A 72089-nucleotide genomic window follows, 5' to 3' on the forward strand; every position below is an offset into this window, starting at 1 on the left:
CCTAATAAATTGTTTTGTTAGCCTTTAAAGTGCTACATGGCTGCTTTTTTGCTTTAAGAAAAATATTAGATTGCACTTGAGACAGGTCCCATAAAAGAGCCATTATTTGGTTTTATATTGTAAAACGTAAGGCCATTGTCAGATCTCAGCAGGGATGGTTAGGTCCCCAAAGAAATCTGCATTACTGGCAAACCCTATCTTGGAGCAAAGCGCATTCCTACCTCCTACTTGACAATCTCTATCACATCCATATTTCTTAGCCTTTGCCTTTGTTTACTGGCTTTTCAAGGTATCTTTTTGTGATGCACAAACTGGAGGGAACAGAGGATGAGTGACTCCTGCAAAATGTGAGACTACAGCCATTTTCCTGCTGCTGCACAAGTGGCCGGTGGATCCTTTCTCTTCTGCCTTCCCTGTACAACTTCCCCACGGCACAGCTCAGCTATCTGGAGCAATCTGACCAATGTATTTGCAGAAACCCCAGAGAACGGGGAGATTTGTCTCACTTTTACTAGAGATCTGTATGCTACATACAAAGTCCTGGCTGGCAGGAGTTAGGTAGGGTTGATCCTGCTTTGGGCAGGGGGCTGGACTCCATGACCTCCTGAGGTCTCTTCCAGACCTAGTACTCTATGATTCTATGATCTGTTATCATAAAGGTCTTTCATCGGGCATGGTGAGTTATGAGTGGGCCTTGAAAAAAAGGGACAGGTGTCAGGAGGGTCCCAGCTGTTTGCAACATCAGAGGCTCAGGAATACCAGCTGCTGGCCAGGCTGCTGCCAGACAAACACAGAACCCTCAGCATGCTCAGGAAAAAAAAAAACTTTGCTACAACTCTGTCTGCTGGTGCATCCCATAGTACTTAAGTACAGTGCTACGGATCAGTAAGGGCTTATCTCTAACCATGAAGCTTGGCCCTGACTCCAGCCATTGTTAGCCAGTCACCGTGTAACCCACACACCTCCTGGTATACTATCCTATCTCGTGGCATTGAGACCACTGACAGAGAGAATAATGAGCTGGTTCTACAACCTTAACTAATAACCAATTGGCTTTTAACTCCAGTGGTTGCAGCTCTTGCACGAAGTTCCACAGCTCCCTAGTGTGGTTCTGCCTGTTGGCAATGCAACTGCATTATGCAAACCCATGCTGTGAACAGAAAGCTGTTGTGTGCCCTGGTGAAGTTTATCCCTGCATGAAAGTTGGAGTTTATACCTGTTTACTCGATTTATGGGCTTCCTTTTACCACAAAGTTAGTTTGAGTTATAACTTGCACGTTGACTCTAACTCAAATCCCATCCAAACACAAATCTCTTAACTGGGTGGTGATGCCTTTAATATAAATTGGCTGCTGCGTTTGCGGGTACAGGGTACACCTCAATTTGCACAGCTCCTCCGCTGCTGACTCAATCGCTCTGCGTAGCTCAACTATTGCTTTGCTGTGGCTGTTCTCATTCCAGCCAGGCTAACTTCAGAGATGTCACCTGAGAGGAGTTCACCCTGCAGTGAGGACACAGAATACATTAAGGGACCTATGACTGCACACAAATTGCTGTAATTAAAGCAAATGTCCAAGGGCAAAATGTAAGTGATAATAGTTTGCTTTGTCAAATATTACTATAAATCATTAGCTGCTCCCTTCTGCCAGGCTGCCCCTGAGGCCCAAGGTCAGTACGACATAATGAAGTGACCAAGAAAAAGCTTAGTCACTGTGATAGCGGCACCTGCCAACCAGCCGCCTTTCTGAGGCTGTGCCAGCATTTTTTTTACAATATTTAGGAGTTTATACAGTGGCCATGCAAATCTGCTGCCTGCTAAAGCTGACAGGAAAGTAGTTGGCCCAGCAGCCAACTTCTTCACAAAATTAAGAATCACAAATGTCTTTGGATGTCTTCCAGTTCTAACAGGGCTGAAAAAGAACAGGACTTTCCACTCTCTGGTCTCCAGTTTGTGACAGTGGTTATGTGGACAGAACGGATGCCTGCTGGCACAGCTACCTCAGGCAGGGGTGCAAAGTTGTATGATCCCTGCCTGGCGGCGGGGGCTGGAACAAGTTGCATGAAGAGATGCAGAAAGCCACTGAACTAAACTGTGAGCTCTGGATATGATGGAAACCACCGCTAGCTGGGACCTGCTAAAGCACCTTCCCCGACACATAGCCCTAGACTAGCTCCTATGTCCCTGACCAACTCAGCTGTGCTAGCTGAGGTCCATAGAGAAGAGGCGAGTACACTGTGCTCCTATTGGGACAGACATTTCATTTGCTCATATAATTCAAACCACCACAGACCTGCTTTTCCTGTTCCCTGCCCCACTCCCTCCACAAATTTATGCATCTAGAATTGTACCTGTCAGGTTTTCACATCAAAATGGACCAGATGGGGACAACTTCTTGGTTTTGTGGGGAGCAGTGCTACCTGCTCGCGCCCACTTGAATTTGGTACCCTCAGATAAAGGGCCATGGATTGTTATGGGGGCAGGTTCAGCAGCTGGTCTCAGAAGGGAGCACGCGGTTGGGTTTGTGAAGTGAGACAGACTTGCTGTGTGACCTTGGGTAAGTCCCTGGTGCGCTGACTTGGTTGTCTAACTCAGAGGTGAGCCCTGCTATTCATCCCTGCAATTAGCCCAGCCCCCACCCTGTGTAATGAAATCCAAACCAACGGACATTTGGGTTAAGTTCATATGGAAGAACCAAAAACAACCCTTCGGCCTGCATAAGAAAATAAGTCTGAAGGATGTAAAAAAGTGTATTCATTGGTATGAATACGCACACGTGAAAATAGGAACATACATAAAAACGGTACACAAAAAAATTCAACATTTGTCATAAGATGGATGAACCTAACACCCAGCAGCTGATCTTGCCCCTTATAAAATTCCATGCCCCCCCGAGGGGGCCCGCCCCACACTTAGCAAACTCCTCGCCTAACTCCCTCAGGTTCCCTTGAAAACCCCAGCTATAATCTCCGTAGAACAGGCATACCAGTACTGCAGTTTCGGTTGAAAGCACTCGGGGGGAGGCCTGGCTCTTCCAGCACTGGTGTACAGCACAACACATATCCGAGGCTCAAGGAGCTATTGTAATACACGTAATAAGGAGGAAAATTGGCCTTTGTGAATTGTCGGTTTCACATGTCACCCTGCCCGCTAAAGGTGCTTTTAAGTATTTGTATGAACCGACGCGTCAGAACTACCGTCAGTCTGTGATAACAGCCATTACTATAGCTAGGGAGTTGGGAGGTGGTGGTTTTTCCTGGAGAAGAAGGAGATGCCACGAATGTTGGAGTGAAGTGCAGACATGGATCACAACCAAAATGCCAGCGCTGGACACCTTGACTTTCTCAATCCTGTCTAGAGGGGGCCAAAAGAAGCTCAAATTTGGAGCATGCTCAGACTGTGCGCTCATTTGGCTCTCGCTCCAGGTCTGACCTTTGCTGCTTAGACTGGTCGCTAGTCACTTGAGATTATTGCAATAAGCCTCTTGGAGTCTGAGGGTACTCCCTGGAAAGGCCCTTCTACCTCTGAAAGTTGATGTCTGTAGCTGATTCTCAGCCTGAGCAGCATTATTTTTCCTTTAACATTTGGTCATGAAAACAAGCGGAGCTTTTCCTTCTGGGTGTTTTCCTCACTGCTCAGAAGAAAGGCTTTTCACTCTCTCCTGGGATTTAGTCCTGTGACTCTCCAGAGGACGCGGGGACTGATTTAGATTTGGCATTAGCAAGCTGTTTTCGGGATGTGAATTCCACTGGTGAATAAGAAACAGCCTTGCCTCTGGCTAATGGCGTCATCAAAGCAGTGATGAAGATAAAGAGGCTGGAGTCAGAGTCCAAGCAGTTGAGATGCTTTTAAAAAGGTTAGGGGTTTTTTTTTGAATATTTTAATCTTTTTCCACATCAGTTTATTCCAGATCACTTGGATGTTGTTCTTCCAGCACCATGGGAAGTCTGCCATCCCAGATCCCCACTAAGGAAACTAAGCTGTTCGACGCATGGAAAATGGAGACACCCACAAAAGACTTCTGTTGGTCCAATCACTGAATCTTCCATTCCCTTGTTTACAGAGGTAGTTAACAGAACTGATACTAAAACATGCTCTGATAGCATTACATTGATAAGTGTGGCCATCCACTGAACGATTATCTATCGCAGTGTGACAAAGGCCCTATCGCTGCAATAAAAGTACAGCCATGTTAGGGTATAGGCCCAACCCAGGTTGCTACAACACTGTTCCATCTATGCTGTAAGGGTGCTTGGTCTTGTCATCATGATTCAAACCCTATCACCTGTTTATAGCCCCTTTTCTTGAAACCTTAGTTCAGCCCCCGGTGCTTATCCAGTGTTTAATAGACTCTGATTGTGTGACTATGTGCTATTTTTTCCACAGGACCACTGCCTTATTCAGTGCCAAGGATGGGTCTGCTTGCATGACCCGGGGCTGTGTGATAAGAGGCATCCTCTGTATGACTCCTGTTTCATTTTTTTGCAGAAGCTGACAGGTTGCAGGGTGAGATTGTAGGTCTTGTGTCTAAGGCAGTTGAACGTTGCCATGGCGCATTGAATGGATGTACTTGCAGAGCTCTTATGTGGGCAAGTCACTTCAGCCAAACTTTTCATATGTGGTCACTCAGGGTATGTCTACACGACAGAGTTATTCTGGAACAACGTATTTCAAAGTTATTATTCCAAAATAAGCTATTCCAGCATAATGTGTCCACGCTACAGGGAAGCCCCAAAATCAGCAAAATTTATCCTGAAATAGCCTATCCACACACACTAGAGCCGATTTTGGATTAGAGCCCCTATAAATACTCTAATGATATGTCTACACTGTAGCTGTATTTCAGAATAAGCTATTCCAGAAATAGCCTATTTGGAAATAGCCCCATTCCCTGTCTATGCAGCTCTTAGTCTGAAATATCTATTTCAGAACAGGCGCTATTCCTCCTAGAACGAGGTTTACAGAATTCAAAATCATTTCAGAATTATTTTGCTGTGTAGACGCTCGCAAAGTGACTTGGGAGTAGCGGACGTTATTCCAAAATAACTGTGTGTGTAGGCATACCCTCATTGTATGTTCTTCCTTTCTTGGCTGCCTGACTGGAGCCCCTGAGGTCTGAGGCGCTGCACACTCCTAGCTGCCACTGGAGTCCTTGGGAGCTAGGTGTTGGCCTTATAAAGTGCTAAACAATGCTACAGACTCTGAAAAATCCGGTCTTGGGTGATTCAAATTGACCAAGCAAAATCAGTGGGCACTCTTGACCAGGGCTTCTGATGTGGGGGGCAAAAGAAGCAGCACTGTCCCATGGCCTAGAGATTTAAAGGGCCTGGGGCTTTGGATACTACTGTGGCAGCAGCTGGAGCCCTGGGCCCTTTAAATCACCACCAGAGCCACTGGAAGAGCAGGCCAGGCAGCAATGAAGGGCTGGCTGTGCAAGGCTAGCCCCGAGCCCCGCCCCTGCCATCAGAGGCTCCGCCCCTTCCATCAGGAGCTCCCCACCCCCCTTTGCCCAGGAGCCCAGCAATTTGTCTGCAGCCCTGCTTTTACCTTAAGCTCTCTGTGCCTTGGATCCCCATCTGTACAGTGGGGTTATCAGTATCACAGGGGGATTGTGAAAATAAATGTATTCAGGACTGAAATTAGACTGGTAAGTGCCTTAGAAAAGCCCATGAAGAAATCAGCTATTCTGTATGTAGACTGAGCAAGGTTTGCGGGGTCCTGGCACACACTCTTAGTTCTGCTATTTCCTGCCTTTTGGGGGTTTGATTTTTCAGCCTTAATACCCTGTTACTGCCGTTCTTTTGTGAATAACTTCCAAAGTTTTTTAAAAAGCCAATGGAAACCACCAGAAGAGCTGTCGTGTGGCATGGGACTGACGCCTACATCCCCAACATGGTAAGAGACACGTGGTAAGACATGTGGTCAGCAGGCTGTTAAGAAAGGGGGAGCAGAGAGGGAAAATGAGAACACAACCTCCCCTCCTAAAGCAGAGGGGAGATCTCCTTCCACTCCCTGGCTGCTGCTCCCCCGCTTTCTTGGCAGGAGCACAGGGAGTTCCTTCTGCTCCCAGTTCTGTTGCTAGTAGATAAACTCAGAAGCAACAATATGAGAATGTTCCCCAAATCGCTTTCCTCCAGAAGGCAAAGCTCGAGTGGAGAGAGACTTTTCTCTGTGCTCACTTAGCTCAGACATTCCAAGACAGCCCATTGCTGTTGGACTTCACCATGCTGAAGTCCCAGCAGCCAGTCCTGCCTGGGGCCAATGAAGTCACAGCCATAAATTCTCAAGGCACCACCATGAGCTATATAGGAACAATGTTTTAGAGGTCAGATGGTGGTTGGTCCTTGTAAGGGTTCCCAGGGAGCTTTTCCCCAGTTACACACCCTTCCCCGACTCATGTGACAGGCTCTGTTGCAGCCTGTGCACAGTCCTTGACCTCTGATAGAGCTGTTCGGAACACATCATCCTCAGAGAGGCAGGGAGGAGGTGGAAACATGACCCTGGCTTGCTTCCAAAGAATCTCGCAGAGCTGATCAGCTGCACAAAGCAGTGCCTTCTGCATACTCCTAAAGGACATGGTGTTTGGGGGGAATGTGCGTAGTAACAACAGCATCCCTACTTTGCTGTCCTATATCCCAGGTCATGCTCAGAGCCCTTTGCAGCTGCTGGCCGTTAGCCAGTTCAGCCCTACAAATGCCCTGTGAGGTAAATAAACAGGAGTGGGCTCTAGCTTTGGACTTCAGCCAGCTGGGAGCTTTCTTTCACACAGCGTTCCACCTAGTCCAACGGAGATTTAGCGTCACAACAGAGTAACCAAAACACTCAAGGAGTGAATGCAAACTGCAGGTACAATCTGCAGAAAAAAACTCTTAATCATGTCCCAGTAGGGACTGAGTCACCTGTTGACTTCTCCACTGTGTCCTCTGAGATGAAAATCCCACCAGCATAAAACAAGGAGCGTAGAAGTGAATTGGGCCGAGAGTCTCTAAGACGGACGCTAAAATTGAGCAAACAAGGGCATTTGTTTTTCTCTTAATAAAGTGAACGTGTGCCATAACTGAAAGGGGTTTTCCTGCCTGACCATTCTGAGCTGTTAGAAGAGCATTGGGAAAACATTAAACCTGTTCCGATTGATCCACAGCAGGGCAACTAGTTTCCTGCAGTGACACCTTGTGCTCAGCTATAGAAGCTCAACTATACATACAATTCTATTGGAAAGCTGTGCATTGGTATCAGGGCTCCTGTATCAGGACAACGCCTTGTAGCTGAAGAGCCCATAAAATAAAGGCAGCTCGTGCAGGGGTCTTTGCCTGCAATGCCTTGAGCTCTGAGTACAGGGTTTCCCCCTCACGAAACATCACTGATGCCTATACCAGAGGAAAGACACTTCCTATGTATTCTAATCTGCTCTCAATATTACCAAAGGCATCAACTTCCTAATTAAATTGAAAACAGGAAAAATGTAACGAGGGAAAAAACAAAGGTATCAGCTGGCGTTTGTCTCCTAACAGAGGCTTAGCGATCACCTTCCAGCCAAGGATCCTTAAGTGACTGTAGGAGCCCCTCTTACTCTAGTAACAGGGACCCTTTGCTGCTGGCTGTGCAGGATTTTATGGCCTAGTGAGGAGCTCTGGTTCTCTGGAAGGGAAGGCTTGTGCAACAGCTAAAGGTTGTGTTATGTTGCAGTGGAGGTTGCCAAGTGAAGAAGGTCATTCTCTTTCATTGGGTTTAGGCTCTTCTTTTCCTTTCCTTCCACTGCTCTCCTGGTGCTGTTATGTCAATGTCTCCTCAGCTACCATGAGACACTAGTGTGCTGGGTTACATCCAGAAAGACTAGAACAGGGGTCAGCAACCCTTGGCATGCAAGCTGATTTGCATGGGCACACAAGGCGGGAACTCAGCCTCATCCTCCCACCCCCATGCGGACAGGAGCTTGTTCAAAGCCATGTCACCTGTGCATTAACCAAAGACCAGCTAATGCTACCAACCACCACTGAAACAGCAAAGCTCTGCATCTTCATTTATTTATTTATGAAGTTGTTGTAAGTAGGATACTAACGTATCACCGGCACTTGGACCATACATAGTGGTCAAAAGGTCAAATTTTGGCACGCCGCCTTGGAAAGGTTGTTGAGCCCCGGGCTACAAGTTTCATTTGTAACTGTAAAATAAAGGTAGGGAGAGCTGCTGGAGAAAACCACGTGATGCCGATGGGAAGGACCTGAGACTGGCACTCTGGCTATCTGTGACCCTTCCAGGTTTGTTGTCTCGCTGCATGTTGCACTGGTTCTGACTCTCTGGATAGAATTTAAATGTTCAGACTGAACATCAATGCTCTACCTGTGTCCACATAAATACTCACTGCGTGTTTTCTCTTTCCCTTTGTGATGTAGCAGTTGCAGACAGGGGACATCAGGGCAATTAACAGGTGCTTCCTGGGATCTGAAAGGCAATTCAGAAACCATCTTATGCAATATGACTGCAAGATATCTGCCAGTGCACGCACCTGACTGGGACACAAAGGGGGAAATCCTTGTACCCTTCTGGTCTCTTGACATCATGCAAAATTGCTGGTGCAGTCTAAAGGGGCCCTGAAAGCCCTGGCTCTGGCTGAGGAAGGGTTCCCCAATGCAAGCGCTAAAGAAGGCTGCCTTCTGATGACCTATTCACTGTCTCTTGTGTAGGGAGCATGCTGGGGGCAGTGCAGGCACGTGGGGGTATAGCAAGCAACTCTGGGGGGCAGGCCCAGAGAGGATGCTGTAACTTGGGCTACAGAGAATGCAGCCACACTGCTGGATGCACTGTAGCGCAGCTGCTCTCCTGCCACCGTCGCAGTGTCACACCAGCACTTATGTCATGTAACTTGTGTCGCTCAGGGCCGTTTACTCACTGGCACAAGTTGTAATGTAGACACACGCTTGGACAGATTCCCAAGGTGGCTAAATTACGATGGGCTCTCTACAGCTGCTAGCGCATTCCAGGATGGGGAAGGTGGCTTAAAGTCACCCTAGACCTCCTGATCTCTCCACCAGGCTGTGAGTCAAACACAGAATATCCTCCGAGACCAGGTAAGATACAATTCCAGCTCTGACACAAGCAGTGTGTTCAAATTGCTTCTCTCCTTGGAGCAATATCCCATGGCAGCTGGGCATGGGATCTCCAGTCACTCCCTTTGCTTTTCTTCACAACAGCCTCTTAAATGGCTAAGTTGTTTGTTCCCATGTTGCAGCCAATTAGCACGAGACTCACATACAAGTGGGTGGGGACCCACAAGCAGCTCCCACACTTTTCTCCATAAATAGCCTATTTCTGAGTTGGCAGTAGTGAATTGCATTGATTCATTTAGCAAAATTTTGGAGCAAGTCTAGCAGATCAACAGTTTTCCTGCTACAGTTAGATGTCTCATCTCACTCACGACATTGCAGGACACTTGATGGTCTAATCTAAAACAGCTATCAGATGTCAGTCATGCAAGCTGAATCCGAACTACTCGTCTGGATGTGAAAACTCCGGATTATACTGCAAACCCCAAAGCAGTTCAGTCCTCATCCCACGTGCTATTATCTAGTGTATGTTGTATAACCTTACGTTGACTGGTGAGTTGTGACTGGCGCAGATTAAATTACATTAATGAACTTGAAACCCCTTGTAGTTGCAATCTAATCTCTGAACAATTCATCACAGTTGGTATTATTAATTGTTAACATTCAACCCTACTTTAATGACTATTTGATCTTAGATAATTCTAAATTACATAGATTTCCACACAGTCTCGTTCTCATGCCTTACAATGTTTGAACTGACTTTACCCAACTTAAAGAAATGCCTACCCCAGCGAGAAAGCTGAAAATCCCTCTTTAAAAAAAATCTGACTACTCTTGACAAATGCTTGAATCAGGATGCCATTCTAAAACTTTGTTGCTAATCACATGCAACTTGTCCACTTCCCAACTTTAACTTCTCCACCTTGGGAAGTTCAGTTGTAGGTGCTGTGTGAACAATTTCTTTGTTTGCATTAACGGTCTTCATTTCAGACTAATCTTGCAGACCAGAGCTGAGAAGAAACAGACGTTTCTCCTAGCAAGGAACACAGTCTTTAAACAATTCACTGCATGCCAACCTCTGCTCTACTTTGGAGCCATGTCCTAGTACACTGGGAAGGAAAATTTACTTAGTTTGCTAACAGATCTACTCTGTTATTACCCTTACTGTCCTCTTCAAGAACTTGCATTATGTCTCATTATTTTTATAGAGAAAACATTCAAGCGTTATGCCTCTTACCTGCCCTTAAAAATAATTCAGCACATAAATGTGATGAATTTCAGGAAATTACTATAACTAATCTTTAAGCAAGACTCTGCCTTGCAACAGTTCTATGATTTCCTCTCATTTAAGTTAGGGAATGAGGACTCTGGTCTTCCAGCTTGGGAAAATAAACTATCAAGGAACAATTGCTTGCAATTGTCAGAAGGCCTCAAGAACACACCTTCACGGCTGATTTCTGTTTAAAATAATGATCACATTTGTTTGTTTTAGGTATTTATCCAACAGAAGAAGCTAACATACTGATTGTGGACTCTGAAGACTGTAAAACGTGGCCAGGCTTTATTTAGTGACATTACAAAAGCTGTTAAATAATAACATGGATACGGCTACGGCATGTGCATGACACTTTAGTAAGTTAAAACTACTCTATATATAGCATAATGACTGTGTTATTAGGAGCAATTCAGGAGGATGGTATTTAGGCCCTGAGTCCTGCGCCAAGGTGAACGAAGTTCATCATGTTTGCTATCCATGCCTTAAAGAGTTACACAATATGTTTTGAGAAATCTTTTATATGTTGTTATGGCTAAGATCCCTGTATTTTCCAAACCTAAAACAATTCCAAATAGCTAATGGAACAAAGAAATGGGAGTTGCAGCAGATTTTTAATTCAGGGTAGGTAATACAGAGGTCTCACAAGCGGGCAAAATTTTGCATACGTGTATGAGGGTAACTACTTTAGCCACAAAATAATCCACTAAAAATCGAGAGCCAAACTATCTGTTGGTGTAAATAAGTATAGTTTGGTTGTGGCCATTTACAGCAGCATAGAGGTGGGCCATTTTAGATTCTGCTCACAGCAGGTTGATTTTTTTTTTTGGTAGTGAAAACAGTTTTGCTCATTCTTCCTTGCAATACCTCTCTCCAAGGTCATTGGACAAATCTGCTGCAAGGCTTACTTTGGAAAACTGCAACTCCCGCCAATCAACTTTGAGTGCAGTTGTCGTTAGCACGTATCAACTTGAAAGAGCCATATTTAAGCTGTCAATTTAAAAAGTAATATCTTCCTAGCACTGAGACTATTGGCCTTTCACTTCCCAAAATATCAAAACTCCACACACAGAAGGCCACTCTTGAGCAAACTGACAGGGTCTTATTCTTTTCATTGAGCATTGCCTTAGCTGTGCTGGTCCGAGATTATCAAAGACAAGATGGCAGAGCTAATATCTTTTATTGGGCCAACTTATGTGATAAGAGAGAAAAGCTTAAATGCTTCTTTCTCTTGCGCAACAGAAGCTGGTCTAATAAAAGATGTTACCTCCCACACCTTGTCTCTCTAAAAGACATTGCCACCTTATGGAAAATTCAAATAAACCACTTCTAAAAATAATTACTGGGAAAAGACCCAGCAAAACCAACCGCACAAACAATTGCTCAAATATTTATTCATCAGCAAAGTAAAAATAAAATCAGACTCATGATAAATTTCATCATCTCCACATTCTCATTTACTAAGCTAGAAACGGAGAAATGATCTGATTTTATACGCAAATGACAATGACAGAAAACTTCCTATTTCATAATCAGGGCTGCAGGTCATACAGCTTGAATTATGAAACCTAAATCTTGATAGAAAAAAGGTTGATTTAAAGCTCATCAAGATGAGGCCCATTTAAAATATAACTTGAATTTTTTTTGTGGATCTGAGTACTTGTACAAGCTGTTCTCAATTACCTCTTCATGGACACACTCGTAATACAGAAGTGCAAAAGAGGGGACAATCAGGCATAACAATGTTGTGAGGGGGATGGGTGGGGAGGGCAAAACGGACAGCTGCCACCCGGACCTGGTGATTCAAAAGGGTCTGGGGCTTCATTGCAGCAGTAGGCAGTGGCTGGGGCCCTTTAATTCACCGCCGGAGCACTGCCCAACACACTCCAGGTGGCTCTGCGGGGGGGCAGGCATGATATGGTCCAGGCAGCACTGAGGGTCTAGCTGGCGCTGGCCCTGGCCCTGGCCTTGCCCTGCCCCCTTTGGGAGTGCAGAGCCAGACACTCCCCACACACACACATACACATTTTGCCCCAGGACCCACAGAGGCTGTCAGTTCCCCTGGGGACAATTCATATTTCTGAGGAATCTCACAGACAGAAAGGAATCCAGATTCTGATGGAAGCTTTTCCTGAAAGAGACAGAAATACCGCAGCCATGACAGCAACCAGAAATATGAAGCTAGAAGAGGATTGCTGCACTACAAAGTATATTTTCAGTAAGGGAGGACTAGCCGGGCTGATTGCAAATTCCTGCTTTCTGGCTTTGGCACATGTCGCCTCCTGCTTCTTGTCTCATGCCATCTCTCTGCCGCCAAGACCAGTTCCTCGCTTGTTTCAACCTTTGCAGTCTCCAACCCTCAGGAGCCCTCTGTTGACTCGTCCTTCTCCACGGCATGAAACGCATTATTTCTTATTATTTTGAAAACACATTGTGGTGTAGCTCCTCCCTGTCTATCATCTCTGACGTCCTGTTCAGTCATTGACTTCTTATTATTCCATTGTCTGTCATTAACCCACTATTCCCACAAGCTTCTGGGTGCTTTCAGCAATGTCATCTCTTTTGAATGGGAGAAGCAGCGTGTAAAATTCTGCTGGGCCACTACAGTATCCTCCTTCAAATCTCCTCTTAAAAATCACCTCTGTTGTGATGTGTATAAAAACCTGATAATAACTGATAATGATGCATAACCTCTAAGTTATCTTGTGCCCCCCTCACCTATGTGATGCATCCACCTGTTGTCTCTCATCATGTACCTAACTTGTACGCTACTGGGGGAGCCACGCTGTTTTTTGTTGTATGTGAGTACTATGCCCAGCACAATAGATAGCTCTTGTAATGTAAATAATAGCCCTGGTACCTTAAAGTAGGGAAACTGAGCCACAGTGGCTGAACTCCTTACGACTGGAAAAAAAATAGCTTTTCTGATTAGACTCAGTTACAACTCGGCTGAGTCTGCCCCCTTCTGCAGGAGTGTGCAGATACCCTGAGTGAGACTCACACACAGGCTGAGCTGCATACCTTCAGTAGGGGCATTCACAGGATATACAATTAAACACATGCCTAAGTCCTTGCAGGGTCAGGGTCTTAGCATCCAAACAATCCCCTTCCTGGGTCGGAGCTGTGGGGGCAGGGAAACTGGTTTTGTTGGCACAATAGAAACTTCAGCCTTGACTTTGGTTGTCCCTAAGGTTTTCCCTAATCCCTCTTCTAACCTAGGTCCCTAGTTCTCCCCAGAGTATTACTACCACCTCCTTTGTGCATGGGGTGGAGTTAACAGATTAAACAGGCCAGTGTCTCTCAGCAGTTGTGTCCAATCCAACAGCTTCTAGCAACGAGTGGGGCCACAGAAGAGTCCTGTTTATACTCATTTTGGGAGAAACAACTTTAAGATAACAATTAAAATGCTGATGAAGGGGTCATTATGGGTCATTATGTTTCAATGTTACATAATAATGTTACAGCCTGGAAAACTGGAATGTGCAGTCTAAGAAACTGAAAACCCTCCAGATCCTGGTTGGAAGCCTTGCTCTGGATTAGAGCTGTTTGCTTTCTTCAGTGACATAATGCATCCAGGGAACAGAGCCATCTTTTCTATTTGTATATTATCTACAGGCAGACTTTGGTTTTTACACGTGCTCTTGTTTGTAAATGCCTAATGAACAATTTGTGAGAACATCTCAGCCATTGCGCTCTCAGCGAGCTGTTTGCTTTGCCTCATCTTCAGCCACACAGAATCCATGACTGTTGGTGGTGTGATTGGTCAACTGAGCCAGATGCTCCTTCATTGGCTACCTGCTGGGGTTTACACGGGGCAGATGGGGGAATGAAAATAACAAATAGCTGTCGTTGCACACACAGACCCTGTCTCCTGTAGTTCCTGAAATCCACTCAGCCAGTGCTTGATGTCCATAACTGAGCAAATTTTTAATATGCCCAGGTTAGAGATTTCAGATTTGGAGCCCTGATTCAAAGCCCATTCAAGTCAATGGGTATTTTTCTATTCATTTCAGTGGATCGGAGAAGGAGAAGCGAGCGCACAGAAAGCACAATAAGGACTTGCCAGACACCCACTACATCTGCAAGAGATGCAGCAAGGACTGTCACTCTCGTGTGGGTCTTCATAGTCACAGTAGACGCTGTAAATGAAGTCCTCAACTGAAACTATAAAGGGCGCGATCCATAGTCTCTGCAGACTGAAGGATGCCTACTACTACTACTACTCAGTGGATCACTGGCCCTTTCTCATTTCAGTTTGTTTAGGGAAGTGGTTTTTAACCTTTACTGCAGCCTGTACCCCTTTGGTTCTCAAAATATGTTCTCGCACCTCTTATCAAAAATCAAATATGTTCTCACACCCCTTATCGAATATCAAAAATGGAGATGGGGGGGGGCCTATACACTTTTAAATGCATTTGACATATATGTAAAAATCGTGTTATGTTATTACTTACCACCAATAATAGTGCAGTAGGCATACAAAAATACACAATACTACCCAGAGATGTTGCAGAGTTATGCTGTGGAAGTAAAATGTAACCGACATGGTAACAGTTACTGACTAAGTGAATTCAAACAAAGCCACTGCACTGCCACATCATCATCTGTGCATACATCAAGAAATACTCCACAACATGGAAGTACACTGTATTTTGTAATGAGATAATTTCACTACAATGAATTTAAAAACTTGAAAATATATTTGTGATTGTATATTACGGTAATCATTAAAAATGTAGCATGTTAATAAATACATAGGTTTGATGAAATAAAGTAGGTGTACTTATGTGCCTGTGCTTAATTTATGGTTTCAGTGATTTACCTTCTAAAAATATCTGGCATGTCTCACACCCCCAGAAAGGGCACCCCAGGTTAAAAAACACTGGTGTAGGGTTACCATATTTGGCTTTTCAAAAATGAGGACATGCTTGAGAGGGAGGGAATCTGTATCAGTATTTACCAACTCATATTGTGTTAATGTACTAGATATAACACATTAATACAACATGAGTTGGTAGATACTGATACAGTGACACTTGCTGTAAGGCCAAATATGGTAACCCTAAGTGTGTTTGTCCTCCCCGATGTGTATTTGAGCTGTTGCCTTCTACGGAACAGATTGTCAGATTTGCTCAAGTGCGTGGGTTCCTGTCACATTCTAGTGCAGCGGTTCCCAAACTGTTTGGCATCACGCCCCCCCTTTTGATTTTTGGGAAATCCTCATGCCCCCCCACCTCTTCTTTACCATCATCCAATCCCCCTTTTAACAAAAAATTCGATTAGTAATTTAAAATAAACACAAAAGCTTGATAAAAAGTGTTATTTAAAACTAAACATAAGCACAGATAGTTTTTTTTGCCCCCTTGCAGGTGCGTGGTGCAGCCCCAGGTGGCCAGCTGCCTGAGCCCCATACCAGCCGCCAGAGCTGACCGTGACAGCCACCTGCCCACCTGAGACCTGCACTGCCGGAGCCATCTGCCCGAGCCCCAGGCCACTGGGGCCAGCCACCCACTTGCCCGCCAGCTGCCTGAGCCGGATGCCTGCCTGCCTGCTGGCTGCCTGGACCAGCTGCCCGCCCACCAGCCCCCTGCTCCAGCTGTGGGCCAGCTGACCGCCCACCCACACCCCATGCTGCCAGGGCCAGCTGCCCGCCTGCCAACCCAAGCTGCCTGGGTCAGCCACCAACCTGAGACACCTGAACCCTGAGATGCCAGGGCCAGCTGCCCAAGCACCGCGAGTTCCACAAGCTGGCCAGCTGCTCAAGCTCCGCAAGCCCTGTGAGCCGCTCACCTGAGCCGCTCCCATCCCACAAGGCCAGGCACCAGCAGCCCCCTGCTCTTACCCCATCCCCATCCCCCTCACCTGAGCCAGGCACCCCCAGCCTCTCATCTAACCCTATCCTCCCCCCCGCCATCCTGCACTCACTCAGATTTGCAGAAGGCAGCTAGAGCCACGTGGGTCTTCACTGGCTGCCTGCTTTTTATAGCAGCTGTGCCAGGTCACCCGTGTAAAATGGCAGGGACTGAGAACCAGAAGCAAAGACTGGCTCTTTCTTCAGGCAGGGGGAATGGTGGGGGGACACTGGGTCTCCTCATGCCCCACTGGAATTTCTTCATGGGGGGCACGCCCCCCAGTTTTGGAAACCATGTCTAGTGGCTTTCTAGAAAGTGGCTGATCTAATTACTCACTGGAGTCCCCAGAGAATATAAAGTAGAAGCCTTAATAATGCTTCACAACCATAACAGTGTGTCTCTTTGTCCCCTCAGCTGACTAAAGCATGCACAGAGGTTTGCACCTTCTCCTGTGCTCAGGAGAATGGACTTTACCTTTCAGCAAATGAACCAAAGCCCAGACCTACAAAGATGTTCTGACATCCTGTTGATTTCACCTATGTGGCTATGTAGAGGCTTATATATTTAGCTCCAAATGTCCTGTATTTGATCCTTGAAGATGAACTGGCCATGTGTACTATTGCACCCTCATGAATGGTTTATAGGCTACTTCTCGTAACTGTTAGGATCGTTGTAAGGGCCCTCCATCTCTGATCTGAACTACAACTGCTTAGGCCCTGATCCTGCCCTGAGCTGCATGCAGGTAGTCTGTGTGCCCCCATGGAGTCTCACTCATGTCGATGGAGCTGGGGGCAAGAGCAGAGGTCTGTGCAGATGCAGCACTTTGAATAGTAAAGAGCTGACTCAGGCCTTCAGCCTGCATGGAGCTGTACACAAGGGACAAGGATCCACCCACACAGAACTCACTGCAAGAGCAGGACCATCGGCCTCACCTTTGAGGAGCCAGGCCCTGTATATAGAAAACCAAACTGACCAGGGGTTTGGCTACCACCCTGGATTTTCAGTTGTGAGCCTGTCGTGGGAACAAAGCTGTGCAGGTTCCCGAGCCTCAGCTGTGACCTTTCGAAAGAAGATTTAAGAAAAACATAACTGGCATTTTAAATTGACACTATCAAGTTAAAAACTCTAATCGCTGTCTCTGCCTTACCAATGACAGGTTATGAGTATTTCAAACATCTAATTTACATGTCACTATTCGTGCTGTTTGCCTCTTGTGATTCATTCAGTGTATACTAGGAGAACAGATTCACTTGTGTTTCAAGTCTGCTTCCTTTTCTCATCCACAAGCTGAAGGCAGCTAGTAAGGGAAAACTGTCAGTCTCAACTTCCACTGCAAGCTGGTTTTAAAATCTTATTGAAAACAACGATGGTTTTATAAAAACTGAATTATCTTTTTTCTAATTTTGGCCCCAAACATGCTGAACTACAGGGATGCAAATGGGCCCTATCATCAGGTGTGTAGAGGCAGACCTATGCTAAAAATGTGTACAAGGTCACTGCCTTTGATATAAACCTCCTAGCAGCATCCCTTAAAGTATTCCATTGAAACACACAGCAAAATCCTCCAGCACCAGGAGAGAATCTTTAAAATACACTAGAGTTCATTCCATGGATGAGGGAGCTCTCCTCTGCCTAATGAAGGCTACCTGGCAGGGCTAATAAGATAACTGATAACACCTGAGTAGATAGGCGTCTATAAGTTAGTTACCGCTGTCCCTACCCCTTCTATAATAAGGGTGGTATTCTCTGAAAGGGGAGGGTGAGCTGATGAGTTCAGGAAGCTCACAGCAGCAACGTTTGTCATGTTGACTGGGTCTGGGGAGACCTGGGAGGGTGTTTTGGTTTGTTTTCTTTCTCATGTAGATCCTCAGTAAAGCTCTGCCATGAAACCTTTGCTTTTCTCCATGTTTCCACCCCTCCTATTCTTTTCTTCCCTGGTAGGACAGGTGGTTAATGAACAGGTTCACTGGGACTTCAAATCCACCCCCAATGTGATTAACTCTGAAGAGAGGGTGAGTACTGGAAACCACTATTGGGGTCATCTTGAATAGCAAAACATAAATGCACTATAATGTAGTAAATGATGCTCTTGGGTATTCTGGCCTTGTTCCTTTTTTAATCCTGCTTCCCCCTCTAGTCCTTGTAGACATCAGATGGAAGCTGGAAACTATCAAAAATAAGTGTTTTATAACCCTGGCAGAGGCAATGACCTCCAGCTACAAGGCTTAGATTAAAATGACCAGGAGTAAGGAGAAAGCTGGGGACATGATCACAGTGCTTCTTTCCTGTAGCAAGAACTAACCCTCTGTTTAATTTACAGACAAATGGGTCCCAGCAGCTGAAACCAGGTAAGAATTAAACTTTAACTACACTGCTGTTGTTTAAGTCAAATAAGCTTTCAGTTAAATCCAAAGTCTGCTCATTCCCTGGGCTTTGGCCTAATAGCTAGCAGCAATAGTTTGTTGCAGAGAGTGCATGTTCGAGAGTGGGACTTAGCAGTGCCTTACATCAAGAGCTTGGGGAAAAGAACAGCTTCTTCTCCACTGCTAAACACCAAAATTGTTCAGTAATTCCTGTTGGAAAAATCTTGCCTAGTAAAAGAAATGATTAACTGTAGCTAATGACCCTTTGCAAACAATCAGGTAGCAGCACCAAACTGAACTAATCCTATAGCTCTCGCCTGAGTTCATGTTAAGACTTATGGTCATCCCTTCTCTTTCTTCAGGATACTCTTTTTATGACACCTGCTGAATCTCTTCCTACCCCAGATATGGGTCTTCCAGCTCTGAGAGTCATCCTCCTTCCACCACTGATAGCTTAACCCTGGGGTGTGTGAAGGTGGGGCAGGTCCCCTGGGGGGTGTGTGAAATTTTGTAAGAGGGGAACAGCACACTTGGCTAATGGGTGTCAGGTTTGTCCATCTCAGTAACACATGTCAACATTTGTGATGTCTTTATGGATGTGTGATCCCATTTACATACCAATAACTTCTTACATTCCACAGACTTATTTTCTTACCCAAGCTGAATGGGTTTTTGTTGCCAATGAACATAACCAAAATTTCCATCAGTTTAGATTATGCCAGTGTAATGCTGACAGACCCAGGTTGCTGGCCCCAGGGATAGAACCTGCGAGCATAGGGTCTAAAGCCCTGCGCTCTACCATGTGAGCGAAAGGCCAGTGGGCTCTTAGCTGAGGCAGTAGAGCAGAGACTTCACTCACCCACAGATGAGGTTTCAGTGCCTCTGGGTGCCACACTAGTTTGAGGTTGGGGAGCCCAGCCAATTGCAGCAATGAAAAGTGGGGCCTGGTGTATACTTCACTCACCCCTGGCTTAACCCATTCTTTTCCTCACCAAAATCAAATGGCTTTCTATCTGGATTAGTCCCCATCATTATAAGAGGGGAGATAGCAGTAGGAAGCAGCTCCCCAAAAGAACTGAACTGCTGTAGGTTACTGGTGCATCTGCTCCAAAAATCCTTCCTCCCCCCACCCCCGAGTACTCTTTTAAATAAAGAGCTAAAGTTCTTTGATCGATTGCATGTTCTGTTCCTGTACTTACACCAGAACTCATAAGTAAATCCCCTGTATGTCATTTCTGGCAGGCATGGCTGGGTGGTGCAGTTAGTTTTCCAAGTACTCTGTTTTGCTGCTCAAGCAAGCTTTGACACCTGGAAAGATGCAAGGATGTCACTGCTTGTTATGCGAGGCTCTGTGTAGAGCAGGGCTAGGTAAGATCCAGCCTGCCAAGTCTTTTTTTTTTAATCTGGCCTGTGGCCTGGAGCAGTGCCACTCAAAGCAGCTGGATGCTCTCTGTGCTGGAGTGGGAGGAGGTCTTCATATGTTTTCCCCACCCCCAGGAAAACCTGCTCCTCTTGGATGGAAATGGGCCAATGTGAGCTGAGAGTTTGAGGGTGGAGAAGTTGTGCAACACTGCCCAACTCCCACTGGTGCTTTTCCAGGCAGTAGGAGCTAAAAGATTTTACCTGGGTGTGGGTGCAGTGTGCAAAACCTCCCTCCACAGCACAGAGAGCCACAGGGAACAGCCAGCTGCTTTGAGCAGTGTGGGGCTGCTGGCAGGCAGGGGAAGCCCACTGCAGAGTACTGATACTTCACCCTCCACTGCACCCCAACTCCCTCCCAGACACTACACTTCCTCCTACACTCCTCCCCCAAGCCAGAATCCTCTTTCTGCACCAACACCTCCTTCTGGACCCTTGCACTCCAATACTCTGTCCCAGGTTACAACCCCCTTCTTCACCCAACCTCCATCTTGGACCCCACAGTCCAGTCCCCTACCTGACCTCCCTTCTGCACTCAACCTCCATCTCAGATCCTGCACCTCCTCCACAGGACAGTGCAGCCCCTCACCACTTTTCAAAATCTGAGTGCCCCTGCATCACAAACTACTGCCCACCCCTTGTGGAGAGGCAGGGTACCTGGCTAGGAGACTGTCCAAGCAGGAGGATAACTGGCTTTCTGAGGTGATCAGCTTGAAGCAAAGCTCCTCCCTAGGAACCAGACATGGGTGTTGGGCTGAGATCTTGAAAAAGAAATTTCCCTGTATGCTGCTTGAATGCCTCATCTCAGGACTGTCATATGGTTATAAAAACAAATGACCTTTAAACTCTGTCACTGATTTCCCCCACTTTGGGAAGCTGCTGTTATTAGAGAGGAGATCCTGTGTGAGAGGGCCAAAACATATACTTAACTCTGTCATTTCCAGTTCTCCACATTAGTGGTTGTAGTATGGCAGCACTGTATTCACCTTAATTTGGAAAACACTCTGGAAAATGCTGTGTAGTGCGGTGTTGGGTTTTTTAATTGCTGCATAATTCTGTGGCAAAGGAGTGCAATTAGATATGGAGCGTTTAAATCAAACTAGGGGTCAGGGTCTCCTTTGTAGGAGCAGAGACAGGAAAGACTTAATGGATTGTCTCACCTTGTCAGAGGAGTTAAACTTTGAGGCAGTTGGAAAGCAACATTGCGCAGCAAAATTGCTTTAATAGCACTTGCCTGTGTTTGGCAGGCTAGCGTGAAAGTATTTGCATAAGCACATGTTAACCACTTCATGGCTACTGGACTGCGTTTGCCTTTGAATCCAAGTGAAACTGCGTTTTTACGCCTTTGGATGATGCCAGCCATTCGGCAGAGCTTGTTTTGAATGCTTTCTCTCCAAGGCAGCTGGTGGGCTAGCTCAGTCACTCACTCAAAAAAGAAGCTTAAATGAGTCATGTGACACAAGGCACAGCTCCCTGGAATGTGTGATGCATCCAAATGGATTTCAGTGGAGCTGTGTGCACTACAGATCCCTAGCGATCTGCAGGGGGAGTAACCTTGTATGTGCCAAATAGGGGTGCTCTGCAGCTTCCTCTCCAGAGCATTAGACAGCTTTAAGTTGCTGGTCGGACACTGGCTCGTATTACAGAACCACTGTGTAGCTTGTCTCCTCCCTGTTCAGTAGCCATGTGGGGTTCAGTCAACCACCGATAGAAGCAGGTAGACGTGATCTTTCAGACCCTGCCTTTGGATGCTATGGGCTCCTGCCAGCAGTAGTCAAACTACTCATCCCCCCACACTATCTGGCTCAAACTCTATCTGAGAAGCCCTGGGTCATATGGAGCCCCACTTACTGATTTTGATTTCTACCCTGAGGTCAGTAAGGTTAGCTGTCTGGCTTCTCAAGTGTTGCCCTCCTGAATACAGCAGGGAGATGAGTAAACTAGCTCCTGTCCTGAGACGGTTCTTTCCTTAAATCACTTGACTGTGATCATTCCATAAAAGGTCTTAGGGAATGTGAGTCCCACCAAGTCCTCCTTCGGCTGAGGAGGACTCTGCTGGAGGTTTGTTGACCATTTACTGTCTATCCTGGCAGAAGTAGCATTGCTCACAGGCATGAGCATGTCACCTCCCTGAGCACCATCAGTTATGCCAGCGTACATGGTAATGTGTACGGTGTTATGCTGGCGGGAGAGCTTCTCCTGCAGGGATGGTTATACCACCTCCAACCAGAGGTGGTGGTTGTCAGTGTGGATGGGGGAAGTGCTCTGGCACTGGCATAGAGTAGGTGCATTAAGATTTTACATCCACACTGTTTCAACACAGCTGTGTAGCTGTAAGCTCTCCAGTGTAGGCATGGGCTTATTTTCACACACATCCCTTTCCAAGCCACAGCAGCTAAGCCCAGATCCTCAAAGGCTTTTCGGGTGCTTGCCCCACTGATTTCACTAGGAGTTAAGCACTTAAACATACGTGAGGATCTGGCCCCTGTTGCCTACATTTAAGGCTGGTGTATTGAATTACTTGCATCAGCCCATTATTACAAGACCCCAGTACACTACACATGGTCAGTGAGGCGGCGGGGGGGGAAGGCAGAAGAGGTGGAAGATACTTTTTACATGAAGTGAGAGAGCAAACATATCTCTGAGACGATGGGGGTTGGAGGGGGAGTTTTCTTGCCTTTCTGAGAAGGCTTCAGCTTGAATACGTATCTCTAATTTTGTCTTCCAGCGCTAGGGTTCCCTTGGATGTTGGTGTATGTCCCTGTGAGAAGCTGCCATAGAGTATTGGAGGAAAAGTTTGGGGAGTTTTCTCCCCCTCCAACATATAACAGTTTTCAGCTAAATATTTGGTGCAACTGGACTATCTGGGCAGGTTCCAGAAAACATATTATCATTTATATCAAAGGTTTTATGACCGAAGAGGACTGTGACAAAAATGAGGATAAAATCCTGTTTCAAGGAGTCTCTTCATTAATAGAAAACACTGTGATATATGCTTGTGGGAACAAGAAGATGCATGTCTTTGCCACTTATGCCCAGGCTGTCCATGTGGTGTTCCTGATGAAGTATTCTTCAAACAGTAGACACAAATACTTTAAAGGAAAGTATTATATATTCAAACACCGTGACAGTGACTCTTCTAAAGATATCTTAGTTTCTCCAGCCTCTACTCTGAAAGCAAAGAAAACTGATGCTGCTCACAGATATAACAGTGTGTCTGAAATATACCATGGAGAGGTTGCTGATTATACAAACGCTGGTACAGGTTCAAGTCCTGAGAGTCTTACCAAAAATCTTAAGACAACTGTAACTAATAACACAGGGTTATTAAAGGTATGGCTTAAAGGTCAAAATGTCACACTTCTTGGAAGTTCTCTTCAGCTTGTACCTCAGCACGTTACAAGGACTCAACTGCTAAAAGCAGAAGAACATAGCATGTTGGAGTCTCTCCCTCTGTCTACATTAATGAGTAGAGAGAAGAGTCCAGGCATAGCAAAGTCTTCTGGAAGCCTGCCCCATACTGTGTCATCTGACATCTGGCAGAGCACCTCTGTGAGTGAAGAAGTCCTGATGGACTTTAGCCATGGATACAGGCCAAAAAGTCTTCCTGGCTTAAGTGTTTCTCCTCTAATTGAACCCTCGAAATCTATTGAGTTAGGAGTGGAGGGAGGAATATCTTCTTCACAAGCTAGTTTGAAGCAAACTAATATAGGGGATTTACAACTGAATTTAAATCCAACATCTCTGAGTAACTCTGTCCTGGCCTCCTATTTGCATTCTCCTATCTGCATGAGTGATCCCCCAACAACTCATGACAGAGTGGAATCCATAAGAGACCAAACCATCGATTCTATCTCTTCTGAAATTCTTAAGACGGTAACCTTGGTGAATGATCAGCTGCAGTCAATCCTCTTGGCTTCTAATGTGATGAACAAATCTAGTGGTGGTCTTGTGAAGAGTTCACTGCCAAACCTTAGCATGACCAGTCAAGATCAAGTGGCACTTCACAATCAGTTACAACCTCAGATGAGCAGAAGGGATAAAGCTGGAAGTTACCAAACAAGCTTGACTCAGCTGGTCAATGGAAATGAGCCTGTAACTGAACTGGATCTGAGGAAAACTACCCTCAAAAATATGAATCATCTTGATGTTTCTGTTCTGGAAAGTTCTATGGAAGTCATTGACGCGTCCAAAATCATGGCCTTTACTGCAGCATCATATGGTATGTCAGAGGGTGAACACCACTTGATGCTCCAAAGCAGTCAATATGTTGCTTTAGCTGCTACAGAAATAGAAAATATCTTTCCAAGTACAGATGTGTCCCTGCACTTAGCTGCTAAAAAAGTAAATATGTCAGAGGTGCTTAATTTGGGCATGACACCCAGCCAGCAGGTGGGCCTACTTACAGAACTGGAGCCTGATCCAAGTACAGAAGCTTCTCTTCCTCCACCTGCCTCAGAATCGGGCCCTGCCCTCTTCCCCGGCACACAAGCTTTTCTTCCTGCTTTTCCCACAGAAATGGAGCCGGCCACCCCAGCATTGAAGCCGGTCATCCCTTGTTCCAGTACAGAACCATCTGTTACTCCAGTTGACTCAGTGCTGGAGCCTATTACCTTCCCAGATACAGAAGTGATCTTTCCTCAGGCTGCTAAGGATCTGGAGCCTGTTCTGCCAAGCAGAGAAGCATTCCTTCCACCAACTCAGGGAGCTGCTGCCCTTAGCAATGAGCTCCACCTGAGAACAAAAAGTAGCTACTACATTGACACAGAGATAGATGACGGCCATCCAAGTACAACTGTGCTGCTCCCTCCAGCTGCTCTGAGGGAGGACCTGTTGGAAGGTGAGCACCACTCAGCAGTCCCTGAGTGGGTCTATGGCACTCCAGCTGCTACAGAACATAACCACATCCCTGGAAGTACAACACAGTTGCTTAATTTCTTTCCTCAAGACAGGAAAATACACATCCCACAATCAAGACTAGACGTGAGAAAGGAGAGCATCCTTGAGGCAGGATCTGGAATGGGGGATGAAAGGAATTTAATCACAAACTATGTAACTGGCAATGTCTTCTCGGACACAACAGAGCAGCAAGCCTTAAAACCAGAACTGGAGCTTGGACAACTTAGAGCTGAGGGCCATGTGAGCAAACTTTCTCCAGTAACTGAGAACCTGGCTAAAACCCCTTTACTGGTAACAAGGACCAACAGAGTAAAGCAAAATGAGCTCATGTTTAAAAACAGGCCCATGACCTTTCATACTAGGGCCACTCTACCTTTGGAGCCTACAGAGATGACTAGTAAAGTTAAATTGACTGAGACCTTAAAAGGGATGAATAACACAACACTGAAACAAATATTTCCTGATGCCACAAAACACCCTGAAGTGCAGGAAACCTCAGAGTGGCTCATTGTCCCTCAGAACTCTACTACAGCATATAGTGATGCTCTGACTCCAGCTGAAAAACAGGCACTGGAAGAGAATTTGGGTTCACAGCTTGTCCAGTCCTCTTCTGGTCGCATGCCTGAGAACGTAACTTCAAAAGCAAGAGTCCCCCTGAGCTATGCTGGTATGTTTTTAATGCTTCCCATGTATCTAGATCAGCAGTTCTCAAACTGTAGATCAGGACCCCAAAGTGGATTGCAAACCCATTTTAATGGAGTCACCAGGGCTGGTTTAAACTTACTGGGGCCCAAGGCTACAGTCAGAGCCCAAAGGCTTCAGCCCTGGGTACTGGGTACTCTCCTAACAGGTACACATAAGGCTGAAGTCCTTAGGCTGTGGCTCCCCTGCGTGGGCTTCGTCTTTGCCTCCAACTGGGCCTGCAGGGCTCAGGCAGGCTCAGACTTTGGTTCCCACTCCTGGGGTTGTGTATTAATTTTTATTGTCAGAAGGGGCTCCTGGTGCAATGAAGTTTTGAAAACTCCTGGTCTGGACAAATCTTCTCTTAAATCTTTCTAACCATGTGTTTGGATTGAGAAGTGGGGGAGTGGCACTATGGATTTTTTTTTTTTCTAGCTCTTGCCTGTGGTAACTACACTAGCAGTGCTACAACCTGCTATTTGATACAGAATTAGAAGCTTTTTTAACATGGTCATCTGATGCTGAACACTTAAGGCTGCTGTGCGAAATATGTAATCACCAGCTTGCAATCTTTGCTAATGGAGATCAATTCAGCAGATGAGCCCAACAGAAACTTGAAATATAGAGGTTTCTTTACAAAGAATGGGCAATATAGCTTAGGAATTCTAATGGCTGGGATTGTGGCCTAGTTTCATTTTGTAACAACTAGGCAGCCCGCGTGTCTAAACCACCCTTCAGATGAACAGGTGGGAAGAAGAAGAATGCCCCCTTTTGACTGCGCATCTTGGTGGTTCTAATAGCTTCTTTCTCTGCAATAAAGCTGTTACTCTTATTTTTGGACCACAGCAGTCTTTTATGGCTTGTGATCAGCCACAAAGGGGGCTTGGTAAACTCTCTAGTTTGTTGCCCTTCTTCAGGCTTCTCATCGTCTCACAGTCCTGGCATGAGATTCTTCTGAACTTGTTTTTCCTCTCCAGTCCTGTCTTCAGTATCAGTGTCAGTTTTACAGTAAACCTCTTCAGTGCTGTTAGAGCCTGAAGACCTGAGGAATGGATTCTTGCTAGCCAACTAGAATAGTTCTTGGTGGCTATTGACTTTATTAAATAGAGCTGGTTGAAGAGCAAATAGTTATGAATAATGTGATTGTTTCAATTAATCAAGCAAATGATTTACCCAGCAGGCTACCTAACTGTAAGTATAGTGGTAGAGCTGGTGAAACAATATACAATGAACTTGCTGTTGGTCATAATGAATAATTTGACCAGCTCTGTCACTTTCCATGAGAATTTTCCTCAATTATGAAGGGGTAACTGGAAGGGAGAGGAAAAAAGTGCAGAGAACTGGAAGAGTTATGCAAGTTGCATAGATAATCAAAAACCACACTAATAGTTTCACTCCCTGGTTAAACTTTTTTTTGACAATTGAAGCAAGAGAGAAGGCAGGAAAACAACTTAAATGGGAATGCAGTCTGACACGTGTCTTCCTGTGATGAAAGGAATCTGCTCCGCTTGTAAGCATGGAGCATTTTTTTTAAATAAACCTTCTAGAGACTGAAGATGACCTTACTCTTTTTCCTTTCTCAGAGCCAGAGTTGCCTTGGTTGCTGGTGTATTTCCCTGTAAGAAGTTGCCATGTCACACTGAAGAATGAAATGGGGACATTTTCTCCACCCACGCACGTTGGTGTTCAAACCAACATCTGGTGCAATTGGACCATTTGGGCTGGCCCTCAAAAACACATCCTGATTTACATAAAAGGATTTTGGGGGAAGGAAGATTGTGATGAGAACCCAGATAAAATCATTTTTCAAGGGGTCTTGTCAAGTGTTGAAAGAAAAGTAGTTTATGCTTGTAGGAGCCAAGGTACTCTGATCTTTGCTACTCAGGCTTTGGCTGTCCATGTCGTGTTTCTGTCAAAGGGCAAGTCCTTGAGCCATGGACACACGCACTTTAAAGGCCAGTATTATATATTCAAAGACTACGAAATGTCAAGATCTACAGATAATGATGCAGCTTCTCGAGAGACAGCTCAGAAAACTAGGAGAGCCAAGTATGGCAGTGTCCGATTCTACCCTAAATTGCCCCAAAAGCACTACAGAGGTCATCTGGATTTTGTAAAGACCAGTGCAGCTCATAATGAAAACAAACTGCTTAACAAGCTGCCTGTGTTAGACAAAGAAGGTCATGATAAAAATGGAAGCTCAGCAACACTAGAAGCTTTAAGGGCTGTGGCTGGGAATAAGACACACATCCCTCTTTTAAAAGCAATGGACAACATGACCACCGACACTCAGGACTTGAAGTGGCAGCAGTCTGTGAAATCTTTGGGTAATGAAACCAGTAGTAGGATGGTAACTCCAACATTAAATAAATTGAGGCCATCCACCCAGAATAAAAAAGACCAAACTATTGCTCTCAGTCAACGTATTCACAGGCCAAAAATTCACTCAGACCTGCTCTTTGAGACTCCGGCTTTTAAAGGGCCTCTGAAATCAGTGGAGACACAAAGTGTCAAAGAGACAGAGATGAGAGAACCACAGCACAGACCAGCTAGTATGGAAGACCTACAACCAGATGCAATAAAAGCTGCACTTAGAAACTTTACTTCTCTTCCTGGATTGCAATATCTTCAGGATACGTGGAAAGAGCAGAGCATTCAAAGGACTTCATCTCAAGTCACTAGCATTGCACTGATCAAAGATGAAAAGGTGCTCCAGTCAAACCATGTGGCTGGTCATCCTGCTGCTTTTGTGGAAGACATGCAGGCTAACTTCAGGCTAGTTGGGGATAGTCAAGAAATAAATGGTCAGCTGCGGTATGTGAACTTGGAGGGAAGCATTAAAGAAAGTGCTGCTGAACATGTGCACAGAAAGGGAAATAAAGATTTGCACATGAAGCCAGCTTCTGCCCTCAAACCTGTTGAGCCCCTTGCTTTGGGCACACCAAGGAAGGTTGTCAAATCAGAGTCCTCCTTGATCACTGCAGCCCCACACTATATTCTGGAGGTCTCTAGCAATTCCCATGCAGAGAACACTGCTACTGAACTCAAACCTGCTCTTCTGAGCCCCTCCAGAAGTAGCACAGTGCTAAAAGCAGCTATTGCTACTACCCACCTTGGCATGCTAGCAACTCAAGGCACAACGCCACCACTGATCAGGAGTACAAAATCATATCCTTCTCCCTCTACTGATGTGGTACCAAAGGACTCTGCATCTCTGGACGCAGAATATGAAGATGATTCCTTTGGTAAGTAACCAGCAGTGGGCTAAACAAGCAAACTTTATATGGTCAGATTATTTACTTGAAATGACAGCTACATAGGGTCACATTAAGCAAAAGCCAAAACAGCATTTCTAGTGTCTGTAAAGAGGCCCACAAAGGAGGGTTGGGGTGGGGGGAGAGGCAGTTGCCCCACAGCCTGGAATTTCAGTGGGGCCTGGAGTTCTGCTGGCCCCTGTCACTGCTTAAGCAGCAGTGGAGGTGGGATTTGGGGTGCCACAGTAGTGCTGTTCTGTGTGTCTCTGGGGGTTGGGGGAGGGTGCTGCAGTGTTGTGGCCCAGGTGGCACAAAGGGCTGAATGCCCTTGGCCCTGCCCCTTTCAGAGTCACAGATCCAGGTGTCCCTATCCCACTTGCACTGGGCCCACTGTGGCAGTCAGCCTTGCTGTCTGTGGAGGAGGCTGTTTTGTTGCTTCAGAAAGATGCTTCCTGCCAAAGTCAGCAATAACTTGTGTTTGAATGCCTTGGTGAAAATCTTCACACCATCCCAAGTGCTCCGAATGTAGACAGCACTTCCCCCTCCATACCCTTCTGTGCCTAGCTGTATCAGAGGCTGGAAAGTCATGCACTAAACATTTGGGGCCTCAACATCATAGTGTTTCCCAGGCCTTGGGCCCACATGTCTGCCATACTCCCTGAGATAAACTCTCCACCATTAGACCTGCATCTGTCAGCTTGTTCGCCTCAACGCTCCAACTTTCACTTGCCTCAGAATTGACGGGTGACTGGTTTGTAGCTGATGGCATCTTCTGACCGTATCTTATAGCTGATATCTTAAAAGTGGAGGCTCACTAGTATCCGAAATCTTCCAATGCTCCTGCTGCTTCATGGGGTGGGGAGAGAACTTGGGGGACACCTGCTGCCTGGCAGCTTGGATTAAGGGAGCTCAAATAGTTGAGCACCAGAGTGCTGTGCTGCAGCTTCCCCCATGTGGATGTTGCCCATGTGAAGGACCTGAGCGAATGTTCACTCCAACGTGTGGGGCAGTGTAGAAGTGCCTTAGTTTCCTGACATCTTTTTGTGATGCTCCAGTGCATGGTACCAGATGTGAGGTGACTAAGTACAGCTTTGGTACGTGGTTCTGTGGCACAGCTGCTCTAGCAACTTCAAAGGAACATCAGCAAAACCTTTTGAAGCATTGGCTGTGTAACTTTCTTGAACCGTCTCGGCACTCTTCACAGCAGAACTCTTCTGAGCATAACCTGATCACTAGTCCTATTTGCTGTAAAATAACACTAACACCAATGGCCCTCTTTAGCAAAGGTATCATTGAATTGTAAAATTGCATTCTTCCCTCTGTCTTGTTCACTGGTCAACAAATTGGCCTCTTTTCCTCCCTGACAGATATGGAGTCCATCTTCGCCTCTCTCGAAAACGATACTGTACTGGAGTCTCAGCACAATCCTGGAGGTACCTGACTTGGGCAGGGGAAGTGTGTATGGGGTTTTTTGTTTTTTTTTTTTTAAATCTTCCTGGGTGAAGTTCTGATCCTGGGTAAGGATCTGAAACATGCTACAAGAATTTAACTTTTGGATCAGAAACCAGATTAAAAGGGGGAAATTAGCGACTTGCTTCCAGTTACATCATAAATGATAACCATGGAAGACTTCTCAGGGATGTTAGTGACTATGAGCAATGAATCAATTTGAAATTGTATGGTGTAGACTGTAGAAGAGTATAGCACTACAAGTTCCTGATGTACATGGGGATGAGGAAGGATGTAGGATTTGAACCTGTATTCAACCGTATCAATGAAATTGTTGCTCACATTTTGTCACTGTGGAAATATCTTCTCTCTCCCTCCCCTCTTATGTGAGTTTGTCTCCATCTGAGGACTAAGTAACAGGAACAGATAAGTATCCCTAGAATGCCCCCATTAACTAAATTTAGGAAGCTAGCTGTCCATTCCCCAAATGGAGTCATTGCTGAGCTCCAAAGGAGCAGATGTCCAATAAGTTGCCTTGCCTGCACCGGGGGAGAGCTTATTAAAGAGGAATGTGGTTTTGAGAGATCAAGAGCTCTAAGCAGCCAGCTGTAAGGTCTGGGTTTTAAGCTAGTGCAAAACTAGAAGTCTGGTAAGAGGCTGTTCATTACACAAATAACTAACAGTATGTCAATATTGTCATTTGGTGGTCTTTCATTCTAACTTGCTGGAGATCTCGGAGAACCAGATAAGGCGAAGGGTGCTTAGTGTTTCATCTGTGCCTCTTAACAGAAGCCATCAAGACTTTCTTTTTAGGGATCCTGAGCATGATTTCTAAGAGCGGGGTGTGAAGTTTCTCCTAGCCAGGCCCATGATGGTTGGCTTTAATCTCTTGTGCTCAGGTGCAATGAGAGTCCACTTGCTTTCCATGACCATTTGAGCTAGAAACCCAGCCAAATTATGCTTTTCTAACTGGGGAACAGATGTAGCACCCTGTGCCTTGCATAATCAAAAGCAACTAAAACAGAGCTGTATGGTCCAGGCAAGTAGTAAGCCAAAGAACCAACCTGCAAAAATACAGCCAAAAGCCTAATTTTTCTAACAGATAAATGTATCAGAAGAAGGGAAATGAATTCAGGTAGCCTTAACTTTGGTATCTAGTCAAATGGCATTCTACCTACCTCATCTACGCTCTGAGGGGCATTACTTGAGGAGAAACTATTTTTCTTTCTGGTCCCAAAATACCAGTGGGCTTATCCTAGAGCCCAATGCATTGTTGGTAGGGAGGGAGAGGCTCTAAATTATGCAGGGATGTAACTTTTTTCTGTGTAAAAGGTGCTATACCTGCCTAACAGCAATTAATGCCACTGCATAACAGTAACCAAACTTGTTTAGTGGGTGATAGTCTCAAACATTTTGTTCTGTCTATGGCACAACTTCTAAAGCTATCAAAATAACTAGTAGTAATAACTGGGCTTATGCAAGGAAGTTCTTGGCTTTGCTGTTCTTTCTGTGTCTGTAACCCATGCTGTGTGTGTTGGCAACAACAAAATAGCACAGTTACTTATTGTTAATCAGCTAAATTGAAGCTGCTGGCTGAGGTCTTATTGGTGGTATTTCTTTTGACAGATGTCTTGTTTGAAGTAACTAGTGAAATTGACCACAAGGGATGGATCCCGCGTAATGGGACTGAGCTGAAAAAAGCTGTCATGGAATCCATTAAGCTTCATGTAAGATGGGAGAAATGGCACTGGATGCTGCTGAACTGCCTTGAGAAATGATTCTCCCAGTTCAGTGGCCCTCTGTTCCAACTTTCACACTCAGACCTTCTAAATGCCTCATCCTGTGCTGCTTACTACCGTGTACTAATTTAGTTCCCATACAAACACTGGAATGTCTAATACAATGTCTTGCATGTGTCTGGTCTATGGTGAATTCTTGAAGTAGTAAAACATTACAAGTTAATAGAAAAGAATGTGATACAAACAAACATTCACACTTGTGAAGAAAACTGCTACCCAGCCTTACCTAACTGAAGGGACTTGACAAATAACCATTCACCTTTTAAGGCTGTTACATGTGGCTGTTTGAGGACGGATGACACACACACACCCTGCTTCCTCTGTAGGAATGAAGCTCTAACTGGTCAGTCTTGTGGAGCGCAGGACTGGTGCCTAATGAGATCTGATCACAGGTCCTACATTTCTGGTTGGGTCAACTGACTCCAGTGAGTGTAGGCAGGCAAAGCTGCTCTCTCTTCAGTGGGTGCACCTTATCTAATATCCAGCACTAATTCTACCAATGCAAATAGCAGCTTTGCTTGTGTGTACAAGGGCTTGTGCCATTGCAGACACGCAGGTGCCTAGCTAGGTGATGGCTGGAAGTAGGCAAATTCCCACTGAAGAGAAGACTTCTGGGTTCAGCATTCACACAGTTAGTCCTAGCCTGACACATTGTAAGGAAGAAGCAGACAGAATCTTGACCTATTTGTAGTGAAACTGTTGACACATAATAATTTCTGGCGTATGGTACTCTGGAGATGGAGAGGTTGCAATTTCCCCTACTCTTCCCTATAGACAGGAGTGTGAGAGCTCAAACTAAATGGGAGGTGATGGCCTGGTATGGAAAAGATTGAAAACTGGTCTAGGGACCAGTGTTCCCAGTAAGCTGAGCATTTGGGCAGCCATCCAGAAGAGATTCAAGTGCTGCCCAGATGATTGAGTGTCCACAGCTGGCACTGTTTCTATTGGTGGTGCACCTAACAAAAGTTATTCTGCCCCAGAGGGAAAACATTAGTGGGAACACTGCTAGGCCTGGGGATCCCATATTCCTTGGTGACTGACTTGTCCTCCTCAGGCAGCCACCTCATGTATAGAACCACTGAAATAGCCATCTGTCTTACTCTGGCCAGACTTCTGGAGAAGGTTTAACAGCTGTATTTGACTAAGCATTTGCTCTACCTGTATGAAAGTCAACATTCTTTGTTACTTTGCAGGTGCAAAAGAACTTGAAACTCTTGATAAGCAAAGTCAATGAAATCAAGTTGAAGGAAATCAAAAGGTATGGCTGGCTGACTTTAAATAATCCAATAGTGGGTGACACTTGCACTCTGTCAAGTGTCTGCATTTATCTGTCTCTCTTCATAAAAAGGATAGAACAGGTAATTAGCATCTAAATTAGCTTACCCATCCTTCCTTCCACCTGACAATGATCTAGCAAGTCTTCTGCTTTGGACTGCAAGTATGGCTTTTCTTCAGAATAGGAAAACTTTTTTGTTTCAAATTGGCTGTGGTAGGTAATCCTGTCAGAATGAGACTGCAGAAATTAATGCTGAAGTTAGCATTTCATGGAGGTTTGACTGTGAACTAAAATAGAATGAATTCTGAATGTCCCTCCTGGTTTCCAGTAGAAATGTATTATGCAGGTTATGGGAAGAAGGCCTCTGAGCTCTGAGAATATATTTGTTGACTCGACCCCACCCCTGCATAGACATTTTGATAAACCAGACCAAGGTTGGTTGACACTAAAATCCCTTGTTAGACTGGTGACTTCAGTCCAGCTCCACATGGACAAATAGGTGCTGCCTGTAAGCTGTGTACTTGGTATGGCCAATCAGGATAGTAACAGACACTATCAAAACAAAAAAGCAGTCCTGTAGCACTTTAAAGACTAACAAAATAACTTATTAGGTGGTGAGCTTTCATGGGATAGATCTACTTCTTCAGGCCAATCAGAGATTCAAATGCATCCCAGTTGATGAGCACATGTTATGCTTCAAACAAAACGCATGAGATCTTCTATAGGGTAAAAGGCTGCACACCGTGTTTTGAGAATACAACAGTAGGATATGCTTTTTCAGTCACACGCGCACACAGTCCTGCCAGATGTTGTAGTTACCAATCCAGAGCCTGGATCAATCTAGCTGGTCACTAGATGGATCACAGAGGGGGAGCAGGGCCTTGTCAGTCATGATCCAATGATCTCCTGGAGTTGATAGCAAGACAAACCCAAAGTCCCATGGCAAAGCATCTTGCTTCTATAATCCTTTTCTTTGAAGTTTGCTATGTTAGTCTGTGAATGGTACGTTATCCTTTTGCTACCAATCGTTCTCAAAACATCTCTGAAAGGCTCATCCTGTAATCCCTTGTCTTTATGGGTGCCTGCTCCATGCTTTAGAGTCATCAATCTGATCACTTCTTGGCCAGGGGGTACTCGATGAGAGTCCTTGTCTGATGCCATTAAGTTTGTCTTCACCCATGCTTTGCCCCTTTATCGCAACACTTCACGCCTTTATTTCAACTTTCCCATGTAAACAATTCTTACAAGGGCTCTCAGAGAAAAGCAGAGCAAAAGGTGTTCTAAATCAAACAATCAAGGCTTCAGCCTTCAACATTGTCCTCCTAATCTTATTAACAAACCTAATACTAAAACTGTCTCTATTTACCCCCTAAACTCACTAATTGTAAAACACACATTCAATTAAAGAACATAATCAATAAAATGTTAAACATGTTAATGTTACCTTGCATTGCTACATTAAGCCTAAAATTCAAAGGATAAGGAAAAGAGAACTTTCAACTCCCACACACCCACAGTTAGAACACCACCAATAGTAAAAACCTTTCACGCCTGCCTCAGTGCACAAAAAATATTCCACACACAGATGGAAAAGATTTGAGGGAACGTGGATCATAGCTCACCAGGAGCTAAAAGGGAAATGACAAACTAATTTCTCGCCTTTTAGAAAGAACTCCTCTAGGGCTGACATGTATTTCAAGAAGTATCCAGTCCCCCCTCTGAAGATAAATGGAGAATGACATACTGCTGTGGGGTGCCTAGATCAGCAATAGACTTTTTCTTCTAAGCTTAGCTGAAGTTGCTTTGCTTTAATGTAGGACAAATGACCTAAAACCTACGTTCACTTTCTGGATACACTTAAAACCAGAGGAAAGGAACTTGTCTGTCTTACTCCAGTCTCGGCTGAATGATCTCATTGGCAAATCTACAGGAGCTGAGAACTTGCAGCTGGCTTTGTTGTCCATTAGAGGTACGTGCCTTCCATTATTGCACTGTTTAAAGCTGCTGCTCCTCCTTGTCATAGGCTTAACAATAGGCCTGGGGAAAGGGGAGCTGAAGTAAAGCTGGCTTGGAGCACTGCATGTATGTAGCCTGTCAGGTTAGTTTTCAAAAACTGGAGTTAGGGGTGGGGGTGGGAATAACCAGTTATGCTGAAGGAAGCGGTTAATATAGCAAAGCATTCTCTTGAAGCAGCATTTGTGTTCCACCTGTTCTATCCTCTACAGACGTGAATGAATGCCACTCCGGAATCGGAGTATGTGGTGATGATGCGGACTGCCTCAATGAGGCCGGCACTTACGCGTGTCGCTGTAAAGAAGGGTATGAAGATCGGTCTCCAGCAAAATCTGGCATGCTGTGCGTCCGCATTCCACAGTCAGGTACAGGAGACCCAGCTACTCTCTCCAAGAAAGGAGCTAATACAGTATCTTAAATAGACAGTGTTGCACTTCTGTATTAAAACAATATTCAAGTACTAGATTGGAGCCACCCTTTAAATGAATTCATAGCAATTTAGTGCTGCTACACATGTGCCAAAGGAACTTGGGTCAGATAAGTAAAATATGGGTTAAATTTGATTCAGAAATATATTGCTGACAGAATTCAGTATTTGTGCTTAATGAAGAAATGAGGAATCCCTTCACATTTCTTTGGCCACATGATATGTACACTACTTTCTCAGAGAAAGTAGAACTTGTTTTTTTATCTTACACTGATTTGCAGTGTAAGATCTAAAGCTAACAGAAATAAGCTGCTCTTACATAGAGGTTGGGTGTGTACAGAAGTTTATCAGTTTAAAAAAATGCCTTTTAGCTCACTATTCAGAGCAAGACTGTCTAGTCTGGGTACCATGGCATATGATATGGAGAATCTCTCTGATGTGGGCTCTTCTACTGCTATAGAAAAGCATAGAGCAAATTCTTCTAAAGTACTAAACACACAGTTAATGGGTAGAAGTCAGTCACCTATCTGACATAGAGGCCCAAAGTCCCATTTATATTTTTTTCCAATGTCTCCAAGGGGATGGGGTGTGAGTATTTTATTGGATTTCCTCCACCCTCTCTAAAATAGTGGGCATTTTCACTATTGAAAATGGAATTTGCGCTATTAAGAGCCAGAGTCCTACCGACTTTTAAATCGCCTACTTTTTTGAAAGTATTGCATAATGTGGCTGCAGTCTTGGGTCATTTTAAATGTGGTGTTTTTTTTTTTTTTTTTTTTTTTTTAATCCTTCAGACTAAACACTGCAAAACCAGACACGCAGATCTACATATTCACCTTCTGACCACAGTTTGTATCTTTCTTTTTAGGTATTGGTGGCTTCTTCAGCTACATGGAAATTCTGGTAGGTTCTACAGTATTCTTTATCTTCATCCTTGTGGTGGTGGCAGCCAGTCTGTGCACAATACTCAGGAAGAGGCCCATAAAGAAGGACTCTTGTAGTGAGGATCTGGCTTCAGGTGGGACACCTTCTTCAGCACAGTCTCAGCTGCCTGGACCTTCTATTGATCTGAGTAACCTTGGTGATCACCTGACCCTAGACCCCTTCCAGCCAAAGCTCCGAGCCAAGCCCCCAGCATGGACATCACAAGTACGAACAACTCCCAGTGAGACTTACAGAATCTTTGTTGAGCAGTCTGAATGTTTGTAAAGCTAGTCTCTACTTGAAGTCTTTTTTTCTACTGATAGCTTCTAATTACTAGTGTGCTGAAGTGGCTTATTGCCTTCAACACAACTTGATCAGTCCTTATGTCCTACATGTGTTTTTTGTTGGCTGAAGTGACTGATGCTGTGACTAAAAACTTATTTTAGTTCTGGGTTGGCGTCTCAACCCCTGTACAGTCTGTTTTGTTTTGTTTTTTTTTTGTCCTTTTTTATGTAGAACTTGGTGGTTTCTGCAGAACCTGATATGTAAATAAAGCTGGTAACTCCTTTATGTATGGAAAATGTACACCTTGCTTGCTCTTGGCATAATGTGTAAGGGGGTGGGGGAAGGAGGAAAGATCTGTACAGGGAAACATGAGGGATTAATTTCAGCAAGTACCTTCCTCTTAAGTAGACAATTCAGCTGAGAAGCGAAAGCAAATTAAAGCGGTACGTGGGCAACTCTCAATTGTATTGCCCTTGGGCTTCCTGACATCCATTTCCTTTTCTTATTATCCAGACGATCTGCACTCCACCTCATCCAATCCTCATATGCATGCTCTTATTTAAGTGTTTTACATAAACTTAGTGTCTTCAGTGGTAAAAACAATAGAGCATTTCTTATGAAGCTGGAATACTGTAGCGTTACACTTTGTAATTTTTAAACTAGAACTTTATGGAAATGACTAATCTGAAATATGTTGTGTGGGACTTTTCATGGGGTATGTTGGGGGTCTGAGCTCCTACTTGAGGAGGATCTGCATCTTTGTCATTGCACTGAAATTTTTTTTAAATGATTTAACTGAAACCCAGGAGTTTAAGACAAAATTGTACCCACAACTTCAACGGGGCCTAGCTCTCGCACCATCTTTCTTACCTGTTACATAGCATTTGGGCTGACTTGCTGCTATTTTACATCTGTAGCAACTATTGCAGTGCCCTCTTGGAGGTGAGCTTGCTGAATTTCAGTGTGACTGTCACACCAGCAGAGGTCAGTGTTTTCCACAGAAAAACCAGCTGCAATCTACTTCGAACACTATTACAGCTCAGACCTTACTTCATACCTTTTTAGTCTATTTCAAACTCTCTTCAGTTTCCAAAATGAAGGTGAAGATGGCTAGTGACCAGAGATCCCTTTGATAGTTTCAGAACCTATCTCCAGCTCTGTGCTTGGAAGGTTGAGGATAGTCAGGGGAAAGGAGCACCCAGGCTAGGTTATCACTCAAAGGCTGGGTGTACAGTACAAAAAAAACTTTGAAGCAAGCATCTTCGATGTACAACTTTGAAGTAAGCAACTTTGAGTGTCTACACCCACCCTGCTGCAGGGAAAAAAGTAGGGACAGGGTGCTAAGTGGTGTTTGTCACCTCTTTATGACCAGCTGAGGCACTGGTTGGGGTTAGTTCCCCAGCAGGAACTCAGTGCTTTTTCTACTAGCTCCTACAGGGCTGCCAGCAGCTGAATGTGGGGGGGAAGACTGTGTGTGGGAGTGAGGCTTATCCCAGGGTTATGGAAAAACTGAGCAGGCCTGGTAAGGGTTAGTCATCTTCCACCTGACAGCAGGAGTGATCACACACACACAGGAGCGACACAAACATTTACTGTTCCTCATTACTGGAATATCACTACAGGCCTCAAAGGTCGTCTTGACAAACAGCTGCTGAGTGGGCCTATGGAGCCCTTGAGCATGAGAGGCAAAGTGATGCCTGGTGCAGAAGATGATCTATGTACTGAGAGATTCCCCTCAAGGCAAATTAAGCTTTACTCATGTAACCTGGGACCAATATGGGCTATAAGTCCCCTTTTACTTCACAGCTGCTTGCAGTTTCCCTTAGACAGGTGTCTACTATGGTACATATAAAACCCATGTTAAGAGAGCCATGCTGGTCTGATGTAAGCTACTGTTCTGTCTTAAACTTGCTCCCCTGGGTCTGGGTGTTACAACTAGATTGAAATCTCACAGTACAGAAACAAGTTATCTGTATGAGCTGGGGGAAAGTAAGGGGGTGCACCCTGGTGCATTGCTCCAGCAAGAGCCAGCTGTGTTCCCAGAAGAGCCAGCCTGCATCCGCTGCTGAGAGCTGGTGCCATGTTGGAAATTGCTCCCTATAGGAAGTTGCTATGTAGGGTGCACTGGGCATGCTCAGTAAGCAAGCCCACCAACAAGGGTGGGGGAGGTGAAGGGGGTGGTTGCCCTGTGACCTGGAATTTCAAAGAAGCCCTGAGCTGCCTCTTTGGGCAGAAGCCTCCACCAGAGGTCTGGCCCCTTTGAAACAGGGGGCCAGCACTGGTCTGCTACTCCATGTAGCTGTAAGGGAGTGTAGCGGGAGGGCCAGCACTGCAGGCTGAGGTGTTATGGGTTGCTTGCCCTTAGCCCCACCCCCTCTGCCATTGGCCCCGCCCCTTCTGGGGCACATAGCCAGTCACTTCTCCCCCTTTGTTTCAGGGCCTGTGATGGCTGCTGGCCCCATAGTCAGTAACTCTCCTGAAGAGACAGCCTGGCGGCAGCAGTGGCTAACTTCACACCAGGGTCCCCACTGACTCTCCCCCATCCTGCCCCTCACCCCAACCCTCTGCCCCCCACACTCCACTTTGCACTTAAATTTCTTACAGGTACTGTCATATTGCACCTCCCACACTCTCAGCCCTGAGCTCCCCAAGGCAGGGCGGTTGGGGGGGGTTGTTTGTGAGATAGCAGAGTGCTTGGAGGAAACTGAAGTTACCTTCACCTCTGATAATAGCCACTAGGTGGGTGTGAGCCTGCGCGCATTAACTTCCCCCACTTGTGTCTCTTTCTCAGCTCCTCTAACGTTCCTCTTACTACAGTTTTGCTATCTGTACACTTGTCTGGGGGATCACTGTGCAGGGGGGCTGAGAATTCTCCTATTTCCACATCATTGCCTCCATGGGCAAGGCCTGAGGGTGAAACTTCACCTGCTGCCCTGAGGGGAGGATTCTGCACCAGCCGTGACGATAATTTAGTACTGGTCTGATACCATCCTTTGAGGGGCACTAGGCCTACTGATTCCCCATGCTGTTCCTGTGCATGACAGCAATGCGTTCAGGGGCAACAAGGCCCTGTCAGCTCGCCTGCGTCCTACCACCTGAGTCACAGGACACAGCACAGCTAGGGTTCTCCTGCTCTCTAGAAAATACTGCTGGGCCTCCACACTACAGCAGCTGTAAAGCTCAACGGTTGTCAGCTGGCGTGTGATTTGGCCGGAAAGAAGCTGGATGTACTTTTACTGTTGAAACAGCCCTCTTTAGGGGGGTGGAGGGGGAATTAAGTTCAGCTATAGCTCTGAAGCTGTCTGCACTTGTCAGCAATTTCAAACCGTGCAAAGCGGCTGGAGAATAGAGGCCTGAGGCTTTAGTGACCCCTGACGGACATTAGCAGCTCAGGACTGGCCCTTTTCTAAATGCTGCAGGGTGTGTTGCTCCTCAGGGAGGGGAGGGGCTGTGGCCAGGGAAAAGAGCTATTGCTCAGCAAGCCGGAGTGGGACCAATCCCAACCAGGTTACCCTCCCCCATAACTGAAAACACCCTTCCTTTGCTCTCCCACTGCTCCCTCCCCACCTTCCTGCCAAGCTCACAGAAGCATTGTAGACATGGAGTCAGCCCAGTGGCAGGGCAGGTGGGAGCGAGTGATTAAGAACAATGTGTTTATGCGATACCCAGCCCTGACGTGACTTGTAAATAGGAAACTATTTTTATATGTTTTTTATATGTTTGCAATGTGGAGAGCTGGAGTTGGATCTGCATTTACCTTCCTCGGGGCTGGGAGTCATTGTTATATTTCAGCCAGTGCCAGAAGCTGATGCAGAACTGGCTCCATTCTGACTATCCCTGAAATGGCGATGCAAGTGAGGGGTGCTTGTTGCTGCTGAGAAATGACACAGAGGAGCACCATTGTGTGGTTGTTTTCAGTCTTGCAAATGCCTGGGGAGAGACTCGACATTAGCCGCCCCAGGGCTGAGTTACTGGTAGGAGCTGAAAGTTGTGAGGGAGACTCGGAGCCTCCAGGAGAATTACTAAGGCTGGGGGTCATTTAGAGCCCTGGACCCCCTTTTCTCACCTACCACACTTACTGCACATTTGTATGGCACCCAGCTGGGTGTTTTATATGGTGGTTAGCATATATACAACCTTTCAGTCAGTAAGGAGCAACAAGTACCTGTTTACTCAAACAGAGGCTGGGGTATCTGAATGGAAATACACTGCTATAATCCGTATTTATACAGATTTACAATTAGTGAGTGAAGAGTACAAAACTCCCAGCTGCAGACTTCTTTTCTACATCCCTCTTTTTCCCATTTCCTTCATCCCTTCCAAAATATATCCCATCTACACTGAGGTCCTCCTTCCTGGTATTATTTACAGTTCATGCTCCCTGAATCTATGACCAGGTCTGGTCCAAATGCCATGCCAGCGATATCGACTATTTGCTCAGATGCCCTCAGGGGATGCAAGCACGCTCAGAATCAGAGCTATACTTAGCATGCTTCTGTCAACTTGATCAGTAGTGAGAGCAGAAAACTGACTCCTACGTGGTGCATGCATTAAAGAAAATAGAAGACACAAGTGAAACCTTTTGTCATTCGAGGCCAAGGCTATGTTAGCTAATTAGAGACACAGCTTAGCTTTGTTTGTTTGCCATCTGTGCATACCGTAAAGAGTGAAATAGAAAGTCAGGGGAGAAGGAGAGAAATCCAGAAGTGAGAGAAAGGCAGAAAAGTATTTTTATCAGATAAAATCCAGAGACAGCAGCATCAGGTGTGATGCTGCACGATATGCTTTACTCTGATAGTTTGCTATAACATGTCTATTGAGAGGTCTGCTTCTCTTTTGCTAATGTGATAAATTCCAGCGTGACCTTCTCGCATAGTTAACTCTTTTCCCAGAATTTCCCTTCTTGTCCAAAAGCAGAAATCTTGTGAGATTGCTCTTTGTGTCAAATGCCCTCCACATCTAATCAGGCTCTGGCTTGCTTTGGGTTGCCAATCCTACTTTTCTGTCTAGATCAGGGGTCAGCAACCACCAGCACACATGTCAAGAGTGGCACGCCACCTGATTTTCATCAGCACGCAAGGCAGGAGCTCCGCCCCACCTCACCTCCCCCATGTAGCCAGGAGCTTGCTCAAAGCCTTGCTGCCTGTGGACAAACTAAAAATTAGCGAATGCTACCAACCACAACCAAAACGGTAAAGCTCTGCGTCTTCATTTATTTATTAGTGAAGCTATTGTAAGTAGGACTATTAGTGACTTTAAAAAGTATCAGTGGCGCTCAGACCGTACAGAGAGATCAAAAGGTCAAATTTTGTCACTACGCCTCGGAAAGTTTGCTGACCCCAGGGCTGGATGTTGTCTTGAGGAAATTACAGCAGGTGGATGCTCTCAGGGGTTATATGGACTGTCACTTAAATAAAATTTAATTACCCTGGCTCCCTTTCCTGCTGCAGCCTGTACTGGCCAGACAGTATGTGCTGTGCATGCTATCTGGCCAGCTCCTGATTGATTTTGGCTGCAGCTGCGCTGACCTGGGAAAAGGGCAACTCAGCAGGGGGGGAGTGAATATGTGGGACAATTCGCTTTTTTGTTTAAAAAAAAAGTATGGGGCTGTCCCAGTAAAAATGGACCGGATGGTCACCTTACCAAAGGTGGGAGGTGCTTACCCTGCTTCCCAGCAGCACCAGCCCATTGGCTGTTCCATGGAGCTATCTGCACTGGGAGGGGCGGAGCTTCCTGTGCTGCTCCCACCCCCAGCAAAATTTCTCAGCTCCCATTAGCTGGTTTTGCTGGGGGCAGGGGCAGCATTGGATGCTCTCCCCACTCTGCAGTTGTACGGCTGACTGCGGGCTGGATCAAAAGGCTCGGAGGTCTGGATCCAGCCCCCGGGCCTTATCTTGTCCACCCCTGCTCTAGACACAGCCACATCATAATCCAGAGCTCCTGACTCTGACTGTGCTCCAGCCCCCAAACCTATTTTGTTCTCAGCATGAGGGCACATTCTGTATGTTCTATGGAGAGGAGAAAGTTGCTCCTTACACTGGGATGATGAGAAGAGACCTCTACAGAGGCCTGGCTGTTTCTTTCCCTGTCTTACAAACATTCTCCTTTGTTTGGTTTGCTGAGCTCCAAGAAAAAGCTGCCGCATTCTCCCCACTAGCATGTGACAAAGATGACTATGCGTCGGATTAACCACCAACTTGATGGCTCTTAAAGAGGCTGTTGTTGTGATCAGAGAGGGCTGTTTGTAACTCAGGGCCTGGAGAATTGCAAGAATGATTGGTCAGCGCATAGTAAATCTCACCCCCGCCTGTGAATGTGCTGATGCTCTTGTATGGGAGCTCTTCTTCCCGTTGTGTGAATAAAGTATCACGCACAAAGGGGCCATGTCTAACAAGGTTACTGAGTAGCAGTCATCTGACGTCTTAAAATAATTGGCTGTTTGTGTCACAAGAACAGAGTTGGCCAGCAAACTTGGAAAAGTTCCTTTTCATGTTTGCAGTCCTCCACACAAAATTCACTCTCAAGCTCACTGGGCTAGCTGTCTTTTCAACATGATTTCCAGTGTCTATAAATGTTCAAGTAAATAACATAGATCCACATGCAAATATGCTAAATGAAGCAACAGACTTCACGCACAGGTGCTATGCAAATCAGCTCAAGACTGATTTTCAAAGACAAGCGACCTTAACTGAAATCCTGCTCTGGGCGAAATGAAGGGAGTAATTCAGGATCGCAACCAATGTTCTCCCTAATTCTTTCCATCAATTTGCCGAATAAACTTTGTTATGTGCGCTCAGGCATGTGCAGATGTGCACCTTCAGTAGAAACGTGCTGCCGGCTGTGTGTAGCTGTTGGTGCTCTGCCAATCAACTGGGCAGCACCTTAATCTCTCCTGGGAGGCCACACTAGCACTCCATTTACAGAGAACACTGATCACAATGCTGTCCTGTTCTGAAAGATTATACCATCACCATACCGGTTAAAAACTAGGCTCCAGCTGAGAACAGGTGTATCCAACCTGCCTTAGGCTGTGATCCTGGTCTATACAGCCCAATCTGTTTAATTTATACTGATTGGTTGACAGCACCGTGCCCCAAGTTGGCCTTGCATGAGAAACCTTGCTACCTCGGCTTTTACGTGTGGGATTTTTCCAGGGCTAGCAGGGGTTAGACACAATTATCTTGGTTTGGAAACTGGTTCTTGCTAGCCTGCCTCTGAAGTACTATCTAACCTAAGGCTGACAAGGGAGCTCACCCTAAGGTTCTCAATCCAGACAGCAGAGCTGGGGTGAGTCTACTGTGGCTCTAGGATGGTTAGTTTCTTGCCTTGTGCTGTGCTGTTAAGGTGGTCAGGGAAATACCTGGGCCGGTTGTCTGTTAGTCAGTGAGAGCTCCTGTTAGACTAATAACAGGAAGTCCTGTGGTACCATGTAGACTAACAGATATGTTGGAGCATAAGCTTTCGTGGGCAGAGAGCTGCTCCATCAGATATGAAAGCTTATGCTCCAAAGTATCTGTTAATTTATAGGAGGCCACAGGTCTTCTTGTTGTTTTTGAAGATTCAGACTAACTCAGCTACCTCTCTGATACTTGTTAGACTAATGTTTTTGCTTTGCTCTTGGAAGAGCCTAAATCAAATGCAACACCCTGGGAAAGGAGGAAACCTTTGTGATTAGTAGCCAGATGTGGGTATTTCTTCTGAGGGGGCAGCCGGGTTTCTGCGGCAGTGCTTCCTGCTTTAGTGTCTGAGCAACTTACCTTGCTTTTTTTTTTGGCTTATTATTGAATAACTGAGTGGCTTTATCAAAGCTGCTTTACCCCTAACCCTGTGTTCTTCCTCTGGTGATGGTGACGGTGTGCAGGGAAGAAACTGTTAAAACGTTAGGTGAAATGTGTGGCTCAGAGATGGGCTTTGTGAGTGAGGTTTGTGGTCACTCTTTGCTAATTTCTGGTAGAAATTCATTCCAGTGCTGTGGGCCAGTTGCCAAGAAAGCACTGCTTCTCCAGTGTTCACAAATCTCACTCCGGGGTGGGACAATTTCCCTCTTCCTGATGAGAATGACTGCTGAGCAGGAGTGGCTTCTGACATAGCACGAACATAGCCTCCCAAGGAGTTCGAAGACCTGAATTCCATCTACTGTTCTATGCATATCTATAGCCGTGCCCAGACACATCTCCCAAAAGAAGTAAAATTGCGGCTGGGGAGCAGCTGGTAGAGACCTTCGGGAAAAGGCAGAGGCTGCAGAAAGTGATGCCAAGAACTCAGTGTGGGGCCCAGTCCTTGGAGTAACTCCAACATGCGGCTTTGACTGTGCAAGGAGCAGAGGGCTGTGGATGCAGTACAGTACTCTGACTTGAAAGCAGTGGGAGAGTGCCCCTCACTCCACTGAAAACAGGGGTAGAGTCTGAATTGGTAATCCAGTGGCTATATTTCTGTTGCCAGTATAAAGTATTCTTACGGACAGCTCCAGTAGTGACCCAGTGCACACTGCTTACTTATCTACACAGTCCTATTGTCAAGATCGCAAACCCCTAAAATCGGTCTTGGATATCATTTGGAAAGGCTCTAGTGCAAGGACTGGCTTTACCCTCTGAATGCTGTCAGTCACGCGTTGGCCTGATTCCTGTGACATATGCCTTTGTGATGTCAATCATATCCCATCTATGCTACGAGAAGTTCTGCTCAAGCCTGTCTTCATGAAGCTCCAAAATCAGCAAAGAATCTAAGTTTAAGTACACAGGTGGCGCTACTACGCTTGAAGTCAATGACAGAGACTGAGTCTAGAGTTGTAATTTTCAAGTTTCTTGATTCCAGGTACCTACTGAGCTTCTGGCTCTATGTATCATCAGCTTCTAGTTTCTTAGGTCTGAGGAGACAGAGTTGTTGGAGGATAGGAATAGCAGGAGGTGTGCTGTCTCCTTGCCTCTTTGGCTGCAGAGATGTGGCAGGCCTTGCCTTTTAACTGGAGGAAACCCACAAAACTAGTATCAGAGAAGTAGCCATATTAGTCTGTATCTTCAAAAACAACAAGAAGTCCTGTGGCACCTTATAGACTAACAGATGTTTTGGAGTATAAACTTTCATGGGCAAAGACCCTCTTCTGACGAAGCGGGTCTTTGCCCACGAAAGCTTATGCTCCAAAATATCTGCTAGTCTATAAGGTGCCACAGAACTAGTGAGCACTGTCTAATAGCAGTACAAGTAGTGTCTTTTAAAAGTTGGAATCTCTGTGAATATACATGAAAGTGATGTCCAGAGGGCTCATTCTGCATTCCTTACATACCTTGAAATCAGCAAGAAGTTTCCATGCCCAAGGACTGAAGGATTTGACCCTGCTAAGGCCAAATTTTTCAAACATAGTTTCTGAAGCTGGGAATGCAAATCTGTTGTTTAGTCTGCAACTAATTCCATCCCCAATTTGGGGCCACGAGAGTTTTGTGCATTATGGAAGCAAATTTACAAATGTTCCCTATGGTATAAAAATGCTGATTCTGTATAGAATTGTTTTAAACAACCGCTTTGATAAGAAATAATGTGTGTATGTGGGGGGGGGTGTTGTCTATGACAAAGCCATATGGCATTTATGATATATTTGATGTGAAGTGTTGTTAAGCGCTAAAAATCTCTGATTCATGCTGCATGTTTATTTCTGGCCCCTTCTGCCATAACAATGTGGTTACTTGCAGTAACATAGATCTTGTGATAGAAGACAGATATAGCTGGGACTTCTGGCTGCTCAGTTCCATGTGGCATTATCTCCTCTTAATTGTCCATCTGCATACCACTGCTATTGCTGCAAACTATACCCTAACCAATATTGTACACCACTGAGAAGACGTAATGCTTTCTTATGGTCTTGAAACTTGATTCTTTACTATCCATTAACAAAGTGCTGTTTGTGATGAACACACGCATCAGGACATGAAGAGAAATTGGTTCTGGAAGTGATTCAAGTGGTTGCGTGACTTGCCCAGATCTGCTGTATGGTGGGAAAGTGAAAACAAAGATGGTGCCATTCTAGGAAACTTGCCTACACCGTCTGCACTGGTGCTTGGGCATCCATTTCCACCTGGTTACATGCAATGCAGAAGTTAATAAGCTGCTGTTTGGTCTGCTATCACCGGAAGCACAGTAGGGAAGAAAGTTGAGACGGGCTCTGTTTTTGGGTAGGTTGAGCAACATCTTCTTTGCTTCTGTTCTTTAGGTAGCCATATGCCCCAGAGGGAGTGAGCAGAAGAAGTGATCATCAAGTGATACCTGTCCTGTCATCCATTTCCAGCCTGTGACTAGGGACACCGTTCTGATCCAGCCTGGCTAATAGCCATCAATGGACCTAACCTCCATGAATTTATCTAGCTCTTTTTTGAACCCTGTTAAAGTCCTGGTCTTCACAACACCCTCCGGCCAGGCGTTCCACAGGCCTGCTGTGCGCTGCATGAAGGAAAACTTCCTTTTGTTTGTTTTAAACCACTACACATTATTTGATTTGGTGACCCCCTAGTTCTTACGGGATCAAATAAAAACCTGTTCCTTTTTCCACAACCAGTCATAGTTTTATAGACCTCTATCATATCCCCTCTAAGTTTACTCTTTTCTAAGCTGAAAAGTCCCAGTCGTCTTAATCTCTCTTCATATGGCACCTGTTCCAAGCCCCTAATGTTGCAGAAAATGAACAATTCCGCTGTGGTCTGTGTAAACAGGAAGGTTGCTGCCAGAGACAAACACACTTTATGAGTTACTAAGTGCAAAATACCACTTTTCCTTCCTGTAATGTCCAAGAGAGGAAGAGAGAGAATGAGCAATGTGAATGGCATCGCAATTTCCCAAGACAACTGCTTGTTACGGCACAGAATACATGCATTTGGGCCCTCTGACAGCTGTTTCCAGCTGCTTTCCAAGGGATGGCTACTGGTAGACTGTGGATAAAGCAAGCAGCACAGTGTCAGCTGCAAATGCTGGTATATCTGAGAATATTTGAGTACAGTTAATTGTCTTATGGAATACACAAAGAGAGAACAATTTTTTAATACATCTAAGCTCACACCCCTGAAAGATTTTGAGAAATGCTAAACAGTCCCAATTTGGCCACGATTGTCCCAAGCTTTTAGAAACATCCGGGGCTGGGAGTGAACTAGAATGTTAGTGTGTGAGGAGTCAGTCAGGTTCTATATTTTGGTGAAATATTAAACTTTACTCAGGCAAAATGCTTAGTGATGTTCGTGCAAGTCTCATCCCCATGAGAGCTTCGGGTTTTGTGCTTCTGTTATCACTACTGGAAAAGACCTGTCAGTACAGTGTTGGGATCCTGCTCTGGATTTCCCAACAGCCTCAAGATTCAGTGGCATTTGGACCAGTGATTCTGCTGCTCACCTGCCACAGCACAAGTGTTATGGTAAGCATGGACAATTTCATACTTCAGGTGGATTCTACTTGTGTTTCCCTTCAGTGGTTCAGCAAGGGCACCTGCTCTGAGGCATCCAGGTGCCCATTTTCTGTCCTGGGTGGAAACCCATGTTCCTCTTCCTTCTGACCAGGGTACTCCCGAGCTGGACATTCCCTGCTTTTACTGTGTAATTCCTAGCAGGAGCAGGTGGCCTAAGGACATCTGGTTTCTTTCCCTTCAGAGACTGATAAGAGTGACAGTGGAGCCGACACACTCACCAGGCTCCTGGGCAAGGTGTGGGGAGGGGGCACCTCTTCATCCTGCAAGGGGGTGGAGCCTCAGGCAGAAGGGGCAAGGCTGAGACCTCCCCCAGACATCCTCGGTGCCACAGAACATGCCACACCTATAGAGGCAGCCCTCAGTGCTGGGTGAGGCTCCAGAGGCAATTTAAAGGGCCCAGGGCTTGGACCACCACTACGGTGGCAGCACCAGTGACCAGGAACCCCAGGCCCTTTTGAATCACCACAATCCAGGGTAGTTACCCCTTTGCTCCCCACTCTTATACAATGAACGGAAAAGAGTCTAAGCTTAATTCATTCAAGTTTAACTTACATTAGTGAGAAAACAAACCAGCAGAACTGTAGCACTTTAAAGACTAATATAGCCCCCAACTCAAACCCCTGCAACATATCATTAAAAATCTGCAACCTATTCTGGATCAGGATGCTACACTCCAGAAGGCTCTAGGTGACAGGCCTGTCTTTTCCTATAGACAACATCCAAATCTGAGAAAGATTCCCACCAGCAACCACAGGCTACACCACAGTAATGCTAATCCTGGAACTTTTCCTTGCAACAAACCCCTCTGCCAACTTTGTTCACATATTTATTCTGGGGATACTATCACTGGACCTAACCATGTTAATTACAATATCAAAGGCATATTCTCGTGCACTTCCAGCAACATTATATATGCTATTATATGCCAACAATGCCCTGCCACTTTGTACATTGGACAGACTGGGCAAAACCTTCACCAAAGAATAAATGGACACAGAGAAGACATTAAGAAACTCAATACACATAAGCTGGTCAGTGAACACTTCAATCGAGTGGGCCATTCTGTTAAAGATCTGAGAATTTGTGTCCTAGAGCATAAAGAATTTAAAAACAGATTAGAGCAAGAAATTTGTGAGTTGGAGTTAATATTCAAATTAGACACCTTAACACGTGGTATGAACAGAGACATCAGCTACCTCACGCATTACAAGGACTGCTTCCCTTCCTCTGATGCTCATAATTATCTCAGACAGGACAATTAACATCCCCCCACCTCTCATCCCCTTCCTTCTATCCTATTTGATTTGTCCATTTTTACTGCATTTTTTTTTTCTTTTTGGTCCTCTGTACTTATGTCAGTCTGTATCGAAAACAAAATTGATCTGAAGAAGTGGGTCCGTCCCATGAAAGCTCATCACCAAATAAATCATTTTGTTAATCTTTAAAGTGCTACATTTCTGCTGCTTTGTTTTGTTGGAGTACAGACTAACACAGCTACCTATTTGTTACTTTAGAGAGGTTGGTCCAGGAGGCCCTATTTCAATTACGGAGATATACTAAAACAGACAAAAGTGAAGAGATCCTGAGACAGCAGCATGTAACTGCCTTGAAATATGCAGTGTCAGCTCTGCCTTACAAACTGCAGCCGTGCTGCAAACAGCAGGTTTCTAGGGACAGATCTTTGCTGAGCATAAATCAGAGCAGCTCTATGGACTTTAACAGAGTGCAGTTGATTAACATCAGCTGAGTCTCTGGCCCTGAGAGAGAACAAAGATCCTAACAGTTGTACAGCTATGTACAAACACAACACTATGCAAGGTTGGAACCCGTATCTGGGCTCAGATTCAAAACTCCTGTAGAGGTTTGGTTTGCATGTGTGTCTGACCACAGTCCTTTCTAAAAGTTGTATGTTTTGGCATTCTGAGATATAGAATGCAATGGACTGACTCAAACCTGAGGTCTCATTTGTTTTTAAAGAAACCATAGGAAAGTCAAGTCTCGGACAGAAACGCTTGGCCCATGCTAGGACCCCTGGAGCTATAACAGGGCACCAATAGCTATCATTTGCCCATCTGTATTGTTATAAAGGAGGTGTTCTGGCAGGAAATTACTTTATTTCTTGTCCCTGTCATGTGATCTAAACCCAAGTTCAAGAGTTTAATGCCCCTGTCATGTGACAAGATGTCAGCATTCACTGGCTGAACTGCTTGCTGTGACAGGCCCATTTTAATCCACGGTGCCATGGACTAGATAAGTAGCGCTAGACAGGAAGTGAATCTGCGCCATTTGTAGATCTGTATTTTTTTTTCATTAAATCCTGTTGTGGTTAGTTTGAAGATTTGATTTTCTGCTTCTTTCATCCAAAATTCCATCTCCTTTGCATGGCAGCATTCTGTTCTTTCACAGGGTCGGGCCTTATGAGATGACGTACCATGCAGCTTTATCCACCACGCTGTACAATTTTTGCTGGGGGAACCTGTTTTTTGTGCATTGTCTTTGAGGTAGTGTGGCGTTTGAGTAGGTTTCAGGAGCTTGTGGTTCAGTTTGAAGCTGAGAGGCATCCAGGGAATGAGGGGAAAAGGGATTCACTGAACACTGATTTAAAAATTCCCCACCTTACGTTTCCAAAATGTTTGTAAGTTCAACTGAGGTTCCTTATTTCAAAGCAGACAGTAATAGCCTCATTTAGCAGCACAGCACTGTTATCAAGCATGAATCATCAGCCTGAAGACACACTGCATGGACCAATGCATACCGTACACAAAAGAAAAGCCCTTGTCCAATCCATTTTCCCTTGTACTGCCAGAAAAACAATGAGGAACTCCAGACAGTTCATTTAACATGCAGTTGCTACTGCTGGTGCCTCAACTATAAATCAAAAGCAACAAAGGAAAGTTGGAGAAATTTGCCTCTTTGGAGTGTGCTACACATGGGCTTGATATTTTAACCCAGCAGAGGACTGGAAAGAGGGAATTCATTTCACAAATCGGTGGAAAAGAAACGCCTCTGCTACTACATGTTTAGAGAGGTAATGAGGCCATTTCAGTACATAATCACCATTTTGGGGAGAATAAGTTGAATAACACCTTAGAAGTACCACTATTTTTACCTCACTCCAGTCTGAAAACTGACTGTTTACTGAATCTTTGTTTTCCGCCTTCTAATTAGTTACTGCTACACGAGAAGGACCTTCCCTCTCACTTAGCGTGACCATCCGTCCTGTTTTTGGGTGGACAGCCCCATATTTCCAGCGCCATTCAGGCGTCCCAATTTATTTTGCAAAAGGGGCTAATTGCCCTGTATTTCACAGGGTTCACCAGCTTCCCTGAGCTGGGGAGGCCGGGAACCAGACCGCGCAGTGGCTCAGCTGCCACCCAGCTTCTCCCGGTGAGGGCTGGAGCTGAGCTGGGCCTGCGGGGGTTGGAGCAGGAGCCAGGATGGGAGCTAGAGCCGCTGTGGGGGTTGATCGGGGCCATGGAGGTTGGAGCTGGAGTCAGGGATGAAGGGAGGGTTGGAGTGGGGCCTCTGGAGCTGGACCAGGGGCTGGGGCCGGGGGGCTGCAGCAGGAGCCATGAAGGGCTGAGCTGAGCTGTGGAGGTTGGAGCAGGAGCCGGGGCTGAAGCGGGGTTGGAGAGTGGCCGCTGGAGCTCAAACCAGGGCTGGGGGAGCTGGAGCCGCAGCCGCAGCCGCAGCCGCAGGGGAGTTAAGCTGGGTGGGGGGATGAACTATGGCTGCAGTGGGGTTGGAGCTGGAGCTGCCCAGCTTTCCCCATCTGGGGCAGCCGGGAGATGGTCCTGTGTGGCAACGCGGGCCACCACCCCCAGCTTGAGGAAGCCAGGAGCTTCTCTGCCGGGGCAACAGCCCTATTCCTGGCACCCCAGATAGGGTGACCATCCATCCCGTTTTGGCCAGGATGGGGGTCATTCTCCATGTCCCATATTTGGCTGGGGGAAATATGATCACCCTACTCCTATCCCATGACTGCTTACTTTGCTTGAGAGCATGCGCCTGGGAGGCATACAGAAGAGGCAAGGGAAGGCACTGCCCTCCCTGAGTCTTAGTACTCAACCTGCATCAGAGAGGTAGCTGTGTTAGTCTGTATCTTCAAAAACAACAAGTCCTGTGGCACCTCATAGACTAACAGATATTTTGGAGCATAAGCTTTTGTGGGCAAAGACCCACTTCATCAGATGCATGGGGAGGGGTTCAGAACAGGATTTAAAGAGGGGGTCTCAGTAAAAGGGAGGGCCAGAGCTGACAAGGTCTATTCCGTCAGGGTGGAAATCAGTAGTATACATCAAGAGAGGAGAAAACAAGTCAGATCAGTCAGGGGTGATGTGGCCCATTGTCAGATTCTAATGTGGAGGTGTGAACATCAAGAGCGGAAAAACTCCTTTTGTAATGGGCCAACCACTCCCAGTCTCTGTTTAATCCTTGGCTGATAGAGTCAAACTTGCAAATGAATTGCAGCTCAGAGATTTCTCTCTCCATTTTATTTTTGAAATATTTTTGTTGTAGGACTGCTGCTTTTAAATCTGTTACTGCGTGTCCAGTAAGATTGAAGTGTTCTCCTACAGCTTTTGTGTGTTACCATTCCTGATGTCTGATTTACGTGCATTTATTTTTTTACATAGAGATTGTCCAGTTTGGCCCATGTAAATTGCAGTGGGGCATTGCTGGCACATGATGACATATATTATATTAGTAGATGTGCAGGTAAAGGCACCTCTGATGATATGGGTGATGTTAGATCCTGTGATGATATCGCTGGTGTAGATGTGTGAGCAGAGCTGGCAGCGAAGTTTGTTGCAGGGATTGGTTCCAGGTTTAGAGTTACTGTGTTTTGGTCTATAGTAGTTGGTGAGGATTTGCTTAAGGTTGGCCGGCTGTCTGTAGGCGAGGACAGGCCTGCCTCCCAAGGTCTGTAAGAGTGAAGGATCATTGTCAAGGATGGGTTGCAGATCACTGATGATGCCCTGGAGCGGCTTGAGTTGGGGAGCTGTATGGGATGGCCACATAAATCACGTAAAGTAATTTTGTGATCACATAAAGTAATTTTTTCTAAAAGCAATGAATATTGCCTTGAACACATTAAACCTCTGTGACTGATTAACTTAAAATAATATATTTGTTTCAGTGAGTTAAATATGTAGGAATCAGGAATGAAGACTTTAGGTAGGTTTAAGAGTACATTTAAAATATAAACCAGCTTAGAAATACTGACTAGGGAAATATAAAACAGACGACAACTGCTGTCTGTTACACGATATATTTAATGTTGTGCTTAAGAGGACAGCTGACTCATTCTTACTACAAAGATTTTTTTCAAATAAATCTCTGATAAACTTCAGGGTATGTAAAAAAACCTCTGTCTGACATGGTTTATTCCCAAGTTTAGTTCATTTAATTAAGTACCTTCTGCATTTCCACTTTGACATCTGGTATGCAGTGGAAAACATGCTCCATTTTCTTTAGTAAGGAATTGTAGAAGATTGTTTTGTTTTGTTTTCTTTTTCTTTTTCAAATGTCATTTGGGTTCAGGGATTTGGCTGGAAGCGGGTGAACAGGTAGGAGGAGGGAGACAGTGGAGAAGAAGCAGGGCCTGTGGTGTAATGGAGGTAGAGTCTGGCAGGCCCACAGGCAGAGGAGCTAGCCTCCCCAAATGGCAGTCGCACCCACTGTCCGTAATTGAGACTTTTTAGTGAGGGACCTTGTCAAAAGTTTTCTCAAAGGCCAAGTACATTGTATCCACTGCATCATCCTTCTCCAAATGTTTGACCCCTTCCAAAAATTCTAACAGAGCCATGTTGACTCCCCTCAGAGTGTGTTCATCTTTGTGTTTGATAATTCTCCTCTTTACAGAGCATACTTGCTGGTCTGTAATTGCCAGATTGCCTTTAGAGCCCTCTTTTTTTTTTTAAAGGAAATTGGCATCATATCACCTATCCTCCAGTCCTCTGTTATAGAAGCTGATTTAAATGAAAGGTCACATTTTTTTTTGCAGTTTCACATCCGAGTTCCTTCAGACTTCTGGGGTGAATATCATTTGGCCCTGGTGACTTATTGCTGTTTAAATTACCAATTTGTTCCAAAAATTCCTGTGGTGACAACTCATACTGGGACTGTTCCTAAGATTTGTCTCCTAAAATAAATGGGTCCTGTATGGGAGGCTCCCTCACATCCTCTGACGTGAAGCCCTATGCAAAGAATTCATTTAGCTTCTCCACAATGGCCTTGCCGTCCTTCACTGCTCCTTCAGCACCTTGGTCATTGATCATTTGCAGACTTTCTGCTTCTAATGTACCCTAAACATTTGTAAGTATTTTTTCTGTTAGTCTTTAAGTTTTGGCTAGTTGATCTTCTGATTCTTTTTGGCCTGACTAATGATATGTTTACACTTGACTGGCTAGAGTTCGTTCCTTTCTTTTTTCCTCAGTAGGATTTAATTTCCAATTTTTAAAGGATGCCTCTTTGCCTCTAAAACCACTCTGATTGTTTACTCTTTCATTATAGAGGTTTCTATTTTATACCTAAAACTTGCAGAGTATTACAAACAGTGTAGGACAATGTACCATGTGCTTTGAAGGGTGATGCAGTGAGGTTAATTTAGCAGTATCCAGACAAGCATCTTCAGAACTCATTTCAACCCTCCTTTTCTACTCATTGGCAGAGTTTTAACAAAAGGGACATTCAAAACCCACATCTAACTCACCACTGTATTTTCTCTAGGAACATGTTCCATATGTTGCAGCTACTACAGTAAAATATCTTTACCTCTATTACTTCATGACACTCTACTTAGACTTTATTATGTTCAGCAGTGCTGTCCCATCTTTTAGTCTATAACGTGCCACAGGACTTCTTGTTGTTTTTGAAGATACAGACTAACTTGGCTACCTCTCTGATACTTGTTCCCATGGGGAGTTATCACCGTTGTTTGAAATGTTTTCTAAGGCCCGGTCTACACTACAGGAAAACATCAATTTAAGGTATGCAACTCTAGTTATGTGAATTGCATTGCTTGAGGTGACATAACCTAAATCGATTTTTCCTGCCAACCCCACAGTGGGAGGTTGATGGGAGAAACTCTCCCATTGACTTTCCTTACTCCTCATAACAGTGAGGAGTACCAGGGTCAACAGTGGAGCCCTGGTGGTTCAATTTAGAGCAGCTCCATTAAGTGCGCTAAATTGAAATCCAGAAGATCGACCACCACCACGTTGATCTTCTGTTAAGTGTAGACGTATCCTAGGACACTGAACCTTAAGTGGTAACTGCAGCTTCTGTGCTCACCATGTGCTAGGCAGGGTCCAGAAAGAGTTGCTGATTTGGGATAGTAAAAATATAATGTGTGGTGTCCAAAGGTGTTTGTTGTATGCCTGGTAGGGCAGTTTTATATGGTCTCTCTGAGGTACCCCCACTCCAGCCCTTAGCTGTGCACCATGGTTGGAGGAGATCTGGTCCACAAGCTGCCTCTGGCCCCTGGGCCTCCCAAAGAACTAGCAGGCAACCCAAGTGCCCCAGCTACAAAGTGTTGGGCAGGCAGTCCCAGCCACCCAAAGGCCCTGGCTATTGGCTGGCCTGCTCCAGCCCCAGCCCCAGCCCCAGCCCCAGCCCCAGCCACCTCCTACTTTTGGAAAGAGGAACAGCCTGAGCTGGGGCCATGGGGGAAGAGCAGAAAACCAGAGGGGACCTTGGAGCATGGGCAGTGCCACTTCTGGCTGTCTGGGGAGGCCTAGCCTTTCCTGACCCTGTGATACCCACTGTCCATGACCTAGCAACTGCCTCTTAGGGAGGTGGATGATCTGTGTTGATCAGGGGAATCTAGGCTGAGGAAGGCTCCTCCCTCCATGCAGGAGAACCACCTCCTGGAAATAGATGACTAAGCCTGGTTAGACCTTTCTCATGGAAAATGAGATCCCGATTATAGCCAAGAGCCCAGTGAACATGCTATTCACCTGGTACGTAGAAGATCTGTCTTCAAATCACTGCTCTGCCTGAGGGAACAGGGAGGAACTTGGGTGTCCCACATGCCAGATGAACACCTGAATCACCAATATATTGGGTGTTCTGGGGTGGTGTTCTCAATCTCTCCTGGTTCCAGCTGTTCCACCTGGTATAAAAAGAATTACTCCCTGGGCCATAGGGACAGAGAGGCGGTCTCTTTTGCCCAGTGATTAGGGCCCTCACATGAGATATACAAAAGTCATGATCAAGTCTCTCCTCAATGCTTACACAGACCCAAAATTCCCTGGAATATCTTGCACTGGGTGTGAATTGATGAGCATTCTCAGAGCATGCCTATCAGATTGGGTCCTATATGTGACATAGGAGGGGAAGGAAATGCCTGGTTTGAAAATCATGCTGAGGGTTGGATGTGAACAAGGGCTCCCAGCTGCTGATTAGCTGTGGGGTGGTGTCTGGATTTAGCTGCATGACTAACAGTGGAAACATAAATGCCTAAGAAAATTCAGGCATCTACAGAGAAAAATGGAAGCTAAAGAATAGTCTTGAGAATGTGAGTGACATCTGCACGTTGGATTGAAGTGTCTAAATCCTTTTGTGACGCTAGCCCTATACCTTGTAGCTGGAAACAGCAGCAGCCTGATAAACTTAAGTGCATCAGCCACTAATGGGAGAAGTGTGAGTTATATAACCATTGTCGGTAATATCAATAATGAATGAGGTGCAAGGAAATTCTTAATAATTAATTAGCAGTAATAGGTTAATAGCCTCTGAATGGACTTGCCGCCATCAGCCCCTCCTAGCCAGTGGTGCTGGACAACAGGGTGCTGCCACACCCATGGGTTGAAGTAGCAATACCAACCCAAATCATAGAATAGAATGCTAGAACTGGAAGGGACCTGGAGAGGTCATCAAGCCCAGTCCCCTGCCCTTATGGCCAGACCAAACACCATCTAGATCATCTCTGATAGATGTTTATCTCACCTGTTCTTAAATATCTCCCGCGATGGAGATTCTACAATCACCCTAGGCAATTTATTCCAGTGTTTAACCACCTTGACAATTAGGAATTTTTTCCTAATGTCCAACCTTGCTGCAATGTAAGCTCATTGCTTTTCGTCTTATGGGAAAATAGTTTTTCTCCCTCTTCCTTGTAACACCCTTTTAGGTACTTGAAAGCTGTGATCGTGTCCCCTCTCAGCCTTCTATTTTTCAAACTAAACAAACCCAGTTCTTTTAATCTTCTCTCATAGGTCATATTTTCTAGACCTTTCATCATTTTAGTTGCTCTTCTCTGGACCCTCTCCAATTTCTCCACATCTTTGCTGAACTGTGGTGCCCAGAACTGGACACTATACTCCAAATGAGGCCTAATCAGGGCAGAGTAGAGCAGAAGAATTACTTCTCAGGTCTTGCTCACAATACTCCTGTTAATACATAGCTTCCATCTTCAGCACCCCCACTTGTATAAATCGTTCCAGCATCCTTGCTCCAGCTGTCATAACTGCCGAGTTTCCTTCGGTAAGCCACTTTGTGTATTGTAATATTGAGTTAAAAACTCATTTTTGCGGTTTTTATGTTACATTTCCAAACAGCCCACTGAAACCCGGTGTATCTGTTTGCATGTATAGAGTGATTACATTACATTGAAGTAGTCAAAGGAGAGGAACTGCTTAATGTAGCATTAGGAAAAGTCATTTGAATTTTCCTAGGACCTTCTTATTTACAAAGAGAATTTCGCTCTAATGGCTTAGAATGGAGTGAAACCATTTTGCATTGCAAAAGGAGTGCTGACTGCACTTTTACAAGTGCAATATTGTGCTCTCTACAGGCCTATGCATTGAATGAATATATAAAACTGCATAAAACAGGAGCAGCCTTTGTACCAACCTTTCAGACACAGTGATGAGGACCCTGCAAGGGAAGAGTTTAGGGGAGCGGGTATGGAAAGAACAGAGGATAGACAAAGAAGGATTCTGGCACTTGGCCACCTCCAAGCAGCCCACTAATGCTTTGCATGTTGAGCAGCTTTTGAGCTAAGACTTTTAAATTAAATGTTAATGCACTGCAGCAGAAACATAAATGTTAAAATCTGGCATCGGGTCTGAGTCTCTTCCCCTAGGACCTTGGTGATCCTCTTGTGATCTCTCGCAGCAGGCAGGGAGATAAGAGAAATTTTAATTTACTTTTCACAAATCTCAGGAGTCTGGTCAATCAGCAAGGCCAGAACTGCACAAACACAGCACATGGCACACCAGTGCACACCCTGCCAACGTCCTCTCCTCTCTGGCATGCGCCCTCAGGGCAGGTGTCCTGCTCTAACAGCTGTATGCCCTGAAGGGCTGGACTGATGGGTAAGGCCAACAGATGTGGATATTTGGGCAGATACCTGTCATACCTCTTCAAGGGTCCAGGCGTTTCTGCTCACTGCCCCTTGTCTTTAACAACGTGCAGCTAACTACAAAGAAGGCTATCAAGCAGTAACACGACTCCTCATGCCAAGTCTCTACAAGCTCAAGTATTATTACATGTCTTCCCTAATAAATTGTTAGTCTTTAAAGTGCTACCGGACTGCTTTTTTGTTTTCATTGTGTATATGCTGACATGCTTTCCCTGTGCCTCCCCTCACTCATGTCTTCTAGATTGTGATCGTAGTCTAGAAAAACCACACTAGTCTCTGGTCCATCATAATATCAACATGTAGCGAAATACTGCACTGTCTGTACTACTGTCAGAATTGTAGTGTACACCCCACATCTCTAGTATGAGTGGATGTAGTATTTTCATATACAACGGGTTGTTCGATACACCTTTGTTTTCCCTGTTGCATAAGTTATGAGAAATCTTCTATCTAAAAGTTCTCCTCTCCTAGTCTTCATAAAGGGGATGCATACACTTAACACTGACTTTTTTCTTAAATTGAAACTTCAGTCATTTTCACAAGACATGTTGGTGCTTTTATGATAGGGTTACCATGCTGGCTGAAAGGAGCTTTTCATTTTTCTTTTCACCAAACACTTTTAATTTTTAATGACGAAACAGTCACCATTTTTTCCAAACCTGTTTTCCATGAGCCACCTGGGGATTACAGTACAGTACAACAGGGAAAACATTTTAGTAGGCAGCTAAGGGAGTGATTCCCCTCAATTTGATTGGCTTCCCTAGACTTTTCATAGGTCTAGACACTCCATTAGGTCTTCCACGTTTTGCTTTCCTCAGCCTTTGCAAGATATAATCTTATACCATTGTGTATATAGTAACAGAGAGAAAGCCGTGCTAGTCTATATACTATCAAAACAAAAAGCAGTCCAGTAGCACTTGAAAGACTAACAAAATAATTTATTGGGTGATGAGCTTTCGTGGGACAGACCCACTTCTTCAGCTCATAGCCATACCAGAACAGTCTCAGTATGGTATGGCTGTGATCTGACGAAGTGGGTCTGTCCCACGAAAGCTCATCACCTAATAAATTATTTTGTTAGTCTTTAAAGTGCTACTGGACTGCTTTTTTGTTTTCATTGTGTATATGCTGACATGCTTTCCCCATGCCTCCCCTCACTCAGTTTTTTTCCTGAACCATGCCCCTACAGCACAGGGAGCACAAACACATCAACAAAAACTGTCACATACATCCAAGTTAACGTATAGGCCAGGTCCATAACTAAAATGTGGCCTGACCCAGCTATGTCACAGAGCTGTAAAAAATGTTGTGCCCTGAGCATGGTAGGGTAGGCCAGCCTAACTTGCAGTGTAGATGGGATAGTTCAACCAAAGGATCATTCAGTCAACCTGGCTGAGTGAAGGATTGCCTACATGGATGAGAAAGCCCTTCCAGCAAGGTAGGGAGTGTCTCGGCCAGTGGTTTTTCAACTGGTGTGCTGCAACACACTGGCGTGCCATAAGAACTGTCCATGAAATGCTGTCAATTTCTCCTCCCTGTGACTCTGTGCAGAGCCATCGCGAAGTGCGGGGAGGCTAAACTAATGACCTCGCGCCAGCTGGGGCTCTAGCAGCATGACTGTCAAAGACCATGTGTTCTGTGGTAGATTTCAAACACTAATGCATTTGGTCTGGTTTAGCTTGTTGTATGCACTGGTGTGTTGCAAACCTCTCTCGTCAGACCATGCCCATAGGTGATGTTTATGAATAATCGACTCAGCTGAAAAAAGTGAGTGTGCTGTGGAATTTCTGTCTGATTGAAGTGTGTTGTGTTTCCGAAAAGGTGGGGAACCACAGATCTATGCTACAGCATTACAGCTGCAGAGCCAGGGCTGAGCCATTGTAACAGCTGTTGTGTGGACGTACCTGTATTTGAAAAATCTTCAGAACTTGCCATTGTATTTTGCAGTGGTGGGGGTATAGGGCTGGCGACTAGCCAGAAGTACCCACAACCTCTGCTTTGTGACAGCATCACAAGAAAACATGGACTTGTGTTTTGAGAACTGCTGATTCATTCTGTGAGTCAAGCAGAATCAGGTGAGGTACTCTGCACAATCCTCTCGGTGATAGCAATGGAAACTTAGTGCTGTGTGAGAGGAATGGGGCAGCCCTCTAACTTCCTCGACAAACAATTTTTCCTGGACAGAAAATAAACGTAAGGGGCTTTCCTTGGCTGTTTGAGAAAAACCAAGAGCTGAACGAGCAAGTCACTGAGCCTTCTTCTGCCTCTGTCTTCACATTCAACTATGCATGCAAAGTGGAAGAGTCCCAGAATTCCCCCTAGCCAGGACACCCCTGGAAAATAGAAGACCGAAGTTCAAATCCCTGCTTTCCCTCCCAGTTATGCAGCATGAAAAATGTTTGATTTATTCATTAGAAATTGTTACAGTGTAGATGTAAGATCACTATCGATAATGTATGTATGTGAGCATACGCTGTACGTAGGTATACAAAACATTCTTAGTTTGTACAAGTGAAGTTTGCTGTATAAATAGGAAGATTTCCCAGAAAAAGACAGCCCATGCTGTGAATTGGGCCAGTGCCCAGACAATCTTAACTCTCAACTGATTAGCTTTTAATTATTATGCTATAAATTACCTAATAAGTGAGTACTTTTCATAGCACCTATTGTACCACATGACATCTGCATGCTCTGTGAGATATACACAATTACTACAACAGAAATGTAATTATATATATTATGTAGAGTGGGAATTCTTGGGTAGTAGAGATTTTTGATGTCTCCTCCTACACTTTCCGCCCCAAACACACCACAAGTTCAAACCCATAGGGAATGCATCATGATCTAAAGCTTAAAATGGGTCTGGAAGGTCTCCTCTCTGTTCTGCCAGTGATCCACCCTGTAACCTTGTACAAATCATTTCATTGGCATGAATTTTCACTGCCTTGTGCCTCAACTACCTGACACCAGTTATAAATAGGTGCAAAATCCTACCAAACCCAATTTCACAAGTCCAGTGGCTCGTGCATTAGCCTGGAACTTGGAAAACTTGTTGAAACTGTTCTATTGTGTTTTTAAGTGAAGATTTATTTCTGCAAGGGGAGTCAATCCTGGATCCCTCACATCTCAGATGAGTGCCTTTATCACCAGGCTGGAGAGCCATTCTCACTTACTAACCTGAGCTGCTCCTCCACAAATCAAGAAAACAGTCAGGTAGCACTTTAAACACAAAAAAATAATTTCTTGGGTGATGCGCTTACGTGGGACAGACCCACTTCTTCAGATCTACAGCCCTTTCCAAAACAGACTCAATATATAGAGCACAACGGTCCAAAAATTGCTATCAAGGTTGACAAATCAGAAAAATTGTTATCATTGTTGGCAAATCACGTAGAAGAGCAAGAGAGTGGGGGATGGGTGGGGAAGTAAGTGTTAGATCAAACATCAAATTATGTAAAAGAGTCCTTGTAATGGGTCAGGTAATTGCTGTCCCTGTTCGAACTAAGGGGGTCTGTCCCACAAAAGCTCATCAACCAATAAATTATTTTGTTTACCTTTAAAGCGCTACATGACTGCTTTTTAGTTTGGATAGATTACAGCCTAACACAGCTATCTCTCCGGTACTGCTCATCCACAGTATAATAGTTTTAAGAGGAGTGATTGAGAGAACCAATGTCAGAATATTCCATAGTGCAGATGTGGGAGATCCCTAATCAAATCTCTTCTCTCCATTTGGCACAGGGGATGGGGGAGCACTGAAGGAAGGTCTCCCCATCCCAGGCAAGTGCTTGAACCACTGATCTAAAAGTTTTAAGGTAGGCACTCCCTCCCTTTCAGACAGATTTTGAATGGAATCTGGAAGGTGGTCTTTCAAAGGCTGAATTCAAGCTCATCTCTGTAAAATGGGATAATGGCCCTGTCCTGCCTCTCAGGGATGTTATGAGAACGTGTATATTAGAGATAGTGAGGCACTCGGATGCTACACTGATGGGAGCTGTATAAGTACCTTAGACCAGTGTTTCTCAGCCAAGAGTACATGTACCCTTGGAGGTACACATAGGTCTTTCAGGATGTACATCAATTCATGTAGGGATTTGCCTAATTTTTCAACAGGTGACATAAAAAATTTGTAAAGTCCGTACAGTAAACCCTTGATTTAACAGACTAACGGGGGGAAGGGTGTCCATTAATGCCGAAAGTCTGTTATATGTGAATGATTATACTGTATGGTGATGCACTGACCTTCTGTAGCCAGACATGAACCCCCCATTTGGCCTTTTCTTCTTCTCCCCCCACTGGGAGAGACACAGAGAGAGAGACAGAGAGGGAGACAGGCAGCCTTTGATGCCCTGGGAACACAGGTGTGCTGTCTCACCCAGACTCTCTACCATACACAGAAACCAGACAGTGAATGGGCTAGCTAATGGCTGCCCCTCTGGCTGATATTGGTAATTGACACGCCTGATCACTGCCCCAGGAAGAACGGGGAACCTCTGCCCATCACCTCCAAAGGTGCCCAATTGTCCACAATTCACAGGTGCAAATTGAGCCTTGCACCTTCCCTGGGAAACCTGGGGTTGAAACACATTCCTCCCCGATTGGCCACTTGAGACCAGGAAGAAGCCTACATGACCAAAGGGGTATAAAGAGGGGTTTGGCAGCCCACCCCCTCTGAGCTCCAATCACCTACACCTGCTGGCCAGGTCCGGTATTGACTCCCGAGACTGGGGACGCCTGGTTCGTATTTACTTCTTCCCAAGGGATTAAGAGAAAGATTCTGGGTCACACCGGATCTATGAGGCAGGGGTAAGAATTACACCTGTATTACACTTCTTTCCTATAGGAATTGAGGGAAAGACTCTGGTTCCACCAGGTCTAAGAGGCAGGGATGAAAATCACACCTGCAACGTGCATTTCTTGTGTACACATTACTTGTATTAGTGTAAGCTAGCTAGTTTGTCTCAAACTTTTCTTAAGTTAAATTGTTTCTATCTTTGTATAAACAAAAGGTGATTGTTCAAGCCTCTAATAAGTGTAATTTTCCTCTTGCTGCTGTACCCGAACTAAACGCAAACCAAAGAACCCAGCCTGCCCTGGCTGCTTAGCGTAGCTGCTGGTGCGGCATCACCCCCTTTGCCTCACTGGACCTTTAGCTGGCACCTGGGCATCGGCTCACACCCTCCCAGCCCATTGCTCACTCCTGTCCTCTGCCCCCCTCTTCCCTTCTCCCTCCTGCCCCATTCTTCCCCTCACACCTCCATCTCCCTCTCCCAATTACCAGGAGAGGAGCTGAATGCTGGCCTGGCTCCTTTCACTTCCTGTAGCTCTCAGCACTGTGCCTCCTCCAGCCCCCCGGCTCTGAGCTGTCCGCGTGAAGATAGAGCATGGCCGCCCGCAGCCTGTCAGAAGGCAGCAGCCTCCAACTCTATGGCTGCTGCTCAGCACCATTGCAGGCAGTGTCAGTCGGGTGCTGACATGTTCCCTGCACATGGGGCTGGGGGAGGAGAGCTCCTGCACCCAGCCTGGTTCCTCCGGCCCTGATGGTCCCAGCCACAGCCCCAGCAGCCCCAGCAGTTCCTTGAACCCCAGTGACAGCTCTGGTGAATCTCTGGCATTTTGGACAGGTAGGGAGGCAGGGGGACTGGCAGACAGCGTCCATTATTTCTGAAGTCTGTTATATTCATCATCATCAATAACCATGGGCTCAGCGCCCGTTGGTGTCTGATGCCTCTCTCACTATTTCCCTCCATCTTTCCCTGTCCAGTGCGGAGTGGCTTAGTTTTTGTAGACTAGCTCTGCACCAGTCTACTGTATCATCTATCCATTCTCTGTGGGGTCTGCTTCTCCTATTCGAATCATCCATTATGCTGAATACCAGAGTCTTGATTTTTCATTCGCTGTTCATTCTGCAAATATGCCCAAATAGTTGTAGCTTCCGTTTTATAACTTTCTGCAGCAGGTTCTCTTTCGGCTGTATCTTCCTATATAATTCCTCATTGGTGACCTTCTGCATCCATCCTATTTTCAGAATCTTTCTATGACAACTCCTTTCGAACGCCAATATTCTTCTTTTCAAACTTTCGTTATCACCAATGTGTCACATCCGTACAACATGCTGCTGAATACACATTTTTCAAGATGTTCAGCTTTGTTCTTAAGCTAATTGCTTGGCTTTTCCAGATCTTATCCATTGCCTTCAAACTAACTCTTGATTTCACTATTCTAGTTGCTATTCCCTTCTTACAATCTAGATCATACGTTATGTTGCTCCGCAGATAAGCGAACTTCTCTACATTTTCTAGTTCCATACCATCGCCACTGATCTTCCTTCCTATTTCCTTATCTCCAAATACCATTGTTTTTGTTTTATCAACGTTCATAATCAGTCCCTATCGGTTCCCTTCTTCATTTAACACCTGCACCGTTTTCACTAGCTTCTCCTCATCTTCCTCAATGATAACTGTATCATCCACAAACCTCAAGTTGTTAATTCTTTTCCCATGCACAGATACCCTTCTACCTCTTCCTTGATCTCGTCCATCGATCTCCCCAGATGTGCGATGAAGATACTTGGCGATATCGGATCTCCTTTTCTCGTACCTCTACTTGTTTTAAACCAACTTCCCAACTCCCTGCATGTTCGCACTGCTGCCTCCGCATTCTCATTGATATCCTTCAACAAACTTATCTGTCTGCTTTCCACTCCATATGACTCTAACACCACCCAAGTCACCTTCTGATCTATACTGTTGAATGTCTTCTGAAAAATTGATGAAGCAAGTGTATATGTTCTTGTTCTTTCATCGAGCTTCTTCCGCTATCAGTCTTAGTGCCAATATCTGCTATATGGTACTTCTATCTTTTCTGAACGCTGCTTGCTCGTCTGCTATATGTTCTTCTATCTGTGATCTTAGTCTCTCAGTCAGTATCATTATCAGCACCCTGCCTAGATGACTCATCAGGGCAATCATTCTGTAGTTCTTGCACTCCAATGTACTTCCTTTCTTGGGTATTGTCACCAGTACAGATCTTGTCCATTTGTTAGGTGTCTTCCCTTCTTTCCATGCTATATTACATAGTCGGTGTATTTCTGAATCATGCTTTCTCCACTGTATTTGACCATCTCTCCCGTGATCTTATCATTTCCAGGGCTCTTGTTGTTCTTTAGTCATTTCACTGCTTTTTCTACTTCTTCCTTCGAAATATTGGTCTTGAACTTGATGCTCGGTGGAGATATCTCTTTCAGTTCTTCAGTCAGTCTCTCTGAGACACTCAGGTCCAACTGTGCTTTGTACAGGTCAGTGCAATATCTCGTCCATCGCTGGACAATCTTCTCCCTGTTCATGAAAACTTCTTCGTTTTCATCTTTGATTGCCATCTGCTTTGGTTGCCATTTCCTATTAATATTCCTAATTGTCTTATACACCTTCCTGGTCTTACGTTCACTGTCATACCTCTCTATATCTTCACATTGCTCCTCTAACCATTTCTCCTTATCCTTTCTGGCTGCTTTTCTTACCTCATTGCATTTCACCCTATATTGCTGTTCTGCCATCTCAGAAACTTCTCTTCTGATCTTCAACGCTCTCTTCTCTTGAACCAGGTTCAGTGTTTCATGGGTAATCCACTTCTTGTGGATCTTTTCTTCTTCTGGAACAGTTTACTCAATTGCCTCTTCTATAGAGATGGCTATCCCTGAGACTCTCTTATCTGGGTCTTTCTCTGTAGCAATATTCTTAATCTTCTCTTCGAGCACTGCTCTGGATGCATTCCTTGTTTCTTCCTCACATAGCCTTGCCACGTCTCTTCTTTTCTTAAACTGTGTCTTACATTTTCTTTTGAGTTTTATCTTGATGTTTGTGATCACTAGACTGTGGTCTGAGTCTATATCCTCTCCTTGGAAAGTCTGGCACTGCTGTACTCATGTTATCCATCTTCTTCTTATCAAAATCATATCTATCATGTTCTTGGACTTCCCGTCATTCCATCACCATGTCCACTTCCTACAGTCCTTTTGCTGGAATCTTGTGTTGCAGATCACCATCTCATGCTCTGTAGCAAACTCTAGTAGTTTCTCACCCCGTTCATTTCTTTCTCCATATCCAAACCTTCCCATGACTCTCTCCCAACCTTCGTTCTCTGTTCCAAACTTCGCATTCCAATCTTCTCTGATGATCAATACATCTTTCTTTGTTAGGTCCTCCACCATCTTTGTCAACTCTTTATAGAATAGCCCAATCTCTACCTCTGTACTGTCCGATGTGGGTGCATACACCTGAATGACTGCAATGTTCAACGGTTTTGCTTCGAATCTTCGCTACCATCATTCTTGCACTCACTGGTTGGTATCCTAATAATGCTCTTCTAGCTGTTTTGATAAGAAGGAGTCCAACTCCTGCTTCATGCTTCATTTCGTTTTCTGACCAAATGACTTTCCAACTGCATATCTCTCCTGATCCCATCCAACACATCTCTGCCAGTCCAAGTATATCGCATCGGTATCTCTCCATCTCCTTCCGAAGCAGCTCTAATTTTGCCCACAGTGTTTTGACGTTCCATGTTCCAATGGATAGCATATGTGCTAGTTGTAATTTTCTTTTGGTAGGCAATGTATTGACCCAACCCCAATCACTCGATTGGCATCATGGACCAAGCTGGCATCTTTTATCATTTAGTTGTACTGGCATCAGATTTCATTTGTATTGTTGTTTAATGGTCAGCGGATCGACACACATCTGACCAACCCTCCTCCTTCATCCAGGCTTGGGACTGGCATGGAGCTCAAAGAGGCTTCATGGCGGACTTTCCATTATATTTGGGTCTGTTAAATCAAGGGTTTACTGTACAATCAAACAATTCAGACAACTTGTTTCTACTGCTTCATATGTCTAATGATGAAATGTAAGTACAATAGTTCTGTTCTAATTCATTTATTTGATAATAAGATGGTAGAAAGTCAGCGAGGTTCCACGAGCAGTCTTCTGGGATATTTTTGCATGCTTTTGTATGTCAGTAGTTTTTAAGTAAGGTGTAACTTGGTGGGATGAAAAACCAGTCTGACCCCTGAAAAGGGTACAATAATCTGGAAAGGCTGAGCGGCACTTGTTTCAAGACCCCAGATTACCTTAGGACCATGTTTCTCAACTCTAAGTGTACATGAGAGAAGTTTGGGGGTACTTTAAAGAGATACTTCTTTAAAAAAAAAAAGAATTGAGAAAAACAGCCTTAAACAGATACACTCACTATATGCAGGTGTAAATCACCACACAAGTGCTAGGCATTGGCAAACTGGGCCCCTCTGTGCCTGAGCTCCCCATTCGTCAAAGTGGGATAGGCCTTTCAAAAGCTCTTTGTGAATCCAGGGTAAACATGGGTGTCAAAAGCTAGGGTTACCATATCTGACCTTTCAAAACAGGGACACCCCTGAAAGGGAGTGTACCTGAGTTGGTAGATACTGATACAGATACACTCCCTCTCTGGTGTCCTCTTTTTTAAGTGGTAATCCTAGACTCAACACCAACACGAAGGGGGGTTCTGTGTAGCCTGCAGAGTAGCTGTCTTGCAATATATAAGCAGGCATAGGATTGGTGTGTGCTGAGGAGCTCTTTTCCAAGACATTGATTCCATCTGTAACATGCTGCTGGGCTGCCAATGCAGAACTTTTACAAAAGCAGGGCTGCTTTGCTGGGTTTTACATAGGGCTGTTGGGCCTGTTATGGCCGCCACACTTCAAGCAGTTCCTTTCCACTTCGACTGCAACAGGCTTTTTCGGTTCCATTGTTTTGGTTCGTTAATATTAGACATACCACCCAGAAGGATGCAAAAAAGGGAAATGAAACCAGTTTCTGTACAACAGGAGGCAGCAATTCCTGATTACTTACAGCCTTAGCAAAATGGACTACACTGTATTTGTTGACTAGAAAAAAAATGAGTCTGGCATCCTGGAAGAACTGGATTTCCTGCTATCAATCCCAGGAACTGCTCTTTTACCACTATGCAGTGCATGACATGGCTACGCTGGCTGATCTCCCCCTGGGCTCCCGCTTGCTGCTGAATGGAGATCCTGTTATAACCAACACCAAGAAAAAAATGGGTTAAATCCAGGGTGGTGCTCTGTGTCCTCAGTTACCATCACAATCAAGAGGCATTACAGCTGCTCAACCCCTCTCAGAATCAGGTAGTAGCTAGATGGGAAATAGCCTTTCCAGAGATATTTGAACAACCCTATAGAATACAGTAGTGAATTCTATCCCTGTTAATGGACTTCTGTATTTTTATAAAACTAAGTCTATAGATTTTGAGTACTTTTTAAATAAAACCATATCAAGTTGCCATAGAACACTGGCTTTTTTTTCCCCCATCCCTTAGTATCTACAGAATTTTTCTGTAAGGGTGGCTTTCAAAGGCTTTCTTAATACAAAATGGTTAAGACAGGAAAGAAAAGAATTGTTTTTGTTTGGCACAGTACTTCACTTCAAAATATTTTCCACTGACCTAACTTTGTTTGTTGCTCTGAAGGGGCAGAGGTGGAGTATCTTACCAGCACAGATATTTTTATGAGCTCAGTTCTATGCTTTTTCAGATCTGCCCTTGAAATTATTCATATTTAGCTGTGGCTGAGTTGGCTTTGAAGCATTTCAGCAATTTTGGTCTCTTGCTGAGCTCTTCTCTGGCCTGACTCAAGATAATTGACAGTGGAACTGTGTGTGATCCCTGTTTTTTTTTTTTCAAAATTCCTGTCTATATATTTTTATTTCATTTCTAAACTGTTTTCAAAGCCATGCAGTAATCCAAATTATTTTATAAACGAAAGGGCAGTTGGGGTGGAGAGAAAATGTTTGGCTTGTGTTCAGTTGAGGCTGCAGCCTTTACTTGCTTTTAGGGTTTTCTTGACACAACTTTGCAGCCAGCCAATTGTTCCTAAAAGATAAAATGATAAAAGACATACTCCAAAAAGACCAAAATGACAGCCCCAAGAGTGGTCTGCACTTAAAACTTAGGTCTCTATTCCTATGGCACTGTGATGGAATTCTATTCACACTATGGTAATAATCTTTGTATAAGATTCACTTTGTACAAGTGTAATTTAAAAACTGATTTGCAGGTCACTCTTGTCCTGGTGAAACATGTGGCAATGTTGTGTGTGCAGATATAAGCTAGCATTGAAGTAAACAATCCCAGCCTTGTTCAGAATGTGCCAAAACTCCTCTGTATTGTGATGAACTACACCATACACGGCAAACTCTAACAGAGGCTGTAACTAAGATCAGGAGCTATGTATTGTAATCATCTGCAGTAACAAGAATACTCAGTTAAAATATCACAATACATTAGCAATGATAGAGCTGGAAAACATGTCACTATTTTAGATGTATTCTAAAATGAATGTCACTAAAACAAGGGTAGACAATTTTTGTTAGGCGGTGGCCAGTCAGAATGTGGTAAATGACGATGGGCCGCATGTTTCTAGGATACTAATGGTGGGTGGGAGCCGCGGTGTGCAGGGCCTGGGACAGAAGCAGGATGAAGGAGAGGGTTGTGACCTGGAGCAATGGAGTGGGGTTCAGGAGAGGGGGCAGGGTCTGGGATGGGGGTTGGGTACAGGAAAGGATTCTGACCTGAGGCAGGGGTGGAGAGGGCTTGGGTGCAGAGTGGGGATATGACCTGAGGCAGGGAGTTGGAGTACTAAGGGAAGACTTTAGCTAGGGGTTGCTTACTGTAGGCAGCTCCCTGCCTGCTGCAGCCCTGCATGCCCTCCAGACCTGCTACTGGGGCAAGCATGTGTGTCTCTGCATGGCGTGCCCCTTGGAGGAAGGGGGCAACAGCTCTCCTCATGCTGCATGACCTTGCATCTCCCATTGACTGCTTTCCGGCCAATGGGAGCTGTGAGGATTGTGCTAAGGGTGGGGGCAGTACACAGAGATCCCCTTCTTTCCTCCATTGGGTGCACTGCACAGAGATACATATGCTTGCTCCAGAATCTGGCCTAAGTGGCATTTAAGACTGTAGCCCACAAGAAGCCTACCTGAGAGGCCTTGCTGGGCAGCAGGACATCAGCAGCCCAGAAGATTGTGGCCGGCTGGATCTGGCCTGCAGGCTGTATTTTTCCCACACCTGCACAAAAATATTTGCATAGGTCTATTTTGCATTAAACATACAGGGTCAAATTGTGGGCCCCTTGAATGCAAGGGTAAAATTCCCTAGGCTCTGAACAAAAATTGGCTAAATTTTGTAGGTGTAGTAAACAAAACACTATTTTTTGTTACATTTCCTAGTATTCACGAGAAAACTTGATCAAAATTTTGAAAAGGCTGAAAAACTGACCAGCTCTAACAAGTCATTCACTCGACAGTCATCATAGCAGAACTTCTAAGGGGAAAGAGGTTTGTTTGTTTTTTTTAAAAGGAAAGGGAAGGTCTTGAGCTTTATGATTAGGAAGCGCAGCTGTGAAGTTGGTCTGCTTGCATAATGAATAAGGTGGTGATCTTGGCAAACATTTTTTTTCAAATTTAAACATAAGGACAAAATTTTTCAGGTGGTCTCTCCTAATTTGTGTTTTTAAAAAAATCAATTAAATAGTATACTGCAATAGCAATTTCTGAGGCTCTGGGTTTTAAGAAAGAAGCCACCTGTAATTGTGAACATTACAAGTTTGAAGTTTACGTAATTTCAGGTTAATAATACAGTAGACTCCCGACTCACACAGAGGCTGTGTGCAAGTCAAATTTCACATAACCCCGGGAGGCAGGAACTGACCAGTGCAGCAGTGCTGGTCAGTTTCCTGTCTCCTGTGAGTGATGGGTAGCTGAGAGCCTGGCTCTGGGCTGCCCGGTACTCACATGAGAGGGGAAACCCCTGGCTGGTCTGAGTGGTAGGAAGCCTGGAGCCAGATGCCAGCTCCATGCCACTCAGAGTTGCATTAACTCAAGATTCGTGCGACTTGAGTGCACATATCTCAGGGTTCTACCGTATATTGTTGATACTGGTAATTTCTACAAGGAGCTGAAAAAAAAACATCACGCCACACTTCTCACTTGAGTTGACATCAGTTGTAGCTTTTAATGCCTGCTCCATGTTGTTGTGCTCAGGGTCTACATTAATTGTTAAATATTTACAAATGGTGTGTGTATGTATGAGTGGGGGAGTGAAGCCAGCCACCGGACAGTGCAGGCGCTAGGCAGAACCTTTTGTGGAGGCAGGAAATACTCTATCTAAGAACATGCAACAGCGCCGGATTTCTTCTGGCCCTGCTCAAGCGTGCAACACTGTTCACAGCTCTTTTTAAGGACATATGCTCTGAAGTAATTAAGAAGAGCTGCAGTGA

The 72089-nt window shown here is 45.0% G+C and overlaps 1 protein-coding gene and 1 long non-coding RNA gene across 3 annotated transcripts; both read left to right on the forward strand.

Annotated features, from left to right (window-relative positions):
* Positions 1-8423: 8423 nt before the first annotated feature.
* On the forward strand, positions 8424-15108 carry LOC142010859 (uncharacterized). Of its 2 annotated transcripts, none has more exons than XR_012644902.1 (3): positions 8424-9594; positions 10535-10674; positions 14329-15108. It is a non-coding gene; the product is annotated as an uncharacterized LOC142010859 (long non-coding RNA). The 2 variants fall into 2 exon arrangements; XR_012644903.1 differs by having other exon boundaries at positions 8424-9066.
* A 3378-nt stretch (positions 15109-18486) lies between these two features.
* On the forward strand, positions 18487-37224 carry LOC142010858 (uncharacterized). Its single transcript, XM_074989383.1, has 8 exons — positions 18487-18515; positions 22678-25515; positions 27113-28774; positions 30151-30216; positions 33225-33289; positions 35125-35276; positions 35533-35685; positions 36616-37224. Exons 3-8 carry the CDS (start codon positions 28718-28720, stop codon positions 36954-36956), a joined length of 834 nt encoding a protein of 277 aa, XP_074845484.1. The 5' UTR covers positions 18487-18515; positions 22678-25515; positions 27113-28717; the 3' UTR covers positions 36957-37224.
* The last annotated feature ends 34865 nt before the right edge of the window (positions 37225-72089 follow it).

This window comes from Carettochelys insculpta, chromosome 3, assembly GCF_033958435.1.
Source record: "Carettochelys insculpta isolate YL-2023 chromosome 3, ASM3395843v1, whole genome shotgun sequence".
Lineage (NCBI taxonomy): Eukaryota > Metazoa > Chordata > Testudines > Carettochelyidae > Carettochelys > Carettochelys insculpta.

Excerpts from the sequence above, each read along its gene's own strand:
- LOC142010858 (XM_074989383.1), top strand. The coding sequence starts at position 28,718 with ATGTGGTACCAAAGGACTCTGCATCTCTGGACGCAGAATATGAAGATG. Across the intron at positions 28,775-30,150 it reads ATATGAAGATGATTCCTTTG|ATATGGAGTCCATCTTCGCC; the intron begins GTAAGTAACCAG and ends CCTCCCTGACAG. Across the intron at positions 35,686-36,615 it reads CGTCCGCATTCCACAGTCAG|GTATTGGTGGCTTCTTCAGC; the intron begins GTACAGGAGACC and ends CTTTCTTTTTAG.